At 42.2% G+C, this 72,089-nt stretch overlaps 1 protein-coding gene across 2 annotated transcripts; it reads left to right on the top strand.

Moving 5' to 3' along the window:
* The first annotated feature begins 14,922 nt into the window (after positions 1-14,922).
* On the top strand, positions 14,923-56,369 carry LOC110521411 (protein shisa-like-1a). Of its 2 annotated transcripts, XM_021598943.2 has the most exons (6): positions 14,923-15,203; positions 30,923-31,055; positions 35,935-36,120; positions 38,649-38,862; positions 42,940-43,251; positions 55,633-56,369. In XM_021598943.2, coding segments are annotated over exons 3-6 (594 nt in total). In that variant the 5' UTR covers positions 14,923-15,203; positions 30,923-31,055; positions 35,935-36,053; the 3' UTR covers positions 55,634-56,369. The 2 variants fall into 2 exon arrangements, with proteins under 2 accessions (XP_021454618.1, XP_021454617.1); XM_021598942.2 differs by lacking the exon at positions 30,923-31,055.
* The last annotated feature ends 15,720 nt before the right edge of the window (positions 56,370-72,089 follow it).

Below are 72,089 nucleotides of genomic sequence, written 5' to 3'. Positions count from 1 at the left end.
ACTGAACAAAATGCGCCAACAAAACAGAGTTTTTGGGATATAAAGAGGAACTTTATTGAACAAAATTTACATTTATTGTGTAGCTGGGACTCTTGTGACTGCAACCATATGAAGATCTTAACCAGTTGAGTCTATTGGGGCGCTATTTCATTATTGGATAAAAAAAACTTGCCCGTTTTAAGCGCAATATTTTGTCACGAAAAGATGCTCGACTATGCATATAATTGACAGCTTTGGAAAGAAAACAGTCTAACGTTTCCAAAACTGCAAAGATATTATCTGTGAGTGCCACAGAACTCATGCTACAGGCGAAACCAAGATGAAACTTCAAACAGGAAATGAGCAGAATTTCTGAAGTTCTGTTTTCCATTGTCTCCTTATATGGCTGTGAATGCACCAGGAACGAGCCTGCGCTTTCTGTCGTTTCTTCAAGATGTCTGCAGCATTGTGACGTATTTGTAGGCATATCATTGGAAGATTGGCCATAAGAGACTACATTTTCCAGGGGTCCGCCCGGTGTCCTTTGTCTAAATTGGTGCGTAATCTTCAGTTGCGGGCATTTTCTCCTGGGATTCAGGACAGAAAGCACACTTCCACGAACAATATATCATCGAAGAGATATGTGAAAAACACCTTGAGGATTGGTTCTAAACAACGTTTGCCATGTTTCAGTCGATATTATGGAGTTAATTTGGAAAAAAGTTCAGCGTTTTGATGACTGGATTTTCGGGTTTTTTTTGGTAGCCAAACGTGACGCACCAAACGGAGCGATTTCTCCTAAACAAATAATCTTTCAGGAAAAACTGAACATTTGCTATCTAACAGAGTCTCCTCATTGAAAACATCTGAAGTTCTTCAAAGGTAAATTATTTTATTTGAATGCTTTTCTGGTTTTTGTGAAAATGTTGCCTGCTGAATGCTAACGCTAATGCTAACGCTAAATGCTACGCTAGCTAGCTACTGTTACACAAATGATTGTTTTCCTATGGTTGAGAAGCATATTTTGAAAATCTGAGATGACAGTGTTGTTAACAAAAGGCTAAGCTTGAGAGCTAGCATATTTATTTCATTTCATTTGCGATTTTCATGAATGGTTAACGTTGCGTTATGGTAATGAGCTTGAGGCTGTATTCACGATCCCGGATCCGGGATGGCTAAGTGCTAGAGGTTAAAAGGTAAGTGATTAATTTTATTGCTATTTCTGACTTTGTAATTCCTTTACTTGGTTGTAAAATGTTTGTATGCTATTGTAAGCGGGGCGCTGTCCTCAGATAATCACATGGTATGCTTTCGCCGTAAAGCCTTTTTGAAATCTGACAAAGCGGCTGGATTAACAAGAAGTTAATCTTTAAACCGATGCATAACACTTGTATTTAATTAATATTTATTATGTCTATGCAATTTCACCGGATGTTGTCGAGGTGGGTCGCTAGGGGAACGCCTGCGCCAGAGAGGTTTTAAGGGATGCAGCTGCTGGGATAAAAAGCTTTCAAAGAGGGTGGTAAAACTATGTTCAACAGCATTAGCAATGTTCACCGTGAATATTGTTTGTTTTTGAGACATTTTATTGTAATATCTTTCAGATGGCTGAGCAGTCTATGATTGAATCTTGTAATTGCTGATGTTTAGGGACACCCCATTGCTTCAAGATGGAGTTTACAGCTTTGTAAAGAACAACAATGTCTTCCAGGCAATAAGAAAGATGCACTTCCCCAAGTGGGTAGAGACGCTCGGAAACCAACCCATCAGAGTGGGGAGAGACGCTCTGAAACCAACCCATCAGAGTGGGGAGAGACGCTCGGAAACCAACCCACCAGGGTGGGTAGAGACGCTCTGAAACCAACCCATCAGAGTGGGGAGAGACGCTCTGAAACCAACCCATCAGGGTGGGGAGAGACGCTCTGAAACCAACCCATCAGGGTGGGGAGAGATGCTCTGAAACCAACCCATCAGAGTGGGGAGAGACGCTCTGAAACCAACCCATCAGGGTGGGGAGAGACGCTCTGAAACCAACCCATCAAGGTGGGTAGAGATGCTCTGAAACCAACTCTTCAGGGTGGGGAGAGACCCTCTGAAACCAACCCTTCAGGGGAGCTGCTCCTGCTGGAGATGATGACGATGTTGTGAACGACTTTCCAAAAATGGGGCCTGTGCCTAACTAAATTACTATTGAGGGATCCATGTGGAGGGCCTCCTAGTGTAGGGCCACCCACGAGTTGTACTTACATTCAGAAATCCAGGAATCAACCCATTGACCTGCACAGTACGGAGTTCGGCTAACATTTCATCAGAGGACAAATCAAGTGAGGTAGAGCTGTTACTTTCAGGTGTTTATAACCCCAGTCCACCAGGCGTGCTGTGTGAAGTCTCTGTAAATAGATACAGTAAGTCTTCACACATCTCTCCATGCTCCCCCTCTGATCTCCACATTACCCCCCTCACCAATGCCCATGAGAGGGGCTTGACAAGAAGATTCACTCTCCTCCATGTTGCTGAATGACTTCCCGGCAGCGGGGGCCGGTCAGTCAGTGATTCATGGTAAGGCTATTGCTTCTAGAGGCATGAGTATTTATTTGATAAACCCACCCTAGAACCTATACGGCCAGAACGGGCCACAGCACAAATTATGTGGGAGTTTTTCCTTCTGTGGGGCTATTTCCTTTCTAAGAAATGGTGATCATATAACACAACACACACAAAACATCTGAAAAATAAGTTTCCTTTGCAGACTGAAAATATAATGTGGAACTGAGCTTTTTTAAAGATTGGAAGTTCCATCTGTATCAAATACCCTCCTGGTTTTAATGGCTGGCTATGTAAGCCGATACACTGCATTTATGGTCTCTCCTAAAAGGATTCAAAGAAATCTCCTTGAGCCAGACTAGCACAGGGAAGATTGCACTGCAGAAAATATACACTGTGTCAGTTGGATCTCTCCACTCGCTGAAGGATGGAGGGATTTACAAACAAAGATGAGCAAGTTGGACAAAATGTCCTGTTCAGTTAAATGTTGATTTTGAACAAAAGCGAAGGCACAGCAATTCAATGAGTAAAATGATCGATGGACATTGCTGTACACACACAGCTTTGAAGTATGAATGAAATCAGCTGCATGACCAACACAGAAATGGACAGGGCATTACATAGTTTCACATTTCAAATTTGTATTAGTCGTATGTACAGTATGCACTGTCCAACAAAACTTACTTGCAGGTTCCTTCTCAACAACGCAACAACAATAAGAAATAATAAAATATGTGAATATGAACATAAAGTAAATGGCTCAGTAGAATATAATAAATATTTTAGCATAAGTATAATACAGGAAGGAACAATTTGTAGTGCAATATTTGCACATCTATCATGAAGGGGTGATTGGGTGCAAATGTTTAAATTGTGTAGTATTAGCAATAGCAAATTAGAGTCTGGTAGCAGCAGTAAGAGTGAGTGAATGAGTGAGTGAGTGAGTGCAGGTGGTCAGTCCAGTTCCAGTGTTCAGCAGTCTAATGGCTTGTAGACAAAAACTCTCTGTTGAATATCAGACCTCATGCTCCAATACCGTCTGCCCGACGGTAAGGAAGAGAACAGCTCATGGCTGGGGTGTGTGGGATCGTTGATGATGCCGTGTGACTTCTTCTGGCACCTTTTCAAGTAGATGTCCTGGATGGGTGGGAACACAGCCCCAGCCCCAGAACACAGCCCCATCTTCACCACCCCGATGGAGAGCCTTGCGTTCGTGGATGGAGCAACTCCTGTACCAGGCCGTGATCGTGCAGTGGTAGTATTTGAAGAGGAATTGGCAGAATTTCTTCTGCCGCCTTAGGAAGTCGAGGTGCCTTTGCGGCCTCTTGACGAGAGTTGATGGTCCATGACAAGTCCTTAGTGATGTGAACGCAGAGGAACTTAAAACTGCTGACTCTCTCTACTGCAGTCCCGTTGATGTGGATTGGGGTGTGTTCCCTCCTCTACTTGCTGAATTCAACAATCAACTCCTTTGTTTTGCTGACGTTGAGGGAGAGGTTGTTGTCCTGGCACCACAATGCCAGTTCACTTACCTCTTCCCTATAGGCTGACTCGTCATTGTTGGTTATCAGGCCTTCAACCGTGGTGTCGTCAGCAACTTGATAATGGAGTTGGTTTCATGCAAAGCCACACATTCGTGGGTGAACAGGGAGTACAGCAGAGGGCTAAGGACACACCTCTGGGGGCCCCCTGTGTTAAAAGTCAGTGTGAAGGAGGTGTTGTTGTCAACACTCTGTGCCAGTGGGAAACTCACTACACTGGGCATCTCCCCTGTTGAGAAGGCACAGTATGATGAAACTCTTTAATACCTACAGTGGAGTCAAAGAGTTACCAACCAATTCAAGGGCGTTATTGGCATGGGAAACATATGTTAACATTTCCAAAGCAAGTGAAGTAGAAAGTAAACAAAAGTGAAATAAACAATCAAAATGAACAGTAAATATTACACTCACACTCATTATCTATCAACATCCATGTGAGAAGCTTGTTATCTGATAGTCATCAAAGGGTTTACTTCAACATGTGAGTTTTGGAAACAATCCAGAAGCTTCTCTGTTTTGCATTCATTTAACGTGACCTGATTTTCACAGCACATTTCGAAACAGTCAATATTTCACGAGAGTGGTAAGAGAGGATGAGAGAGACATATTTAAATTATTGCAGTGGTGCTGGGTAAAAGCCTGATATAGAAACAAACAAAAAGTGATGCTTTGCATTTAGTTGTATTAGGAGACAAATATTTCTTCATCATTTTGATGACTTGTTGTTATGATGTTGTCCTGTTATAATTCACATTCATTATTATGGGGTGGCAGGTAGCCTAGTGGATAGAGTGTTGGATTAGTAACCGAAAGGTGCAAGTTCAAATCCCTGAGCTGACAAGGTAAAACAAATCTGTCGTTCTACCCCTGAACAAAGCAGTGTTATAAGCCATCACTGAAAATAAGAATTTGTTCTTAACTGACTTGTCTAGTTAAATAAATAAAAATGATTACTGTTTCATTCACTTTTTACGTCCCCCTTGCTGCTCCCCATATGGACATTCCCCAACGGACTCTTACCCTTCCCCCGCAGTTGTAAATGTGCATAGATTATTACTATTATTATAATAATTACTATCTTTATTTTGTCTCTTTCACTTGTCTTTTATTTATTTGTACTTTTTCATTGATCTGCTCTGTTGGAACCCAGAGCATAAGATGTTCACTGTACCCTGCAATTACAACTGCGTCCCTGTACATGTGACTAATAAACTCTAACTATCAAGAGTAGACTGTGTTTCTGCTCTCTTTGTTTGGCTTATTGTTGGAGGGGTCAGACTGTTTAGCCTCCCTGTTAAGTGGTACCATTACTTCCCAGCAATGACAATTGCCACTCTGCAAAGGACAAGAACTGTAATAATAAGGGTGAACAACTCTAGATAGATGATAAATAAATGTTCTCTATCAAGGCTGAGTAACATTACAGCAGAAACAGCATACATCTCTTGATACAAGCTTCTCCAGTTATCCTCCTCCAGTATTTCCTGTTGGCTGGACATCATAAACTCAGCAAAAAAAGAAACATCTTCTCACTGTCAACTGTGTTTATTTTCAGCAAATTTAACATGATCATAACAAGATTCAACAACTGAGACATAAAACATAAACTGAACAAGTTCTACAGACATAAATTGAACAATGTGTCCCTGAACAAAGCGGGGGGGGGGTCTGACAGTCTGAGCACTGATGGAGGGATTGTGCGTTCCTGGTGTAACTCGAGCAGTTTTTGTTGCCATCCTGTACCTGTCCCGCAGGTGTGATGTACGAATGTACCGATCCTGTGCAGGTGTTGTTGCATGTGGTCTGCCACTGCGAGGACGATCAGCTGTCCATCCTGTCTCACTGTAGCGCTATCTTAGGCATCTCACAGTATGGACATTGCAATGTATTGCCTTGGCCACATTTGCAGTCCTCATGCCTCCTTGCAGCATGCCTAAGGCACGTTCAAGCAGATGAGCAGGGACCCTGGGCATCTTTCTTTTGGTGTTTTTCAGAGTCTGTAGAAAGGCCTCTTTAGTGTTTTCATTACTGTGACATTAATTGCCTACCGTCTGTTAGCTGTTAGTGTCTTAACGATCGTTCCACAGGTGCATGTTCATTAATTGTTTATGGTTCATTGAACAAGCATGGGAAACAGTGTTTAAACCCTTTACAATGAAGATATGTGAAGTTATTTGGATATTTACGAATTATCTTTGAAAGACAGTGTCCTGAAAAAGGGTTGTTTCTTTTGTTGCTGAGTTTACTGTACTTCCCTCGAATCCAAGATTGTGTAGCAGTCAGGCGTCTTTGTCTTCGTCTTGTCGTGTCCCATATATATATATTTTTTTCTTTGCATATATTTCGAATATATATATATTTTTATATTTTTTAAACCTGAACTCCAACATACTCTCCTGCAACACACCTCACCCAATGTGGTATGGATCTGCTATTTTCTTTACTTTATAACCGGAACCCCCAACAGAAGCTATCCAGCTAACTAGCTACTAGCTAGCAGTCAGCTAGCCACTGCTAGCGGTCATCAGCTAACCTTTAGCCTGGACAACTCCTGCCAGTCTGCACAGCGTGATTCAACCCAGAGCATACTGGACTCTTTTTTCCCACATCTCCGGAATCCTACCTCAAGCTCTGAACCTTTTCACCTGGATCATCGGAGCTAGCTAGCTGCTATCCGAGTGAATACTTCTGGCCAACGTCTCTGTCTGGAGCTAGCCTATGCTAGGCCCATCTCCCGGCTAGCTGAAGAGGTCCATCAGCCACTCCTTGGGCTACAATACCAATTGGTATTGCCAATTGGCCTGGATCCATTTTAATGCCGATACAGAGCCCCGCCGATCCTTCACGACTGGTCTACCAACGTAATCCGTCCAAGGGGGTTTTCAGCAGGCTCCTCCATAGCGACGTCCCCTAAATGTCCATCTGCTAGCCTGCTAGCCCCGGCCCACTAGCTGTCTGAATCGCTGTGTCTTCAGCCCGCCTACCTACTCACTAGACCACATGATCACTCGGCTATGCATGCCTCTCCCTAATGTCAATATGCCTTGTCCATTGTTGTTTTGATTAGTGATTATTATCTTATTTCACTGTAGAGCCTCCAGCCCTGCTCAATATGCCTTAGCTAACCCTTTTTTCCACCTCCTACACATGCGGTGACCTCATCTGGTTTAAATAGTGTCTCTAGAGACAATACCTCTCTCAACGTCATTCAATGCCAAGGTTTACCTCCACTGTATTCACATCCCACCATACCCTTGTCTGTACATTATGCCTTAAATCTACTCTTTCGTGCCCAGAAACATGCTCCTTTTACTCTCTGTTCCGAACGCACTAGACGACCAGTTCTTATAGCCTTTAGCCGTACCTTTATCCTACTCCTCCTGTGTTCCTCTGGTGATGTAGAGGTTAATCCAGGCCCTGCAATGCCTAGATCCACTCCCATTACCCAGGAGCTCTCATTTGTTGACTTCTGTAATTGTAAAAGCCTTGGTTTCATGCATGTTACCATTAGAAGCTTCCTCCCTAAGTTTGTTTTATTCACTGCTATAACATACTCTGCCAATCCGGATGTTCAAGCCGTGTCTGAATCCTGGCTTAGGAAGGCCACCAAAAACCCTGAAATTTCCATCCCTAACTATAACATTTTCCGGCAAGACAGAGCTGCCAAAGGGGGCGGAGTTGCAATCTACTGCAGAGTTCTGTCATACTATCCAGGTCTGTGCCCAAACAATTTGAGCTTCTACTTTTAAAAATCCACCTTTCCAGAAACAAGTCTCTCACCGTTTGCTGCTTGCTATAGACCACCTTCTACCCCCAGCTGTGCGCAGGACACCATATGTGAATTGATTGCCCCCATCTATCTTCAGAGCTCGTACTGTTAGGTGACCTAAACTGGGACATGCTTAACACTCCGTCCTACAATCTAAGCTAGATGCCCTCAATCTCACACAAATTATCAATGAACCTACCAGTTACAACCCCAAATCTGTAAACACGGGCACCCACATAGATATCATCCTAACCAACCTGCCCTCCAAATACACAAATACACTTCTGCTGTCTTCAACCAGGATCTCAGCGATAACTGCCTCATTGCCTGCGTCCGTAAAGGGTCTGCTGTCAAACGACCACCCCTCATCACTGTCAAACACTCCCTAAAACACCTCAGCGAGCAGGCCTTTCTAATCAACCTGGCCCGGGTATCCTGGAAGGATATTGACCTCATTCCGTCAGTAGAGGATGCTTGGTTATTATTTAAAAGTGCTTTCCTCACCATCTTAAATAAGCATGGCCCATTTAAAAAAATTTAGAACCAAGAACAGATATAGCCCTTGGTTCACTCCAGACCTGACTGCCCTTGACCAGCACAAAAACATCCTGTGGCATACTGCATTAGCATCGAATAGCCCCCACGATATGCAACTTTCAGGGAAGTTAGGAACCAATGTACAAACGCAGTTAGGAAAGCAAAAGCTAGCTTTTTCAAACAGAAATGTGCATCCTGTAGCACATACTCCAAAAAGCTCTGAGACACTGTAAAATCCATGGAGAATAAGAGCACCTCCTCCCAGCTCCCCACTGCAATGAGGCTAGGAAACACTGTCACCGCCAGATAAATCCTCGATAATTGAGAATTTCAATAAGCATTTTTCTACAGCTGGCCATGCTTTCCACCTGGCTACCCCTACCCCGGTCAACAGCCCTGCACCCCCCTCAGCAACTTTCCCAAGCCTCCCCCATTTCTCCTTCACCCAAATCCAGATAGCTGATGTTCTGAAAGAGCTGCAAAATCTGGACCCCTACAAATCAGCCGGGCTAGAAAATTTGGACCCTCTCTTTCTAAAATGATCTGCCGAAATTGTTGCAACCCCTATTACCAGCCTGTTCAACCTCTCTTTTGTATCGTCTGAGATCACTCGCCTGAGATCCCCCTCTTCAAAGGCGGAGACACTCTAGACCCAAACTGCTACAGACCTATATCTATCCTACCCTGCCTTTCTAAGGTCTTCGAAAGCCAAGTTAACAAACAGATCACCAACCATTTTGTATCCCACCGTACCTTCTCCGCTATACACTCTGGTTTCCGAGCTGGTCATGGGTGCACCTCAGCCACGCTCAAGGTCCTAAATGATATCATAACCGCCATCGATAAGAGACAATACTGTGCAGCTGTATTCATCGACCTGCCCAAGGCTTTCGACTATGTCAATCACCACATTCTTATCGGCAGACTCAACAGCCTTGGTTTCTCAAATGACTGTCTTGGCTGGTTCACCAACTACTTCTCAGACCGATTTCAGAGTGTCAAATCGGAGGGCCTGTTGTGTGGACCTCTGGCAGTCTCTAAGGGGGTGCCACAGAGATCAATTCTCGGGCTGACTCTTTTCTCTGTATACATCAACAATGTCGCTCTTGCTGCTGGTGATTCTCTGATCCACCTCTACGCAGACGACACCATTCTGTATACTTCTGGTCCTTCTTTGGTAACTGTGTTAACTAACCTCCAGACGAGCAAACAACTCTCCTTCCGTGGCCTCCAACTGCTCTTAAATACAAGTCAAACTAAATGCATGCTCTTCAACCGATTGTTGCCCGCACCTGCCCGCACGTCTAGCATCACTACTCTGGATGGTGGACAATATGTGGACAACTACAAATACCTAGGTGTCTGGTTTGATCGTAAACTCTCCTTCCAAACTCACATTAAGCTTCTCCAAATCAAAATCAAATCTAGAATCGGCTTCCTATTTCTCAAAACAAAGCATCCTTCACTCATGCTGCCAAACATACCCAATTAAAACTGACTATGCTACCAATCCTGCTACCCACCACTGCGACCTGTATGCACTTGTTGGCTGGCCCTCGCTTCATATTCGTCGCCAAACCCTCTGGCTCCAGGTCATCTATAAGTCTTTGCTAGGTAAAGCCCCACATTATCTTAGCTCACTGGTCACCATAGCTGCACCCACCCGTAGCACGCGCTCCAGCAGGTATATTTCACTGGTCACCCCCAAAGCCAATTCCTCCTTTGGCTGCCTTTCCTTTGAGTTCTCTGCTGCCAATAACTAGAACAAATTGCAAAAATCACTGAAGATGGAGACTCATATCTCCCTCTCTAACTTCAAGCACCAGCTGTCAGAGCAGCTCACAGATCACTGCACCTGTACATAGCACATCTGTAAATTGCCCATCCAACTACCTCATCCCCATACAGTTTTTTTTGTTGCTCCTTTGCACCCCAGTATCTCTACTTGAACATTCATCTTCTGCACATCTATCCCTCCAGTGTTTAATTGCTAAATTGTAATTATTTCACCACTTAATTGCTAAATTGTAATTATTTCCCCACTATGTCCTATTTATTGCCTTACCTCCCTGATCATTCCTTATTTGCACACACTGTATATAGACTTTTCTATTGTGTTATTGACTGTATGTTTGTTAATTCCATGTGTAACTCTGTGTTGTTGTTTGTGTCGCACTGCTTTGCTTAATCTTGGCCAGGTCGCAGTTGTAAAAGAGAACTTGTTCTCAACTGGCCTACCTGGTTAAATATAGGTGAAATAAAAACAATAAAAAACATGCATTATAGTAGCGTCCATTCCCTGTAGGGATCCCTATATGCTCTGGTCTGGTCCTGCCTCTTGCCTCTTTCTGACTGACACTGGCATTTATCAGGGAGGGCAATGCAAATAGTCTGGGTAGCCATTTGATTAGCTGTTCAGGAGTCTTATGGCTCTTGGAGCCTCTTGGACTTTGGCACTCAGGTGTAGTAGCAGAGTGGACAGTCTATGACTAGGGTGGCTGGAGTCTTTGACAATGTTTAGGGCTTTCCTCTTACACCACCTGGTATAGAGGTCCTGGATTGCAGGAAGTTTGGCCCCGGGGATGTAGTGCCTTGCGGTCAGTTGCCATACCAGGCAATGATGCAACCTATCAGGATCCTCTCAATGGTGCAGCTGTAAAACCTTTTGAGGATCTGAGGACCCATGCCATAACTTTTCTGTCTCTTAAGGGGGAATAGGTTTTTTCGTGCCCTCTTCACGACTGTCTTGGTGTGCTTGGACCATGTTTGTTTGTTGGTAATGTGGATAACAAGGAACTTGAAGCTGTCAACCTGCTCCACTATAACCTCGTCGATGAGAATGGGGGTGTGCTCGGTCCTCATTTTCCTGTCGTCCACAATCATCTCCTTTGTCTTGATCACGTTGAGGGTGAGGTTGCTGTCCTTACACCACACGATCAGGTCGCTAACCTCCTCCCTATAGGCTGTCTCATCATTGTCTGTGATTAGGCCGACTGTACCACTGTTGTGTCATCAGAAAACGCAATGATGGTGCCGGAGTCATTCCTGGCCGTGCAGGCATGAGTGAACAGGGAGTACAGGAGGGGACTGAGCATGCACCCCCGAGGGGCCCCCGTGTTGAGGATCAGTGTGGTGGATGTGTTGTTATCTACCCTTACCACCTGGGGACGGCTTGTCAGGAAGTCCAGGATCCAGTTGCAGTGGGAGGTGTTTAGTCCCAGGGTCCTTAGCTTAGTGATGAGCTTTGAGGGCACCATGGTGTTAAACGCTGACCTGTAGTCAATGAATAGCATTCTCATATAGGTGTTCCTTTTGTCCAGGTGAGAAAGGGCAGTGTGGAGTGCAATAGAGATTGCATCATCTGTGGATCTGTTGGTGCGGTATGCAAAATGGAGTGGGTCTAGGTTTTCTGGGATAATGGTGTTGATGTGAGCCATGACCAGCCTTTCAAAGCATTTCATGGCTACAGACGTGAGTGCTACGGGTAGGTAGTCCTTTAGGCAGGTTACCTTAGTGTTCTTGGGCACAGGAACTATGGTGGTCTCCTTGAAACATATTGGTATTACATACTCAGACAGGGAGAGGTTGAAAATGTCAGTGAAGACACTTGCCAGATGGTCAGCGCATGCTCGGAGTACATGTCTGATATTCCGTCTGGCCCTGCGTCGTTGTGAATGTTGACCTGTTTAAAACCTCTTTGGGATAGGCGGGACGCAAATGTCCCAACTGGCCAATTGCCAGGGAAAATGTAGAGCCCAGATTAAAATAAAATATTATAAAATTCAAACTTTCATTAAATCACACATGTAAGATACTCAATTAAAGCTACACTCGTTGTGAATCCTGCCAACATGTCAGATTTTTAAAATGGTTTTCGGCGAAAGCATAAGAAGCTATTATCTGATGATAGCGCCAGCAGTAAACAAAGGGGTTAGCATATTTCAACCCTACAGGCGCTACACAAAACGCTGAAATAAAATATAAAACATGCATTACCTTTGATGAGCTTCTTTTGTTGGCACTCCAATATGTCCCATAAACATCACAATTGGTCCTTTTGTTCGATTAATTCCGTCCTTATATATCCAAAATGTCCATTATAAAGCGTGTTTGATCCAGAAAAAAACAGCTTACAAAAAACGCAACGTCACTCCAAAATATTTCAAAAGTTGCCTATAAACGTTGCCAAAATATTTCAAACTACTTTTGTAATACAACTTTAGGTATTTTTTAAACATTAATAATCAATCAAATTGTAGACAGGGCAATCTGTGTTCAATACAGGAATGAAAACAAACCAGCCCTACTTTTCACGTCTTGCGCAACTCACAAATGTGTTACCCAGTTCCTAGTTGGCCTACTTCTTCATTGCACAAAGGAATAACCTCAACCAAATTCCAAAGACTGGTGACATCGAGTGGAAGCAGTAGGAACTGAAAACAGGTTCCTAAGAAATATCCCTTTGCAATGACAACGTAGGGAACAGAGAGAGGCAAAAAAAAGGCCCCAAGAGGTTAAAGGTCTTACATCTCATGCATGTTTCAGTGTTACTTGCCTCGAAGTGAGCATAGAAGTTATTTAGCTCGTCAGGTAGGCTCGTGTCACTGGGCAGCTCTCGGCTGTGCTTCCCTTTGTAATCTGTAATAGTTTGCCGGCCCTGCCACATCCGACAAGCGTCAGAGCCGGTGTAGTACGATTCGATCTTAGTCCTGTATTGACGCTTTGCCTGTAGGGTCTCGTCTCTCAGTCACTATGCAGGTGCCACCCAAACCACTTTTATGCACACATCAAGATGATAGCAGTGCCATATGTTCCCATCTTTCCTTTTTTAAAAAGGTCCCCCTTCACTTCATCTTCAGGTGCTGTGTGTGGCATAGGGGGAATTATGGCACTTTATCAACACACAGTGCAGATATACAGATGTAGGATCTTAATTTGATCACCCTGTTGCAGGAAAACGATCCTGCAATGCAGGACAATTTAAACTTGTAGTGTATATGAGGTTTCAAAAGGCTCCTGAAGTTTGTCATTTCCACATTTCTGACCCGATTTTCCCTTACAAAAAATGTATCAACCCCTATAAAAATGTCCCTTAATTATAATCCTCATAATAACTCACATTTCCTGTTGCTGCAGGATTATTTTCCTTCTGTGGCAAACTGGCTCAAATTAAGATCCTACATCTGTACAACCATGTCTGTTGGGTGGCGTCTAAATCACCTTCCACTTGACGTCTAATATGGATGGCAAGGGGCTTTCTGTGCATTCTGTAGCATGGTGCTGTGCATTACAATTAACTCTCCTGGGAAGAGAAGCACTTACAGCCTCAATCCTGTTACAGGGAACATGTGTCACATCATAAATCAGAGACCTGTAGAGAGATGACAGAGTGCTATTTACAATGCCCATGCCATTCCCCGCCCAGTTAAACAGACAGCAAGGACCTCTCATGGTGGGGTGGGAACAACGTCCACTGCTTCTGAGATTCAATCCAAAGCCATCCATTGTGTGTGTGTGCAGGTGTGTGCATGTGTGACTACACGTATGTGTGTTGTGTGTGATTCATTTCCATTTGCAACGGAGATTAGATTATAACTCTCGCTGGGATGCAAATTAACTGTAGGGAATCGAGGAGGAGAAGAGAGAGGGAGAGCGAGGGTGTGGGGAGAGAGACAGATAAAGACTGAGAGGGGAAATAGAGAGAGAGGGAGACAGCTGTGATAGAGAGTGAGATAGAAACAGATAACTAATTCACACAGGATTCCCAGTATGTTGCCTGAAGAAGAAAAAGATGCTGGGCAATGTTTATATAATCCCCCATTTATTTGTTTATACTTTTTCATACTGACAAGGACGATGTCGGACAACAATAGAATGTTCATGATTTAATGTGTGCTAAAGCCGGTAAGATGATTTACATTTTATACTGAGCCGTTGACAGGACTTTAAAACATAACACCGCATTCATGACTACCTCGTTTGGTGGATATAAAAGTACAGGCTTTGTTACTGGCAATATCTTTCTGATATAAAGAAAAGGCAGCAAAAAGAAGACGGCATGCCAAAGTTGGCGGGTTTTTGTCTTGGTATGAATGGGATAAGAGACAGAGGCAGCGGTGACAGCAGCTGACCCTGTGGCTTCTGTTTCAGACAACATGTGAGGATTGCCATAACTCGCACACTCAAACACACGCACAAAAGCAAGGAAACACACACACGCAAAGCAAGACAGAAGCCCCGTTTATACCTGGTGCTAACATGCGTGCTGTGTCTGGAAAATGTCCACATTCGATTTCACCCACATTTTCAGACAGGTGTAGACGATTAAAATACGCATTGTGAACTTATTGTGATCCCGATTTCACAAGTGTAAACAGACTAGATCAAGAAAAGATCAGGACGAAGAACGCATGTAAGTGTCAGGTATAAACGGGGCTAAAGAGTCACCCTAGTGTGAACACTGCTTGCTACACTCCTCTCTCTCTTACTCGCTCGCCGCTAGCTCTCTCACTCACTCACGCAGTATCGCTTCATCTCTCTAGCTCTCTCCCTCTCTCTCTCTCTCTCTCTCTCTCTCTCTCTCTCTCTCTCTCTCACACACTCTATCGCTGAGCTCTAACCGGTTGGATACAGTGCAGAGGACTTGAGGAGAGTGCTCTTTTCTTCTTTGGCATTTCCTTCCTGCCTCTCTCCCTCACGCGCTGTTGATTTAGATCATGTCCTTAGGGTGAGGATGTATTTGTGTCAAGCTGCAACAAAGGAAGAGTAAACAAAGAATAAACATTTACTGAACGGAGGAACGGGAAAGACCCTCCTTTATAGGCTCAACAAAGGTGAGTTGAAAAACTGGTCTTATAACTAGTAATTCTCTCTTTCTCTCTTTCTGCTCTGTGTGGACCTCTTCTTTTCACTATAAAAGTGTGTATTTCCATAGTCGTGCAGGAAGACACACATGAGCGTGTATGGTTTTGTGTGATAGTTTATTATAATAATAATATTAATCATATATTCAGATTTAATAGCACTATTCATTATATAAAGAAATCTCAAAGAACTGTAAAGTAAACAACAACAAAAAGCAAGCAATTTAAAAACAACATCATCATGTTGAGTAGCTCTACAGTCAAGAGACTGAAGGATGAGAAAGTTCACACTTACTACGTCAAACGACACACTGTTTTCATCGTTGAGGGATGCCTGCCTCTTTGGTTGTGAGGACTGAGGAGAGAAGTTACACTCTGGGTTGGGTTGTAAACATGGTGTGCTCTTTTATTGTCTGATATCCAGGTGGAGTGTTTTCTCTCTACCATGGTAGCAGAGTGAGCTCAGTGTAAGAAAGGCGAGGGCAGAAAGTTCTGTCTCTCAGCTCTCCCTTTACATGTGAGGCAATTAAGGCAGATTGGCAGTGGCTGTCGGTGGGTAACCTGGAATCAGGCGCGTGGAGGTGCGTTGAGAGGATTTAGAGAGGAGAGGGACAATCCCTTTGTACATCACAAAAAGCCGTCTTCTCACTGACTAATGATTTAGAATTCACTAAAGAAATTAGTTTAAAAAAACGTATGGGCTTTGTTTCCCATTGGGCATACACTGGTTGAATAGATGTTGTTTCCACGTCATTTTAATGAAATTGCATTGAGCCAACGTGGAATAGACGTTGAATTGATGTCTGTGCCCTGTGGGTTGCAAGTTTTTGTTTGAGTAAACGTGGCCAGAGGCATCTTGTGTGTGCGTGTCTGTGCGTGCACGTGTGCATGTCTGTGATTGTGTCTGCGTACAGTGGCCTTTGGAGTATTTTGAGGTAATGTGTCCATTAGGGCTAATGCACACAGTGCTGAGCCTTCACATTTAATGACTGCAAACTGGGAAATGATTCAGGCATGGCACTGAGAGCATGTAGCATATTCCCTCTTGCATTTTAGTTGATGGATGCATTTCAGCATGCTTACAGGATGGCTTTACACAGTAGCTCGCCTGTGGGTCCTTCTCTGAGAACACTGTTCTCTGACGTAGGGAACGTGATTTAGTGAATGGAAAAGTTCATATTAAATGCTCTGAGGGGGTCAGTGTTGTAAGTGATTATGAATTCACTTGTTTTAATTAAACAAGGGAGAGGATATATAGGAACACACACTCGGTTGGAACATGGGGCATTATTTCTCAGTGTAAACCAGTGGCGGTCGTTACCATTTAACCTGTTTAGTATAGATGGCAGTATTTTGATGTTTGGATGAAAAACATACCCAAAAGAAACTGCCTATTTCTCAGGCCCAGAATCTAGAATATGCATATAATTGTCAGATAGAAAACACAAGTTTCCAAAACTGTCAAAATATTGTCTGTGAGTATAACAGAACTGATATTGTAGGCAAAAACCTGAGGAAAATCCAACAAGGAAGTGCCTAGAGAAACGAATCTCCCTGTTGCATTGCATGCCTTCCCTCCATTCAAAGGGATATCAACCATATTCCTTTCTCTATGGCTTCCACATGGTGTGAACAGTCTTTAGACATAGTTTCAGGCTTTTATTCTGAAAAATGAGCGAGAAGGATCACATCGCATCAGTGGAAGGCTGGGTGCCAGCAGAGTTTTGCATGTGCAACAACTTGGAGCACACATTTTCTCTCTCTCTCCTATTGAAAAAGCTACGGTCCGGTTGAAATATTATTGATTATTTATTGTAAAAACAACCTGAGGATTGATTATAAAAAACATTTGACATGTTTAGAACTTTAGGGATACTATTTGGAATTTTCGTCTACCCCGTCGTGACCGCTCGAGCCTGTGGATTTCTGAACAAAACGCGCCAACCAAATGGAGGTATTTTGGATATAAAAATAATCTTTATGGAACAAAATGAACATTTATTGTGTCTCGTGAGTGCAAACATCCGAAGATCATCAAAGGTAAGCGATTCATTTTATTGTTTTTCTGACTTTCGTGACCAATCTACTTTGCTGCTAGCTGTTTGTAATGTTTTGTCTGCTGAAAGATGTCCTAACATAAACACTTGGATAGCTTTTGCTGTTAAGCTTTTTTGAAATTTGACACGCCAGGTGGATTAACAACAAGCTAAGCTGTGTTTTGCTATTTTGCACTTGTGATGTCATGAAAATTAAATATTTTTAGTAATTTCATTTGAATTTTGCGCTCTGCAATTCAGCGGATGTTGATGAAAATTATCCCGCTAATGGGATGGGTGTGCCAAGAAGTTTTTAAGATGAGGGAGGAAGATTTTTTTTTAATGAGCTTTGCCTTATTTCTGTTACAGCATATTGGGTGACTGTCATTCATATTCCATTCACCCAGTTCAATGTAACATCGATAGATTTATGCTACTGCATGATACTCAAATTTCCCCTGTACCCATCATGAGGTTGCTACAACCTAGCCTATGAATTAAAGTTTACATCGCAGGTGCACAGGTCGAGAATTTTGAGTAATCAAGGTGACAGACAGTGACACATTCAATACCGCCTTGCAAACTGTTGCCTGCATCTAGCTGATCTAGGGTGTAATAATTAGTCCAACAGTTGCAAATTAGAGTTTCCATTGGACAAATTCAGGTATGTTTATCCCCGTTTCGTTCCATTTGCTTCCATTTAAACACAGTTTTTCAACAGTATCTGCAGAATGAAAAATAAAATGCAGAATAGGTGGCAGTAGACAGCGCCAGCAGTAGATCCAGCAGATGTACTTCTCAGGCTTTAAAATGAAAGAACTGGAGGAAGTAGGTCTGATAAAGGCTAAAAAAAGCTTGGAGTGTCATGACTCTGTTAATGTCTCACAGGCTGTCACACGTCTAACCCTGTCTGTCTGGGCAGCTGTTGAGCCCTACAAGGGTAGGTGTCAATTAAAAGCACTCAACATAGCCTCAATCCAATAGGGCTATATCAACAAATGTCTTTCATTTGACATTTTAGTCATTTAGCAGACACTCTTATAGGCAGCAACTTACAGTCAATACATTAATCTTAAGATAGCTAGGTGAGACAACCACTTATCCCCTATCAGCAAAGAAAAGTGAAAGGTTTATTTAATTGTATACGTTTGTATGGTGGGGGGGGGGGATAAGACTGAGATGTCTTATTTAAGATAACACAGACAGGTTATCAGCACGCCAAGTCTACAAACAAACCATTTAGATGGTTAGCTAAGAAAAAAAAAACTGTCAATGACTTTTAATAAACATCTGTAGTCGAAATTCGCAGAATACCATATAGAATATCAGTCTTATCAAGTTATCTCTGCATAAAGTTCATATGGAGTTCCCCATTTCTGGGCTGGGTCTATGAGTCTCTCTCTCTGTCTCTCTCTGTGTGACTGACGGAACCAGGCAGGCAGCCTCAGTTCATATACAGCAGTCGGTTCCTTGACATTGCCTTTGATGCTCCCCCGTATCCAATTCCACTCAACAGATGATCATCTCTAGCAGGAACCTAGCAGGAATATATGTATAATAGACTCTCATCTCATCAGCTGTATTGTGTTTCCTCTGTGTCTGTGGGCCCGCGGGGCCTTGTATTTAAAACCATTAGACGCCAGACGCAGTAAGCTAGCGGTCTACCCTGTTACACTGTCAAGTGTAATATCTGATACTAGGAATAGAGAACTCTATGCATTCAGACACCGTTTACTGCTGTGTATTACCGTGTCTGCTCAATGGATAAAACAGTGCAAATTAAAAGCTTGTCGTTGTTGTTTACTCCATATAAAACCACATTCCATTAATCCATTAAATGCATTCATTAAACTGAAATGTCAATAGTGTTGATTTGCTTGTAGTCACCCTTCACTACAATGTCATTCCATCAGTATACACATTAACATTATTTGTGGGTGGTTGCTTTGTCACCCAACACGAGGGTAGAGTGTCTCTCTCTCTCTCTCTCTCTCTCTCTCTCTCTCTCGTTGTGTATCTAAGCCTTGCTGAAATGAGAAGCAGGAATAATAAAATAAAGAACATGATGTTGAAATTCAGAGACATTTTCACCCACTGGCAGTTTTGAATACTAATGTTCTGTGTGCTTCTGTGTTAATGCTCTGTGTACAGAAGTGCATCTTTGGGTCAACAGAACATGCATCACATTTTCCTATACTACCTGGCTATGGAAGTATTGACCTATTGATAAACAAGATTTAGAATTACAATAATGGCTGCACTTTGCTAAATGGCGCATATTAACTGTGCTAATATTGGTACTATTGAAGCCTTCTCTGCATTTTAACACAATCAGACCGAGAAAGCAATTCATCTGTGATACCATGGAATCAGCATTCCACTCACCATGCTCCTACCATTGGCAAAATGTCTTGATCCATACTACAAAAAACTGTATGGATCCACAGGAGCAGGAACTCAATGTTCTGAAAAGCCCGATGTCTGAATCATACTGTAATGAATGGCTCAGCTCCCCGTTGTCAATACTCATTACTTGCTCTACCTGCCTGTGACCAATTGCTTGACTAGTGGATCTGACCTTTGACTGACCAGTGTCACAGTACACCCTATACCTGTATTAGAAAACAGATAATGACAGCTCAGTAAGGAGGGGAGAGTGGGGAGGCAGGGGTGTGTCTGTCCATATAATAGACTTAAGGTTCACTGACCTATGCTCAGCCAGTAGGTGTATACAGAGGCGAATGCCACCAGATCGAATGAAAAGTGAATGAGGGAGGAATGTCAATGTCTGACACCTGCTGTTCGTGATTACAGGTGAATGTGTTAGCATTACGGCATGAAGTCCCCCTAGCTGCCTCTTTGTCTCAACTTGACCAAGCCCTCAGGACAGGATAAACTTTTCACCCCAGATAAAAGGATAAGTCAAAGCTGTGACCCTGATGCCTCTCTAGTGTCTGACCACATGCAATGTGACAGCCAGGTGACCGAAGGGAATATGTGACCTCACCTCACGTCCACCATCAAAGGTGCCAGCTCATTCCCAAGAATATCATTATCTATATTGGAGAAAATGGACTGACCTCTAAGTCAACATCACTCAGAACACGAGTAGTAATATCCAAGGTTTGGGTTTATACAAACCATGAGAGAGTGGATGCTATTACCACCCATAACTCACTGTCCTTGCTCAGAGGGACAACATTTCTCTCATTATTTGTTCATTGATGTTCAGTGGGTAACATAATCTTTTTACTCAAGCTGTTCATATCTGCAGTTTAGATTCCAATGCATGAGGCATGTTCAGGACTTCCCCCTATTCCCTCTAAGTGTCCGTTGACTGGCGGCAGAGTGACTCACCAGAGCAGTGGGACTGGAACGATAGATTGGTATATAGTTCTCAGGGTTAAAAGTGGAGCAAGGTGTACTTTCCTTCTTTGACAATGTTCTCATCTCCATGTGGTCTGGTGTGAACGTACACTGACAGACAGGATGGCACAGGGACAGAGGGAACCACAGATCAAATCAAATAAAAAAAGGTGCATCTGTAAGAGAGTCGATTTTTGTCTCTTTCTGATCCAGATCTACTGATGTATGTGGCAGCTGCTTTTCATAATCAAATTATATTCATGGCAAACTGCACAAAATGACACTGAGAAGTCTGTGCATTAAACAGAACATGTGATATTTCCGCCGTAGTAATGTCTGTAGTAATGACTGTAGTTGTGTGCATTGGCCTTGTTGTCTGGGATAAAGATCGAGGGAATGTGATTCATTATAAGATCAGTTTTTTTTATGACTCCTGATATCTGGAACAGACAGTATTATAATGAGCCATCTTCCCCACCGTTAATAATAGTAATATGAATAATATACAAATAATTTGGTGGGTGCTTATATTTGTCCTATTTCGCACATTCACAAGTGTGAATTAATATGCATGTGTGAATTGGAAATGTGTTTTTTGCATATCCCAACTCCCCCTGATACACCTTCAGAGCGTTATCATCCATAATTGTTGCAGAATCCAGTTAGTTTTACACTGAAGTTAAGAAGCTGAAAGTTGAAGCTCATTTACTGCATTTCTAATACAATTTAAAAACTCAATACTGTCGGAGAACAGTTGCCACAGACACTTAGCCTATTAGCTAAACAGTTAACCGCTACTCAGTAAGTCACATTAACTGGGATCACAAACTACAATTGTACACGAACAGATGGATCTGTTAGCAGAAAAAATATTTTTAATAACACTTTTTTTTTTTAAGTACATCCTGCAATTCTACACATTTTGCCATGACTTATGCTATGTTAATATGATATCTGAGTGAGAGTAACTAACAACATCAATGGGGGCCCCATGGTGGTCAGGGCCCCTGAGCACGTGCCCTGCATGCCCAGGTCGGTAATTCAGCCATGATTACTAGAAGTTTAGATAGCTGTCTAGACTCATTTACCAATCAAAAATAGTGTCAGTGTGTGACATATAGCTCTCCAGGAACAGGGTTGGAGAGCCAAGTGTATATTTCAAATAATATTTTGAGAAGGGACAGAAATTTAGTTAAAATGATGTCGATTTTTTTTTAGAGAGCATGCCAGAATGGAATGGGTCAGTGTGCTTCATCACGGTAGCATAATGAACTACAGTATCTATAATGCTCTGTAAGTATATCCGGTTTCTCTTACTAAATACGTTCCTAAAGCTAACACTATGTTGTCCCATCTTCTTATTAATATATGATGTCAGAAGTGTTTTTGAAATCACAGTACGTTACTTTTCTATAAAGTTCCATCACCTCACCTTGACTGAGAAGGTGAACTACAGTGCCTTCAGAAAGTTATCACATCCCTTGACTTTTTCCACATTTTGTTGTCTTACAGCCTGAATTTGAAATGGATTAAATGTATATATGTTTTTATATTTGCCTACACACGGTACCCCATGTCAAAGTGGAATTATGTTTTTCAATGTATTTTTTTTTTTTACAAATGAATAAAAACTTAAAAGCGGAAATATCTTCAGTCAATAAGTATTCAACCCCTTTGTTATGGCAAGCCTAACTAGGTTCAGGAGACAACATTTGTTTAACAAGTCACATAAATTGCATGAAATCACTGTCTGCAATAATAGTGTTTAACATGATTTTTGAATGACTACCTCATCTCTGTACCCCACACATACAATTATCTGTAAGGTTCCTCAGTTGAGCAGTGAATTTCAAACACAGAATCAACCACAACGACCAGGGAGGTTTTCCAATGCCTCACAAAGAAGGGCACCTATTGGAAGATGGGTAAAAAAACATACATTGAATATCCCTTTGAATATGGTGAAGTTATTAATTACACGTGGATGGTGTATCAATATACCCAGTCACTACAAAGAAACAGGCGTCCTTCCTAACTCAGTTGCCGGAGAGGAAGGAAACTGCCCAGGGATTTCCCCATGAGGCCAATGGTGACTAAAACAGTTACAGAATTGAATGGCTGTCATAGGAGAAAACTGGGGATGGATCAACAACATTGTCGTTACTGCACAACACTAACCTAAATGACAGAGTGAAAAGAAGGAAGCCTGTACAGAATAAAACATATTCCAAAACATCCATCTTGTTTGCAACAATACTGCAAAAAATGTGGCAAAGCAATACATGTTTTGTCCTGAATACAAACTGTTATGTTTGGGGCAAATCCAGTACAACACATTACTGAGTACCACTCTCCATATTTGCAAGCATAGTGTTAGCTGCATCATGCTATGGGTATGCTTGTAATCGTTAAGGACTGGGGAGTTTTTCAGGATAAAAAATAAACAGAATGGAGCTAAGAACAAGTCCTAGAGCAAAACCTGGTTCGGCCTGCTTTCCACCAGACACTGGGAGATGAGATCACCTTTCAGCAGGACAATAACCTAAAACAGAAGGTCAAACCTACAGTACACTGGAGTTGCTTACCGAGAAGACAGTGAATGTTCCTGGGTGGCTGAGTTACAGTTTTGACTTATATATGCTTGAAAATCTATGGCAAGACTTGAAAATGGTTGTCTAGCAATGATCAACAACCAATTTCACAGAGCTTGAAGAATTTTGAAAAGAATAATGGGCAAATATTGTACAATCCAGGTAAGCAAAGATCTTAGAGACTTACCCATAAGACTCACAGCTGTAATCGCTGCCAAAGGGTATTCTAACATGTGTTGACTCAGGGGTGTGTAAGTGAGATATTTCTGTATTTCATTTGGAAACATTTCAAAAAGCATGTTTTAACTTTGTTATTGTGGGGTAATGTGTGTAGATGGGTGAGAAAATATATTCAAAATATATTCAATCCATTTTGAATTCAGTCCATAACACAACAAAATGTTGAATAAGTCAAAGGGTATGAATACTTTCTGAAGGCACTGTGGCTGTGTCTCTGGTCATTAACCCTCCTGCTGTGTTCCGGTCGAATTGGACCGATTTACAAGTTCTTTCTATGAAAAATGTAGTTCATGTAATCTGATTGTCATAAGGTTCCATGACTTTGTCCACACAGGGCATCTGAACACACAAAATACATTTAGATGATTTTCATTACATTTTGGGTGCTTTATTTAACCTTTGTACGCCTGTGGTGTTCCCAATCAAAAATTACCAGTCATTAGAAATTAATGGGTGAGTCTACAATTAGTGTATAAAATTGAGTTCAGGCACATGCCCATTCATCAGATGGACACAATTCCTCTCCCAGACCCCCACATGCATGTGTGTTTGAGCACACAGACACACACACACCTCACTCCCCTTCTTGGCTTCCATGGCAACCCCCACGGAACCTTTCCCTAATATAATTTTTCGCCCCATGGGAATCACACCTGTTGACATTCTCACAAACAATTGCAACATTGTTTCAATAATCTATAGAACTTTTCTCGCAGCTCTGGTAAATCAAGCTTTTTTGAGGCCTTGTTCACAATTCATTCTGTGGCAGCACGATGACCAAACGATATACTGTATGTGAGGCTCTTGATCATATCTTTGATAATGACACTGGTGAGGAGGAGAGAGTCCTTGTTAAACTTTGACACAAATTAGTCTGTGATAAATAGCACAATATGTTTCATCTGAGTATTTGTTATAGTCAAAATCATCCATGCATTATGCATACTTATCCATACTTTTTAAAACTCAAAACGAGTTGTATGAGCTCAGGTCAATGATGCCTACAGGCCATGAAATAGCAAAAAGAAGTTCAAAACGTGTAATGTTCAACTTAAGTTGATAAAAAGATCTAACAGAACATTAGGTGATAATATATGTATTATTAAGAGGACAGACAGGTTAAGAGGACAGACAGGCTCAGTAACAAGGTGGGATTCCTCAGTAAAGGCCCAGCCACCCAACACTTCACACGACAATTTCTGGATACAGGCTCTAGCTGGAAGAGCTCTCCTCAACTCTCCACTTTTTGGAGTTAACAGTCCATATAACCACCTGCCAAAACACCATTAGTGTTTGAAACCAAGAGTAGAGTGATAGAAAACAGATATTCTCTCAGAGCAAGAGTAATTCCCAGAAGCAGTGTTTGTGTGTGAAGCATGTGTGTGACCTTTGCCCAGTGACCTCTGTGACCTGGTGGAGTCTGAGCTCTCTGGGTGTATATCTTCTGCGGTGTCTCTGTATCTTGGTTTAAGGAGGGTTATATGCTGTGCCAAACCCAACACTCCTCTACATACACTTCTGATAACAGGATGTAGTACCCTTTAGGGGCTTGTTAGGGACTTGATACTCAAGCTTTCTGCCCATATAAGACATGTCTATGTCCTGGAAAGTTTGCTGTAATTTACAACTGTCATGCTAATCACATTAGCGCATGTTAGCTCAACCGTCCCGGTATAGGGACACCGATCCTGTATATGAAGGGAGATTGATGTCAAGTCATTCATCTCAGTCAACATGTTTATTGTTAAATTCAGTTACAGTATTTATAGTTTGGGCAAGTAGTCTGACAACCACAATAGCAGGACTAAGGCTATGGGTACCCAGAAAAATATCCTCCAGAGAGATGTCCTATCCCTGTATGTGATCTTTGATATGGGCAGACAAGACAGTATCTCCCAGACACAACCAGACTGTTTGTTTGGATTCTCTGACACTGTGCTTTGGGCTGAACTAATTTCTCTTGGACTGCCACCACATCATCCTTTGACCCTAGCCTCTAAATATACTCCTACCCCAATAACCTTGTGGACTAATAGCCAGATAGGAATTTCAAATATGGAATCCAACATCATAGACACATTAATGCGACATTAATGAAAATAAGAATCATCCATAACTACTGGATGATCTTAATCATTCCCTAATGATTTATTACATCAACACTCTCAATGAACATATCAGTAGACAACCATGGTGTTTATGAGAATGGCTTAGTGTGGGTACATCTAGTCTACAACACATTTTGGTGCTCAGTGAAATCTTTCATTCGAACGAGACATAATTCTAACAAGATATTCATACTTAAAACTTCCTATGTGTTTCCATTATAAGCGATGCTTCTAAGATGTTGTATAATTTCAGCCAGTAGTTTTGAAAGTAGCGCTCACGAGCCAAAATGGGTCCCACGAAAATGGTGTACTATGTCATCCATTTCATATAATGTATATTTTTGGGGTAGGATATTTTACAAATTCCAATTTATACAATATGTTACAAATTTGTAAGTGCCGGACTGCATTTTTAAAGCTACCCACAACAATACAAAAAAAATACAGGCAGCCAGACATGAGTGTTGACTATCTGACTGGTGGCAATACAGGCAGCTGCTTCCTTTGTGTTCATCATACTCCACTTAGCCTTATTCAATTTGGCTGATCTCTCTCTCTCTCTGTCTCTCTCTGTCTCTCTCTCTCTCTCTCTCTCTCTCTCTCTCTGTCTCTCTCTCTCTCTCTCTCTCTCTCTCTCAGAGAAGTGGACCATAGTATTTTATATCCTCTGGGAAGCATGGGCTTTGTAGATAGTAGAGAGGAACAGAGAAAAACTTGCAATATGATAGGGGTTCTAATAAATTCCAATCCCCAATTTATTTTGAGGACCTTGATTGTATAACGAATTCAACTTGTTAAACTCCAGTGGCAGGTTCATTCGAAAATCTCTCGGCTGATTGTATATTTGTATTACTGAGTGAGCTTGGCACCAAAAGGACATCATTGTCAGTTTAATTCTAATTTGTCCCAGAGAGTATTCAGATCAGCTCTGCTTAAAACCGCTGGGTGGCTTTTGCATGTTGCTAATATATCCCTTTGAATGGTTCATGCATGTGGATACGTCTTAATCAAGTTATGTCTGTATCCTATTTCCATCACTTTCAACTTGCCAATATCAATCCATATTCAATGAGAAGTCAAGCTTCACAATATTGGTCTAGTCAAAGAAATGAGGAAACCTCAAATATGTTAGTGCTAAATGCATATTGCTACAGTTGCCACAGATTGATTTTGAGATATTGAGATATTCTAAGACATAGAAAATATTAATTAGCGATGTGACAATATTATTTCATCCCATATGCGTTCAGGCTCGAGATAGTTGTTTTAAAGCCTTTGGAAAGAATATCACCACAATTACCCCACTTGTAGCCTTCCAAACAAAGATAAACCCACTTTTCATATCTGCCCCTGAGGATTCTGACGAGAGAAGAATGAGCAGTGTGTGGGATGGGGGAGGGGCCTCGTTTTCTCCCCACAGACACATCTCAACAGGCCTCCAGCTGAATTGAGTTTGATTACAGTGCTGATTCCTCTGATTTTGTCTACTTAAAACTGTAATCCTTAATTGAAACAATAATAGATCGGACACCCTGCCTGTGTTTTAGCGATAGCTGAGGGATGGGCCTGGAGAAATGTAAGGTATCCATTATATCAAAATTATAGTTCTCTTTGTTTACAAATAATGTTTACATATATTTTGGGTTCTGATGTGGTGGGACAGTTAAACTAAGCTCATGAGGCATTTGTAAGTTACAGTGCCTTGCAAAAGTATTCGGCCCCCTTGAACTTTGCGACCTTTTGCCACATTTCAGGCTTCAAACATAAAGATATAAAACTGTATTTTTTTGTGAAGAATCAACAACAAGTGGGACACAATCATGAAGTGGAACGACATTTATTGGATATTTCAAACTTTTTTAACAAATCAAAAACTGAAAAATTGGGCGTGCAAAATTATTCAGCCCCTTTACTTTCAGTGCAGCAAACTCTCTCCAGAAGTTCAGTGAGGATCTCTGAATGATCCAATGTTGACCTAAATGACTAATGATGATAAATACAATCCACCTGTGTGTAATCAAGTCTCCGTATAAATGCACCTGCACTGTGATAGTCTCAGAGGTCCGTTAAAAGCGCAGAGAGCATCATGAAGAACAAGGAACACACCAGGCAGGTCCGAGATACTGTTGTGAAGAAGTTTAAAGCCGGATTTGGATACAAAAAGATTTCCCAAGCTTTAAACATCCCAAGGAGCACTGTGCAAGCGATAATATTGAAATGGAAGGAGTATCAGACCACTGCAAATCTACCAAGACCTGGCCGTCCCTCTAAACTTTCAGCTCATACAAGGAGAAGACTGATCAGAGATGCAGCCAAGAGGCCCATGATCACTCTGGATGAACTGGAGAGATCTACAGCTGAGGTGGGAGACTCTGTCCATAGGACAACAATCAGTCGTATATTGCACAAATCTGGCCTTTATGGAAGAGTGGCAAGAAAAAAGCCATTTCTTAAAGATATCCATAAAAAGTGTTGTTTAAAGTTTGCCACAAGCCACCTGGGAGACACACCAAACATGTGGAAGAAGGTGCTCTGGTCAGATGAAACCAAAATTGAACTTTTTGGCAACAATGCAAAACGTTATGTTTGGCCTAAAAGCAACACAGCTCATCACCCTGGACACACCATCCCCACTGTCAAACATGGTGGTGGAAGCATCATGGTTTGGGCCTGCTTTTCTTCAGCAGGGACAGGGAAGATGGTTAAAATTGATGGGAAGATGGATGGAGCCAAATACAGGACCATTCTGGAAGAAAACCTGATGGAGTCTGCAAAATACCTGAGACTGGGACGGAGATTTGTCTTCCAACAAGACAATGATCCAAAACATAAAGCAAAATCTACAATGGAATGGTTCAAAAATCAACATATCCAGGTGTTAGAATGGCCAAGTCAAAGTCCAGACCTGAATCCAATCGAGAATCTGTGGAAAGAACTAAAAACTGCTGTTCACAAATGCTCTCCATCCAACCTCACTGAGCTCGAGCTGTTTTGCAAGGAGGAATGGGAAAAAAATTCAGTCTCTCGATGTGCAAAACTGATAGAGACATACCCCAAGCGACTTACAGCTGTAATCGCAGCAAAAGGTGGCGCTACAAAGTATTAACTTAAGGGGGCTGAATAATTTTGCACGCCCAATTTTTCATTTTTTGATTTGTTAAAAAAGTTTGAAATATCCAATAAATGTCGTTCCACTTCATGATTGTGTCCCACTTGTTGTTGATTCTTCACAAAAAAATACAGTTTTATATCTTTATGTTTGAAGCCTGAAATGTGGCAAAAGGTCGCAAAGTTCAAGGGGGCCGAATACTTTCGCAAGGCACTGTATATTCTTCAAGAGTCAATTAGTATATATAATTCATGTATAAGTCCAAAAAATGTATGTAGCAACTAAGGATTCTAGCTTTAATTAACAAACTGTTACAAGCCAAAAACAATCCTCCCATGCAGGCAGGCACACTATACAGCAGCCCAGTAAAGTAGCATGGGCCACACTCACCACAAACACAACACACTCCCTGGCATGGTAACCCTGCCGTGTTATTTTTTACATTTATTTTTATTTCCTGTTCACTACCACAGATGCTAATTACTCACTAGATAGAGCAATAACCACTCTACCCCCCCCCCCCCCCCCCCCCCCCCACCCCGTCTCTTTTGTGAGAAAAGGTTTCCCAGGCAACCTCAAGCCGCAAGTCCACTTGCATTTGCACCCTACTGCCTTGTGTTTATTTTGAGAATATTAATCTTTTTAGAAAAAGGACTGAACTACATCCTCTTCAGAGCCGTCACTACGGGAACAGCAGGTATGATGTACACAAGGCACCTCGAATTTGGGGGGGGATTTTGTGCTTTTGATATTTCAAGCATGGTAATTTAGACTGGAAAACAAAATGCACTCATGCCAAATAATGGCACCTCTACAAAGGAAAGAGTCTTATACATTTATAACACACACACACACACAAATATATGCACACACACACACACACACACACACACACACACACACACACACACACACACACACACACACGCACACACACACACACACACACACACACACACACACACCACACACACACCACACACACACACACAGAGAGAGACCAGAGCATGAAAGCACAGCACCGGACGGTCCCCGTTAAGCTCTTTGATCATGATCTGCTGTCGAGGCTTGTGTGTCAATTACAGTCATTAGATCCCAGCGTTACTACAGCTATCAAATGTTGGCTCATAACGGACCACAGCACAGCCTCTAGCTGAAACTCTAAAGTCATAAAACTGGAATAAAATCCAATTCATTCGGATATGAATTCATAAAGAACATCAATCAGACCATCAGTGAGACCAGGACCTGATGCCTGGAGACGATAGCTGACCGGAATGCTCAATCTTCTGTGACAGCTAATCTTATTTCCCCACAACCTCACTCCTCTTGTGTCTCGGGGGACAGATTGGCACAGTAGTATTGTACATTAGGATGGATAGACAGACGGCTTGCAACCAAAAAGGCTATTTGAGTGGCTATAGGAAATGAGGAGACATCAAGGCTAGCGCTCCATGCAGGCATTTCAACAAGACAAATACAGGTGAAAAGTCAGTGATACCCTACATGCTGCACTTCCTAGGCTGACAATACGGTAAATGGTTCAAAGGGGTTGAAGTCATTTCCTTGGATTTAACAGCTGAACAGCCATTCAACAATAAATCAAATAGAAATCTATATCCAGAAGGGAATATTCTGTCTAGCCCCGCAAAAGATGCAAACGCATTAACTGAACAAACTCAAGAGCAAACAAAACAGCATTTTTAGAAAGAAAAATGTGTCACTGGCTAGAAGCAAATGTTTAATTAAAAACAAGAGAGCGTAAGAATGCAATAAGAGTGTGTCTTTCTCTCTATCTCGTCGGAATTTGCAAACAGACTGAAACCTTCAGTAGTTTCTTATCAACCAACTGACAGATCTGGATCTCCTGTCTGGTAGTAATGCAGACTTCATAGTGCATGTGTGACATGGTGAGGTTAGACCCAGGTGCAGGGAAGAGAGAATCAGCGTAACATAATTAACATTAAACATAATACTTCATTGAGAAATGGTAAGGATCATGGTAACACTGGGAAAACACTGGGTAACACTGGGAAAAACACTGGGTAACACTGGGAAAAACACTGGGCAACACTGGGAAAACCTCACTCAGGAGACAAACGCACCTGGCACATAAATCAAGCCTCAGCAAAGGACAACAGAAAACACACCTTTTTAACAGGGAAATCATAATGAGTAAATAGAACACACCTGGGTGTTGTTAATGTCTCTAGGATGGTCTCTGTATCCTCCCTTCTAGGAGCTGATCCAGCCACGGAGCCAGGGCAACCACCACATAGTTGGTTGAAGTCCCGAACGAGTCCCGGATCCAGGATGTCCCGGTCAGACACTCACGCCCGCTCCTCAGGGCTGTAGCCCTCTCAGGCCACCAGGTACTGCCTCCAACAGACACTAGACAGTGTAGGTCAGGCGACCATCGACAAGTCGAGGGGGCCGAGGGGCAGGTGTGGGGGGAGAGAAGGAACTGGTCCTTACCAGCTTGAGACGAGAGGCATGGAAGGATGGACAAACCCTCATATACCTGTGAAGCTGGAGACGATAGGTGACCAGGATTATGCGACTGAGGATCTTGAATGGGCCTATGTAGCGTGGAGCGACCTTCCACGAGTCCACCTTTAAGGGAAGATCACGGGTGGACAGCCACACTTGTTGACCCAGTCGGAGGAGCCGAAAAGGTCTTCGGTGCCGTGTTGCCTGGTGTTGGTGTCGTGCAGATGAGAGGAGCAAGGAGGATGAACGCCTCGGCTGATGGCACCCCCGCTTCGGCCTCTTGTTCAGGAAACAGGGGAGGGGAGGAACCCGAACTGACACTCGAACGGCGACCGGCAGTGGGATGTGAGCAAACTCCGTCCAGGCAAGGAACTTGCTCCAGTTGCTGGCCTATGTGGAGACGAAACAGCGGAGGAACTTCTCCAGCTCCTGGTTGGCCCGCTCCGTTTGTCCATTCGGCTGTAGGTGGAACCCGGAGGAGAGACTCACCGCCTCCCCCCACATTGAGCAGGAGGCTTTCGAACACCGTGCGATGAACTGGTGCCCACAATCCGAGATAATGTCCCGCGGAAGTCTGTGTAGTCAAAAGACATGGGTAATCATGAGATCAGCAGTCTCCTTCACTGAGGGCAACTTGGGTAAGGTAATGAAATGGGCTGCCATGGAGAATCGAACAACGACCACCAGGATAGTGGTAAGACCTTGGGATGGAGGTAACCCCGTGATAAAGTCTACGGACAGGTGGGACCAGGGTCGGCTGGGGATGGGCAGAGGTTGGAGCTGTCATGACTTGCTATGGGCACAGGTGGAACAGGCCGCAACAAAGTATCTCACATCCTCAATCATGTTGGGCCACCAGAATCTCCTCCTCAGGAACTCCAGTGTCTGATTAACCCCTGGATGCCCAGATTATTTAGAGGCGTGATTCTATTATAACACTTGAGAATGGGCTGATCGCGGATAATAAAGTTTGTTAGTGGGGCCCCGCCAGCGTCAGGTTCTTGGGTCTGGGCTTGTCATAACACATGAGCCACAATGCGGGAGCTGGGGATGATTGGCTCGGAGTCCCCTCTCCTCGTTAGAGACATCGTGTTGGCGGGACAGGGCTTCAGCTCCAAGGTGGCGCACAACAGGGGTAGGGGTTAACGGTTCTTAATCATGATCACAGCGAGGTTCTAGGTGGGGCTCTTAGACATTTAGTCTGGCAGTTCTTACCCCAGTCTAGTAGGTGTCCCGTGGACCAGGAGCGTAGTGGGTTATGTAGCGCTAGCCAGGGGTACCCTAGGATAAGGGGGTTCTCGGTAGCCATGATCAAAAGAGAACTAAGAGTGATTCACCCATACTTTCAGTAGAATGGGCTTGGTCTGATATTCCACCTGGCCGGAGCCTATGGGGCATCCATCGAGGGCTTGAATCTACAGAGGGATGGGACATTTCACGCAGGGGATTTGTAATTCTCTGGCGAAGTCTTGATCAATTAAATTATCTGCGGCCTTGGAGTCCACAAAAGCTTGAATCTGGTGCTGACGGTTGTCTCAGTGTAGGGTTGCAGGTAGTGACATACGGTGACTGGGTAGCCTGGGGCAACTGCACAGCTTGTCAGGGTCTCCCCTTGTCCTGGCGAGCCCTGGTGTTTCCCGTCAGTTCTGGGCATGTAGCATGGAGATGGCCGAGACCGCCACAGCAGAGTCAGCAGCTTTCGCGCATGCGCCTGTCACGCTACTGTGGGCTCAGGCGTGTGCGTCCCAGCTGCATGGGCTCCTCAGTGCTGGGTTCGGGGGGTTGGGGTGCTCAGGAAACCAGGATAGTGTCAAAAGGTGGTTGTTGATCCTGATTTCCAGCGTTATCAGAGACTCGAGGTCCTCTCCCAGTTCCCGAGAGGCCAGTTCATCCTTGATGGAGTTAGACAACCCCTGGTGGAAAGCGGTGACCAGTGCCTCCGTATTCCACCCACTCTGGGTGGCAAGGGTGCAGAATTCAATGGCGAAGTCAGCCACTGGTCTGGCCCCTTGGCGGGTGTTGAACAGTCGGCTGGCCGCTTTTCGTCCTCCGACTGGGTGATTGAAGCTCTGCAGTGAAAGCTAATGTGGAGCTGCAGGATGGTGGCTGCTCCTCCCACACCACCGTAGCCCATGCCAGAGCCTTGCCTGAGAGTAGAGCGATTATGTAGGCATTCATGGCCCGATTGGTGTGGAACGAGGATGACTGTAGCTCGAACACCAGAGAGCACTGGGCGAAGACCCCCTTGCACTCTCCCAGGTTGTCGTCATACCGCTCGGGGCCTGGGATCTTGGGTTCCCTGTGCAGGTTCCCTGGAGGAACTACGACGACACCTGTAGCACTGGGTGATGAGACTTGGGCATTGGCTCCTCCTGGGTTGGGGTTGGACTGTGGTTGGAGGAAGTTGGTAAGCGCCTGGAGGGTTTCTGATATCTGGAGGAGTTGTTCTTGCTGCCTCCCCAGCTGTGCTCCTTGGTGGTTTACAACATTCTTGATCTGGGTGATCTCTGCTGGTTAAGTGTTGTGGGCTGAAGCTTGCTGTGACATGGTGAGGTTGGACCCAGGTGCAGAGAAGAGACCAGACAAGGAATCAGCGATTAAGGATAAACATAATATTTTACTGAGAAATGGTAATGGAAGGATCAATGGGAAAACAACAAACACTAAGTCTCGAATAAACTCACTCAAGAGACAAACGAACCTGGCACATAATTCAAGCTTCAGCAAAAGACACAGAAAACACACCTCTAAATAGGACACAGCTGAGTGTCGTAAATGTCTCTAGGACAGTCTCTGTCACCCTCTGGTGACAGGTGAAAGCATGACAGCATGCAGGAGTAATTGGTAACATTTCCTGCTCCTGTTTGTTTCTCTGTCCAGCCCAGAAAAAAATGCAATTTGTGCATAATACTGTAATAGATTGAATATGGTGTTCTGCCTGCTCCTTAATTTGTGCTGCTCCTTAGCAAATTATGCTTACATCGCATAATATTTGTTCAGTTTTTGTTGTTGTTTTTAGAAAGAATGGCTAGAATATTCTGTCATTTTGCGTTACATCTTAGGACAGTCTTTAGTTAACATGCTGCAAACAGCCTGCTGCCCATTCATTTGTGTAACATGTCTGTTCACATGTGCAGTACATGTGTTCAACTCTGGAGATTATATTCTGTGTGTGTGTTGGGAATAGGGGTTCTGCTTCACTTACATTAAGCTCATTATGTAAACCTTCTGTCTCCACATCAGACTCTTTGTTTATCAGAATAAATGTCTGTTTACACCATGTAGACTTAAATAGGACAGCCGATGACACAAAGGGGAGATTCCACATTTTAAAAAAAGATTCAAAAGGCAGAATTCATGTAAAACCCTGTGAAAGACAGCCTGGGGAGGAGGATGGAGGATCTTTCAGAGGATGGGAATCCCTGGCCACGAGTCACATGTTGTCTGACAGAACACGATACCTTCATCCTCTCTCTCTCTCTCTCTCTCTCTCTCTCCATAAGGCAGAGGAAAAGAAAGGAACGGCTGCCCTAACAAGCTCAGTCTAGAGAGACTCTCTGACTACCTCCCTGAGGAGGAAAGGGCTATTAAAGACAAAAACTGAAAAAACCCTGCTATACTGTAATGGCACAAACAGTATTCTCTCCATACTGCACTATACAGTATGGCGGCCATCTGGCTTTGGTTGTGTTCCAACAGTACCTATTGCCCCTTTCTTGTCAGGGACATACAGGCCAGGGCTAGATATACTGCACCAAACAGGACCAGGTATGGGTAGATTGACAGAAATCACACAGAGTGATAGAGACCAACAGCCTCAGCAGACAGACATCCACATTTTCTGCATCGTCAATGTTATGAAGCAGGAACCAGCCTCACCAGGCTTTCTCCTCTTCCCCCTGGGAGATGTAGGATTCCTCCTAGCTCTGACAGATGTAGCTACACTGCTGATTAGTGTTTCTGTATCTGTATCCCAGACGAGCAAGAGGAGATTGTCGCACTAAACTAAAACCCTTCATGGTTATTTAGAGTGTTTGATGACTAAGTCTGTGGTTTTAAATTTCGCAATCTCAGATTAACATCAAATCCACAGGAACACACAGTGACCAATTTCACTTCATCCTTAACTTAAGCATAAACAAGAGGCAAAAACTTGTCCAAGAGCAGAAACAGTCCTCTATCCTCACTAAGAAAAAAAAGGAAAAAAAGAAAAAAAAGAAGGGAAAAAAAGTGTTCCTCCAAAGCCATTTATCTCACTAAGCCACAGTGTACTGATGTTGGACAGGTTTGATAGAGTGGTGCGATGCTAATGGCAGCCACGACACAGGCCTCGCGGGTGACACTCGCTATTTAAACGAGAGATTTCCTCCATGAACTGCTGTGATGCATCACTACAAGCAGACTCATCGAGAACAACCTCTGTAGCCAGACAGGGTCCTCTTCTCACTTTGTATGATTTATCACTAGGTGAGAGAGTCCCACATTTCCCAACACAAGCACTCCTATTGATCACAACTATTTGAAGGGTGAGAAACACTTTTTCAAATCGTTTTGGTCCTTGGTGAATGCTGCAAGGCGCAATTGTCCAATCAGAGAAAATAACCTGTGGTTAGATTTATGTTATTTGATCCAAAGATTCTATACTCTTAGTTTCTGTAGCCCTTTTTTGACAGCTGTTGATATAGTTCTTCCACAACAGGCTTTATATGTACATACATTTAATCAAATTAAGTGATTCATTGGTTCTCTTGTTGCATCCAGGTGGCTCACCGGACAGAAGCAGCAATGTGATTGTTTGGGTCAGAGTGCAGATGATGTCCTGGTACAGCTAAAGCAGAGAATCTCCCCTCCTGTCCTCTGTCCTATATGAGGACCCGAAGATGACTGTCACCAGCCGGCAGTCCTTCAACGTCCTGACGGTCATCTTCCTCCTGCTGTCCACCGCAGGTCAGTGCGGTTTTAACCTCTTTGTTATGGTGTGTGTGTGTGTGTGTGTGTGTGTGTGTGTGTGTGTGTGTGAAGATGGCATTTTATTGCATTCAATGTATCTTCACTTTCACTTTTTTTAAATGTGTGATTTTGTTACCTATGTGTTAATTGGGCCCAAAACGGATATTATTCAAGCCATTACATATTTGTACATTTAACATCAACTTCATCCTCAACATTTCAGTAGTTTGTCTTGTCAATTTCAGTGTTTTCAGGTGTGTTGGTTTGTGACTTGAAAGGTGGTCTGTTTGAACAGTGGGAAAAAAATGCTTGGAAGAGGTAGACTTGCTATATTTTCTGCAGGAAAAGTTTTGTTTTAATAACCTTTTAGCATGGTCTGGGTTTCAACCTCTTTAAAAACATCTGTTTTATAGCCTAATAAATATTTATTGAATTCTGACCATTTTTATCAGTCCAGTTATTATTTGAACCTCTTGATATGCACAGGGTATGGCCAGCTCCGTCACAGTGTTTGTGTTTAAGTGTGTAGTCTTTTCCCATAGTTGCCTGTGAGTCTGGCAAGCGAGACTGGTGTATGACTGTCTCAGGAACAGTATTCTGCATGGTAAAACATCATTGTTGATTACTGCATTTGTGAAACTCTGTCGGTACCCTACAAACGTTATCTTGATTTTTTATTTTTCAGCTCACAGGTTGAGGTTATAAACGTAACAATAGAGCCAAACTGCTTACTGTAATATGCTAAAATTGTAAAGGTGTTAATGTAATTAACAACATGGCAACGTTTACGATGATTTCCTAACCAGATCCAGCTGTTTCCCCTCTAATAAGACTGAGACTGCCTTCCCCCTGGTCTGCCTCTCCCTAACTCTTTAAGTCTTGCATCATTAGAGGACTTTATGGTCCACTTTTGATCCCGAGCTGCTCTGCTTCCTTATTGCCAATTCACCCTACTATTACCGCTGACCCCTCCTTTATATCCTGTCAATTATGAGATTAGCTATAGGATCAGAATACCAGAGGCGGAGTTAAATGGGAATATTTTTGAATAAATAATGCTGTCTTTCCAATGTCAGTTTGGGATTGATGTTTGACCTTTTAGAAGTTACTGGTTTGATTTATATATCATCTTCACATTTACCTTTATCTTGCAGTATACAGTTACAGGTCTGGTCTGTACAGGTTTGAGAAATTGTCCCTGAAAATGTGCACAAATGACATCTATATTTTTCTGTGACATCTGCAAGCTCCTCTTTTCTATCAGTTCAGTACAAGTATATGAATTCCAGATTTGAGTGCTGACAAAAATTGTATTTCAGAAGCTTAAGTGGCATATATCTATTTGTGAGAGGTTATTTCACAGATAAAGAAGGGTAATGAGATATGTATTGCTGTGAGTGTGAATGTACTGCTGTGAGTGTGTTTAAGTGCACACACTTTTGTGAGAGTCTGCATACTATTAAACCTCAAGATGAAGTTTTCCTTTTCTCATCAAATACAATCAAATTTATCTTATTTCCTAGCAAAGATACAATGTAGAATAAAGAGCCAATTTCTCTGTCTCTCAAATCAATCTCTGACTTTAAACCTCTGGAGTAAGGCTTCATTACAGCCTCCCCACTCCTCATTCTACTTCCCTGTTCAGCATGGACGCAAAAGCCTGACAATTAGAGCGAGTCGGAGGGAAGTCAATTCTAGCTATCCAGCCAGCCAGTCAGTCAGCCATTCAGTCAGCCATTCAGTCAGCCGGCCCAGAGTGAGGCAATAAGCCAAGCTCATTAGATCTGAGTGTTCTCCCCTTTCAAATGACCAATCTGTTCCTGCTTGGCCTGCACAGGATTAGATAATACCTTTACCATCAGCAGCAGAAATATATAATTTACCCCCCTCTCGTCCTCTGTCATTGCTAGTGCAGGCAGCACTCACACCCTAATGCTAGAAGGGATTTCCCCAGCTATGCTATGGGGGACGCTTTTACCTGTTATTATATTATAATAAAATATATATAATATATATGAATAAAATATGAAAATATGCCAAATTGTCAATTGTCAATCCTGATCGGTTGCGACGGTGTCTGTCTAACAAGTGGTTTTGTCTTGGTCCACAATGACATATGATACAGACTTAATCATTATCTCTGGTCTGTTACAATGACAGATTGGTAATTGGTGATCATCTACATGAGTCCAGTCTGCCAAATTATGTTTCCATGACTCCCATCAAAGAGAAACACCTCTCTGGTTGACTCAATCCTTCAAATGTATAATCCTTCTACAGATATTAGTAAATGCCTGTTGATTTCTGTTTGGTTTTCCATCATTTGCAATGTAATTGAAATCACAACAAGCTGAATCATGATGTTCCCAATCATTATAATCCATTTATCAGATTTGTAAAACAATTCAGAAATGTTTTTACCTCACAAAGTGTAAGTGCTTTCCAAGAAGACTACAGTATTAGACTCTCTCTCTCTCTCTCTCTGTCTCTCTCTCTCTCTCTCTCTGTCTCTCTCTCTTCCACAGCTCTATCAGCTAATTTCAGAGTGTGTGAACCATATTCCGACCACAAGGGGCGCTACCACTTTGGTTTCCACTGCCCTCGTCTCTCTGACAACAAGACCTACATGTTCTGCTGTCACCACAACAACACAGCCTTCAAGTACTGCTGTAAGGAGACTGAGTTCCAGACGGTCATGCAGGTCAACCTCACCACCACCACAGACGGCTTCAAACACAAGTGAGTCCTATTCAGGTTTTGGCAGTGTATATATGGAGTGGTACTGTTCCTTGTCTGTTAGTAGGCTAATTATTGTGATTCTATTATACAGTGTGCTGTTATTATAAATTGCTAGGCTACTTACATTAGGTCTAGTGGGTACCTTAAGAACATAGAAAATGTTATCCGCAAGGAAACAGCCATTAGCTTTTCACTCACAATTGAGACATTTCCACAGAGAAAAAAATCCCTGGCCTTTAAATGTTAGTGATTGATAAGCCGTTAGCTCCCTTGACAATATCCCACTCATTGACACCATTTGACTGGTGCTCAAAGGGCACATTGACATTGATCTACACCTACAGAGAGAATCAGAACCACAGCAGTGAAGAGCTGAGGCTTTGTTACTGAGTGAGTGGGTGGGCTGCCATCTCTCAGCAAAGTTTAATAAAGTGCTTTAGTGTACTGTATCTTACTATACTGTACTATAGTATAATATTATATAGTATACTATAATACTGCACTACACTACAAATGTCGGTAAGACCAAGAAGCTGATTGTGGACTACAGGAGAAAGAGCAGAGACCATGCCTCCATCCACATCGACAGGGCTGTAGTGGAGCGGGTCGAGGGCTTCAAGTTCCTTGATGTCCACATCACTAAGGACTTAACATGGTCCACACACACCTGCACAGTCGTGAAAAATTGTTCCAACCACCCAAGCCATAGACTGTTCTGGCAAACGGTACCGGAACATGGGCTCTCGGACCAACAGACTCCGAGACTGCATCTATCCCCAAGCCATAAGACTGCTAAATAGCCATAAGAATGGGAAGAATGACCTCCCAGAGTGTGAAGGAGCTCAGTAAGAGAACAGACAGGGAAGAATGACCTCCCAGAGTGTGAAGGAGCTCAGTAAGAGAACAGACAGGGAAGAATGACCTCCCAGAGTGTGAAGGAGCTCAGTAAGAGAACAGACAGGGAAGAATGACCTCCCAGAGTGTGAATGAGCTCAGTAAGAGAACAGACAGGGAAGAATGACCTCCCAGAGTGTGAAGGAGCTCAGTAAGAGAACAGACAGGGAGGAATGACCTCCCAGAGTGTGAAGGAGCTCAGTAAGAGTACAGACAGGGAAGAATGACGTCCCAAAGTGTGAAGGAGCTCAGTAAGAGAACAGACAGGGAAGAATGACCTCCCAGAGTGTGAAGGAGCTCAGTAAGAGTACAGACAGGGAAGAATGACCTCCCAGAGTGTGAATGAGCTCAGTAAGAGAACAGACAGGGAAGAATGACCTCCCAGAGTGTGAAGGAGCTCAGTAAGAGTACAGACAGGGAAGAATGACCTCCCAGAGTGTGAAGGAGCTCAGTAAGAGAACAGACAGGGAGGAATGACCTCCCAGAGTGTGAAGGAGCTCAATAAGAGAACAGACAGGGAGGAATGACCTCCCAGAGTGTGAAGGAGCTCAGTAAGAGTACAGACAGGGAGGAATGACCTCCCAGAGTGTGAAGGAGCTCAGTAAGAGAACAGACAGGGAGGAATGACCTCCCAGAGTGTGAAGGAGCTCAGTAAGAGAACAGACAGGGAAGAATGACCTCCCAGAGTGTGAAGGAGCTCAATAAGAGAACAGACAGGGAAGAATGACCTCCCAGAGTGTGAAGGAGCTCAGTAAGAGAACAGACAGGGAAGAATGACCTCCCAGAGTGTGAAGGAGCTCAGTAAGAGTACAGACAGGGAAGAATGACCTCCCAGAGTGTGAATGAGCTCAGTAAGAGAACAGACAGGGAAGAATGACCTCCCAGAGTGTGAAGGAGCTCAGTAAGAGTACAGACAGGGAAGAATGACCTCCCAGAGTGTGAAGGAGCTCAGTAAGAGAACAGACAGGGAGGAATGACCTCCCAGAGTGTGAAGGAGCTCAATAAGAGAACAGACAGGGAGGAATGACCTCCCAGAGTGTGAAGGAGCTCAGTAAGAGTACAGACAGGGAGGAATGACCTCCCAGAGTGTGAAGGAGCTCAGTAAGAGAACAGACAGGGAGGAATGACCTCCCAGAGTGTGAAGGAGCTCAGTAAGAGAACAGACAGGGAAGAATGACCTCCCAGAGTGTGAAGGAGCTCAGTAAGAGAACAGACAGGGAAGAATGACCTCCCAGAGTGTGAAGGAGCTCAGTAAGAGAACAGACAGGGAAGAATGACCTCCCAGAGTGTGAAGGAGCTCAGTAAGAGTACAGACAGGGAGGAATGACCTCCCAGAGTGTGAAGGAGCTCAGTAAGAGAACAGACAGGGAGGAATGACCTCCCAGAGTGTGAAGGAGCTCAGTAAGAGAACAGACAGGGAGGAATGACCTCCCAGAGTGTGAAGGAGCTCAGTAAGAGAACAGACAGGGAGGAATGACCTCCCAGAGTGTGAAGGAGCTCAGTAAGAGAACAGACAGGGAAGAATGACCTCCCAGAGTGTGAAGGAGCTCAGTAAGAGTACAGACAGGGAGGAATGACCTCCCAGAGTGTGAAGGAGCTCAGTAAGAGTACAGACAGGGAGGAATGACCTCCCAGAGTGTGAAGGAGCTCAGTAAGAGAACAGACAGGGAGGAATGACCTCCCAGAGTGTGAAGGAGCTCAGTAAGAGAACAGACAGGGAGGAATGACCTCCCAGAGTGTGAAGGAGCTCAGTAGAAGTACTCCCTGACAAACAGAAACATAGAGTGCGCTCTCTCATGCACTCTCTCTTTCTCTCCTCTAATACCCTCTCAGCGGGTGCTCTCTATGGCCAGTTACACAGCCCCTCTGGCAGGTCAGGATATTTCATCTAGTGGCTGATAACATAATGGGAGGACATTTCATCCTCCTCCGCTCTGGACTGCACAGCTGAAGTGGTGATATTTACCACTGGCCCCAGGTTAAACTGGCAATAGCTCTGGGTCTGAGACTCTGAGCGTTTTGTCTACTGTTAGGAGCATGAGCTATTCTATTATTGTAGCTTATGATTGAACCATGTACTGGTATTAGCAGGTGATGACTTCATGTGTATGCATTAGGAAAGTTGCCTTGTTTAACGTTGTCTAACATTTGTTGTTGCTGTGTGGTGAGTCTGCTCTCATCAATCTCTCCACACAGACAGCTGTCCAAACAGTCCCCTTTGCTTACTCTAGGTTCACTTAAATACACTCCTGAATAGCCCCACTGCCCTTAAACAGACAGATTTACACATCACCATAGACTGCTAAGCTATGCAAACAGTCAGCTATATGTCACACAGGCCGGGCGAGGGAAGTGAGACAAGGTAAACAGGGGTTTTATTTGGGTTTGTTTGAGTGCAGTTGCAAAGCTAGTGACCATGGTGGGTTTATTATTCCTGGTGTTGTGAAATATCTACAACACCATCCAAGGAGCTATTTGGTCAGCATGTTATGCATTAGACCAGGGTTTCCCAAACTCGGACTTCGGGACCCCAAAGGGTGCACGTTTTGGTTTTTACCCTAGCACTACACAGCTGATAATAATCAACTAATCATCAAGCTTTGGTGTTCCCGCCATATGATAAACCTCACTTTGGCCGTAATATCCTCTCTCGACTGTCTTTCTTGGTCAGAATGATAATTTTATGTCGACTTTGGAGTTTTGTATTCTAATAGGAATGGGTAGTGTCTTCCTGGGTAGTCCCTTTTCTAATGCACAGCTCTGCTCCGTAAAACCATCATCGTAGTAACACATCCCCGAGACATTTATTACAAGTCTCATTCATAACGCTGTTCGTGGAGGTAGAGTGTAATTGGAAACTATTTGCACTCATTTTTACCTTGCAGCGATTTATGGATTGGAGAGTGAATCCCGCAAATGGTTTAATGCACCACATAAATCCTTATGGCGTGTGAAATACATAAATGTGTTGGTGTTGAATAATGGGACAAAATATTGAAGAGCAATGAAGTTATTAAAATGGATAGGCTTTGAGAGTGCCCTTTACATCTCAGTAAAGCACTCCCTTTACCGTAATATCAAATGACAAAAAAAATATGCTTGAAATGCAACATACAAATATTTTGAATTATATTTCACGCCATTCTCACTCTGTCTCTCTCTTCACCTATCTGTTCTCTACAGTAACTACACAGCCCTAGTAGGAGTGTGGATCTATGGCTTCTTCGTCATGGTGCTGCTAGCCCTGGACTTCCTCTACTACTCGGCCATGAACTATGAGCTGTGTCGGGTTTACCTGGAGAAGTGGGGTCTGGGTGGGCGCTGGCTGAAGAAGGCTAGGAGCCAGTGGCACCGGCCGGTCCCAGGAGAGGAGAGTGAGACCCAGAACCAGGCCCAGGGTCACCCCATGGCCCTCAGTCACCACCACCCCAGACACAGCCTCAGAGGCGAGGGCCAGAGCCCCACGCTCCTCCCCTACCACACACCGACCGTCTGGTGAGTCACTCCGTCACACAGTGGATGTCCATTCAGACTCATTGTGCATTAAACAGTATGGACTTGTATAGAGTTGTCAGGATCAGGAAAGTAACACTTTTCAAATGCCATTTGGTGCTCATGATTTAATTATATACAGCAGAAAGCACAAGGGAGCCTAGCACATTCTCCCTCAGGGTTCATCACCTCACGTTGTCTTGCTCTATGTCTCATTGAATGTTACAATGTTGCTAAGTGAAAGTTACCATAGCAAACCATCAGCACAATATTTCTCCCTAAGAAAATATTTGGCATCTCCAGCATAGACCAAGTTTCAATACCGGGAATAAATCGGATTTATCCCTAGAGTCCCGGGAACATATGAAGCATTTAAAACACAGAGAGCTCTCCAGGACACACAAAGCGTTGTCGAATCATACAAACTGTGTAACTGTATAACAAAAGCCAAATGACCAAAGTTGCTAAGCTTGCTAGATAACCTCCTTCAACAAATGACAGAATATCTCATATACAGATAGCAGATCAGCTATTGAATAACGGGGAGTGGAAATCGTTTAAATACCAACTCAGTTTTAAAAACTCTCATACCATTTGTTGATCACACATCCTCTAGTGAAGCTCTAAGCAAGTATGAGACCGCGCAGAGTAGCAAGGAAATGTTATAGAGGTATCTTGACATGCAGGCGAGAGAGGTGTTTTGATCATGCAGGCGAGAGAGGTGTTTTGATCATGCAGGCGAGAGAGGTGTTTTGATCATGCAACCTATGGATTACTGAATAAAGTAAGGAATGTTCATGTGAGACAGGAGTCGGGATTTTGGGAGAAGTGGGATTTGGACTGGATAGGAAAATAGCCTGGGCTGTAGGACGGGAGAAGGTAGAATTTTCCCCTCATGCCTCTTGGAATTGTTAACAAACTTCATGTTTGTAACCAGGTTTCCATCCAACCATTTTATGCAAGTAAAGTAGCCTACATGTTGGATAAAAAAATGCACAACAGGCCTGATGGGAACAGCTAATTTGTCTGTAAACTTTCCTTTTGTTGACAAAACTAAATACGCTAGACAAGGAGGGATCTTTTTGTGCCAGCAAAATGAATTATGTGAGAAATGGTTGTGGTCCAAAATTACACAAAACATTATTTACCATTTCATTACTGTTACAGTGCTATTTGGTTGTTAATTGGATTTGTTCCCGACATTTCTTGATTTGTATAATTTTTTATTACTGTGTACAGTTTATATTTTACTGCATTGTTTAGAGCTAGTAACATAAGCATTTTGCTGCACCCTCTACAACATCTGCTAATCTGTGTAAGCGACCAATAAACTTTTATTTGATTGCCCCCAAACGCTTCGTAGGATGATGGGAATCAGAAACACTTAGCCTCGCCACACTCTCATGCCCTCACCTGTTCTAACCTTACACACACACACACACACACACACACACACATACTCACTTTTGTCACATCTTCCCACACTCACATGCAGTCACCTACTCTATACCATATCATGTCTCAACATGCTCCTTCAGTCACCACTTAGAGGAGGAAAGTGAGAGACAACCAATGGAGACACACATCCAGCCTGGACCCACATATACAGTGCATTTGGAAAGTAATCAGACCCCTTTACTTTTTCCACATTTTGTTATGTTACAGCCTTATTCTAAAATGGATTAAAAAGAATAAGTCCTCATCACAATACCCCATAATGACAAAGCAATAACAGGTTTTTAGAAATGTTTATAACATTTACCTAACTATTCAGACCCTTTGCTCAGTACTTTCTTCAAGCACATTTGCCAGAGATTACAGCTTTGAGTCTTCTTGGGTATGACACTACAAGCTTGACACATCTGTATTGGGGAGTTTCTCCTATTCTTCTCTGCAGATTCTCTCAAGCTTCGTCGGGTTGGAAAGGGAGTGTCGCTGCACAGCTATTTTCAGGTCTCTCCAGATAGTAGGTCGATTTAAAGTCCGGGGTCTGTCTGGGCCACTCAATAACATTCAGAGACTTGTCCTGAAGCTACTCCTGCATTGTCTTGGCTGTGTGCTTAGGGTTGTTGTCCTGTTGGAATGTGAGTCTTCACCCCAGTCTGAGGTCCTTAGCGCTCTGGAGCAGGTTTTCATCAGGATCTCTCTGTACTTTGCTCCGTTCATCTTTCCCTCAATCCTGACTAGTCTCCCAGTCCCTGCCACTGAAAAACATCCCCACAGCATGATGCTGCCACCACCATGCTTCAGGGGTGGTGCAAGGTTTTCTCCAGACCTGATGCTTGGCATTCAGGTCAAATAGTTCCATCTTGGTTTCATCAGACCAGAGAATCTTGTTCCTCATGGTCTGAGAGTCGTTTAGGCATCTTTGACAAACTCCATGTGCCTTTTACTGAGGAGTGGAATCTGTCTGGACACTATCATGAAGACCTGATGGTGGAGTGCTGATGAGATAGTTGTTCTACTGGAAGGTTCTCCCTTCTCCACAGAGGAACTCTGGAGCTCTGTCAGAGGGACCATCAAGTTCTTGGTCACCTCCCTGACCAAGGCCCTTCTCCACCGATTGCTGAGTTTGGCCAGGCGGCCAGCTCTAGGAAGAGTCTTGGTGGTTCCAATGCTGCAAGAATGTTTTGGTAATCTTGTGCCTCAACACAATTGGAGCTCTACGGACAATTCCTTTAACCTCATGGCTTGGTTTTTGTTCTGAAATGCACTGTCATCTGTGGGACCTTATATAGACAGGTGTGTGCCTTTCCAAATCATGTCCAATCAATTGAATTTACCACAGGTGGACTCCAATCAAGTTATAGAAACATCTCAAGGATGATCACTGGAAAAAGGATGTGCCTGAGCTCAATTTCAAATCTCATAGCAAAGGGTCTGAATTCTTATTTAAGTAAGGTATTTCTATTTTTTTATATATATAAATTTGCAAAAATGTCTAAACACCTGTTTTTACTTTGTCATTATGGGATATTGTGTGTAGATTGATGAAGGAAAAAAATATTTTATCAGTTTTAGAATAAGGCTGTAACAAAAAAAAATTGGAAAAAGTCTAGGGGTATGAATACTTTTTGAATGCACTTTATATCTGTCTTCAAGGAATTCAAAGAACAACTGGAAGAACAAACTCAATCTTCATCAAAGGGTTGGATCAACACAGTCAGAATATTAGTCAGAACAACCTCAATCTTCATCAAAGGATTGGATCAATCTCTGTCTCAGACATTCTCTTGGTGTTGAGGAGCTGGCTTGTATTGAAAACACAGAGCTCTCACTACGAGCCAGACAGCCGGACAGCCAGAACGTCAGACAGACAGACACCAGTTCTCTGGCCAAGCCCTCTCTCTGACTGTCTATGATAACTTAATGAGAGCAGAGATATGACAAATGGGTTTGTTGGCCGTACCAGACCGTCAGAGTCAGGGTTCTGACACAGACAGGAGAGCTGAGACAGAATCTGTCCTAGCGGTGAACACATTCCTAGTGACTACCAGTGGGACATGTTCATAGGAACACCTGTCCATAGAGCCTGTCCTAATTATGAATATATGCCTAATTATACTGAACAAAATATAAATGCAACATGTAAAGTGTTGGTCCCGTGTTTCATGAGCTGAAATAAAAGATCCTAGAAATGTTCCATACACAAAAAGCTTATTTCTCTCAAATTTTGTGCACAAATTTGTTTACATCCCTGTTAGTGAGCATTTCTCATTTGCCAAGATAATCCATCCACCTGACAGGTGTGGCATATCAAGAAGATGATTAAACAGCATGATCATTACACAGGTGTACCTTGTGCAGGGGACTATAAACGGCCACTCTAAAAAGTGCCACACAACACAATGCCACAAATGTCTCAAGTTTTGAGGGAGCGTGCAATTGGCATGCTGACTGCAGGAATGTCCACAAGAGCTGTTGCCAGATAATGTAATGTTCATTTCTGTACCACTCTTATTTTCTTAAAATAAGATTAGCTTAATTATTTACATAAATTCCCTGAGAACCTGCACTAGCACATGGTTATATTAACAGTATTCCATGTCACCTAATTTTGGCCAGCTAAAACCACCGATCAAGCAACAATATTGACTAAATGTTGCTGCATGACTATTTTGCTGTGACAATACTGGTCAAACACCTGTGCCACCAGACATGTCCACAGAGGCCCGTTGTTAGAGAGAGCAGTCCGTTCAGTCTGAGAGGCCTCATCAGTCTCTGTCAGGGATGCTTCACTCCTACTGGAAACAGCTTCACACAGAACATACAGTCTTTGAAAATGGATCAGGTTTGGCTCAGGATTCACATTGTGGATAAAAGACAAAGTAGGCCTATAGGAAGGTAGCATCCATAGGCTACCTGATGGTAATACGTGCTGGTGTAATAGATGATTGGTAGTGAAGACTTTGCATTATGACTCCGTAAGGTTGTTATGGATGTGTTAGCAACAGTATGATCTTGTTCTGAAAATAAAGATGTAATATTTGACAAAACGTTTGATTGTTTAGAGTAAGCTGAGTTTTGGCTTAGGAAGTTCAAAGCGAGTGCTTTCAGTAAGCATTCATTTGTACGACATCTTCATAATCTGTACAAGTTATGAATAACAAATGTTTTCTTCCAAATGATACAAACATTGAGATGATACAATCTCAAAGACTGAGGCTAAAGGCTCTGTTCAATCACAAGCTGTTTTTCTGGTCTGAGATGAAAATAACATTGTTATTGTCTTACACTGCAAATTCTGTAATCGGTTGTGACTGAATAGGATCCAAAGTTTGTTGCCCAAATAAATACACAAACAATCATCAGATGGTCTTGAGTTAAGTTGCAAACGACAGAGCCGTAACCCCAGGGACAGGGAGGATGATGGGTAATGGCTGAGAATTAGATTCATACTTAGAGGAACATCTGTTTGTTGGTCAGATTTTTTTTAACCTTTATTTAACTAGGCAGGTCAGTTAAAAGCAAATTCTTATTTTCAATGACAAACAGTGGGTTAACTGCCTTGTTCAGGGGTAGAACGACAAATGTTTACCTTGTCAGCTCAGGGATTTGATTTTGCAACCTTCCGGTTACTAGTCCAACACTCTAACCACTAGGCTACCTGCCACAACAATACTTCAGCAAAAGTATCAGATTATTGCTCTGCATCTATTTCTTTGTGGGGAGGAATTGCAGCATGGCAAGTTAATGTGTGGGAACACTGTTTACCATAATCCCAGCTAGCAGATAACGTTGTGAGAACCATATGTTTCTTAGAGCTTGGTGAGAACATGGTGGTTGTTTTGTTATTTTGCATACAACCTTCCCACAACGCTCTGGTTAATGGTGCAGGATACCCAGCTAGCACATAATGTTCTGAGAACCATGTTTCTTAGGTGGGAATTTCAGTACATAACGTAACATACATAATTTTCTACAGGTTTCCTCATGGTTCTATTCAAAGTCATGATCTCAGAACATTCAGAGAGTATTAAAAAACAACGTTCTGTGGAATTTCAGTGCTTCAGCATAATGTTTTTCTACAGATTCTCTCCATGGTTCTATTTAAAGTCAAGTTCTCAGAAAATTAAGAAAACTTTCCACAAAAAAACACAAGAAAACATTAGTAATGTTCAAATAACGTTCTAAGTGTCACGACTGTTGAAGGAACTGGACCATGGTGCAGCGTGTTCTTTAATTAAGAAAAGACGCAAAACAAAACAATACACACTACAAAACTAAACCGTGAAGCTTAAGGCTGAGTGCCATAAAGTACGTCAACTTCCCACAAACACAGGTGGGGAAAAGGGTACCTAAGTATGGTTCCCAATAAGAGACAACGATAGACAGCTGTCCCTGATTGAGAACCATACCCAGCCAAAATATAGAAATATAAAATCATATAAACACAAAACATAGAACGCCCACCCCAACTCACGCCCTGACCAAACCAAAATAGAGACATAAAAAGGATCTCTAAGGTCAGGGCGTGACACTAAGAATGTTATTTAAAAACATATACATTACGTTTTCAGTCCCAACAAAACTATCTCTATCCTCTATCTTGTTAAGTGTGTGATCTTATTGATTGAGTGCTTGTTTCCTTTGAAATGGGGTCTGTTTGAATAGACAAAAATGAACAGCTTTGTATAAGTTTAAAAAAACATTGCACGCCAGCTCCATCCTGGGTGCGCAGTGGACTAATTCCATGGATAGAGAACAGAAGAGCATTGGTTTGAATCTCACTGACGTTACTAAAAGTCTTTCTGAAACATGTTCTGAGAACGTTATTTAGTTACTGTCAAATAACCTATAATTTCCAATCTCAGAACGTTAATAAAACCTCCCAGGAACACTTTCAGGGAACCATAGTAAAATGTTCTCAGAACCTCCCTGCAACCTAAAGATTAACAGTACCAGAACAGGCAAAATGTTCACTTCGGTTCTCAGAAAGTTTAAAAAACGTTCAGTCAGGAAACTTATGGCTTCGTTCCCAGAACCAATGGGGAACCAAAAGCGTACGTTCCTACAACTTCTAAGGAACCACATTTTCTAGCTGGGATTCTACTTGAGAAGGCTGTTATGTGTGCACAGACTTAAATCTGTTATTGGCTCAGCGTAGGCGGTCTGGGAATCTGATATTACTCTCTCTCCATGGATAGATTTATAAAAATTCTGCTGTTCAGGTATTGAAGTCAGCCTAAACAAATACAGAATGCTTAACCAGGTACTGTATGTTCTAGCTAAAAGGAAGAGTCGCAATGCATGGATGAGCAGAAAGCATAATCAGTTACTCATGCACAGTCATGTATTTACAGGAACCGATGGGTCCAATATAGATAACAGACAACAAGTCCCCATTGGTTAAGTGGAACAAATAATATGCACAGTGGGATCATGACAGTATCAAGTATGCCATGATTGATAAGAAGCTGTGGACTATATTGGCTCATAACAGGAAAAAGATCCAAGGCTTTGGTACGCTTTCTTTGACAATTTCTGCATGGAGAGCACATGAACACATGGCCACATAACTGATATATTTTTGACATTGTGGTCCACTGGGGCCCTGTAGCAAGCCTTTACACAGCAGTAAACACACACAGCTGTTCCTGGAAGCTCCCAGCACAGCGCAAATAAAAAACACTCAGAGCTCAATAATGAAACGGAATCTCCTCCTGACAGTTACAGATGTAGGATCTTAATTTGGTCACCCTGTTGCAGGATAACTTTCAGAAAAGGTAATACTTTTTAGGTTTAAAAAGGCTTCTGACGTTTGTAATTTCCATTTCACATTTGACTTGATTTCCCCTTACAAAAAAGGATCAACCCCTACAAAAATGTCCATTCATTATAATGCACATAATAATTCACATTTGCTGTTGCTGTAGGATTATTTTTCTGCTACAGCAAACTGTCTTAAATTAAGATCCTGCATCTGTACAATGTCTCAGATCTGGTTAGAATGTCTGGTCATATTAAGGCCAAGCACCACATGCTGAAATGACATTTTTGCATCTAGCTGTCAGTATTTATATTTGTTTGTATTTTGGGCCATTAATATTAGTATTTTCAAAAAGTCAACATAAAAATGTAAAAAACTTGAAAAATTTATATTTTCTTTCGTTTATCATACTACCGTCATTAACATTTGAATGCATTTGAATCACTTTAGAATGAACATACACCAATCATTTCAAAGCTCACTACATTAAAGGGTCATTCAGCAGTTGAAACAATAATAAAGTGTTTTCTCTGCCCCGGTTTTTATAAAAAGCTAAGGGAAAGGCCTGGAGAAACTGAACCACTTTCAAATTCATAGAAAGTGCTAAGGAATTATATAAAATGTATAGTTTAACCATGTTTTGATGCTATATAATATTTGTTTACATTTACTTTGTTTACAAACATTGTAGTAAAACACGCTTATAATTTCATTTCTGATAGGGTACAGCTGTTGAACTAAGCTCATGAGGCATTTGTAAGTTATATTCTTCAAGAATCAATGGGTACATATCATAAAAAATGTATACAAAATGAAACGGGGAAAAGTTGATTGTGGTATGATTAAGGGGGGAAAATGACCCTCTGAGGGTGTGGTGCCTGGCCTCAAGGCCAGTTGTCCCTGCCCAGGGGTGGGGTGATAACCCTTAACTCTCTTGATACCATCGGATCGCACATGTGTGATGGACCCCTTACCAGAGAAAGGTCCTGGATTCAGTTTTGTGATGTTGGCAGATTGAGCCTTCCCTTTTCTATGATTAGTGCTGCTCTTTGGATTCCTCTTGTTCCCATACTGATACTAACTTAGTATGATGCCTCAGAGCGTTATAAAAAAAATACCTGAACTGCAATATAATTTAGGTCAGAATCTAGGTTTTAGGCTTTATAATACAGTATGTGAGCGACGATCAAGCTGCTCAGGGCTTGGTGTGTACAGATGTAGGATCTTAATTTGAACACTCTTTAGTTGCTGAGAATTTTCCTGTACAGCAGGAAATGCAAACTACTGTAGCATCGACAGTGTGAAAACTGAATAGGCAGCCAGCAGCATTTCATATCATATTAATGCATGTTAACCATAGCGAGAGATGAAGCTCTATCTCCATGGTGATTATCACCAGAACATTTGGCATCGGATCACAGCAACCAGGCCCGGTGCCATATGGACCACCCAACTCCTGGGTGATGCCTGCCTGCATGCCAGGCTGCCTCACCAGGCCAGCTAGGGTCATCTATAGCAGAGTCGACCAAACGAGGTAGCATCTGTCACCACAATCATAGGCCCTGACTCAGAGCTGAGCCGTCTGCCTGACCGTCACCTGACAGTCATTTCCAGTCAGCCCCCTGTGGCTAAGATACACAAAAGTATGTGGACGCCCCTAAAAAATGTGGCTATTTGGCTATAATTTGGCTATTTCAGCCACACCCATTGTTGACAGGTTTATAAAATCAAGCAAACAGTTATGCATTCTCCATAGACAAACATTGGCAGTAGAATGTCCTGCACTGAAGAGCTCAGTGACTTTCAACGTGGCACCGTCATAGGATGCCACCTTTCCAACAAGTCAGTTCGTCTAATTTCTGCCCTGCTAGAGCTGCCCCAGTCAACTGTAAATGCTGTTACTGTGAAGTGGAAACATCTAGGAGCAACAACAGCTCAGCCGAGAAGTGTGAAGCTACACAAGCCCACAGTCGTCTGTTCTCGGTTGCAAAACTCACTACTGTGTTCCAAACTGCCTCTGGAAGCAACGTCAGCACAATAACTGTTCATCAGGAGCTTCATGAAATGGGTTTCCATGGCCGAGCAGCCGCACACAAGCCTAAGATCATCATGCGCAATGCCAAGTGTCAGTGGAGTGGTGTAAATTTAGCCGGCATTGGGCTCTGGAGCATTGGAAACGCGTTCTCTGGAATGATGAATCACGCTTCATCATCTGGCAGGCCAACAACTCTGGGTTTGGTAGATGCCAGGAGATCGCTACCTGCCCGAATGCATAGTGCCATCCGTAACGTTTGGTAGAGGAGGAATAATGGTCTGGGGCTGTTTTTCATGGTTCGGGCTAGGCCCCTTAGTTCCAGTGAAAGGAAATCTTAACGCTACAGCATACAATGATATTCTAGACGATTCTGTGTTTTCAACTTTGTTGCAATAGTTTGGAGTAGGACCTTTCGTGTTTCAACATGACAATGCCCCCGTGCACAAAGTGAAGTCCATACAGAAAAGTTTTGTAGAGATTGGCGTGGAAGAACTTGACTGGCCTGCACAGAGCTCTGACCTCAACCCCATCGAACACCTTTGTGTTGAATTGGAACGCCGACTGCGAGACAAGCCTAATTGCCCAACATCAGTGCCCGACCTCACTAATGCTCTTGTGGCTGAAGTGGAGGCAAGTCACCGCAGCAATGTTCCAACATCTAGTGGAAAGCCTTCCCAGAAGAGTGGAAGCTCTTATAGCAGCAAAGGAGGGAACCAACTCCATATTAATGCCCAAGTTTCTGGAATGAGATATTTGACGGGCAGGTGTCCACATACTTTTGTCATGTAGTGTATCATACAGTGCCTTGCGAAAGTATTCGGCCCCCTTGAACTTTGCGACCTTTTGCCACATTTCAGGCTTCAAACATAAAGATATAAAACTGTATTTTTTTGTGAAGAATCAACAACAAGTGGTACACAATCATGAAGTGGAACGACATTTATTGGATATTTCAAACTTTTTTAACAAATCAAAAACTGAAAAATTGGGCGTGCAAAATTATTCAGCCCCCAAAGGTTAATACTTTGTAGCGCCACCTTTTGCTGCGATTACAGCTGTAAGTCGCTTGGGGTATGTCTCTATCAGTTTTGCACATCGAGAGACTGAAATGTTTTCCCATTCCTCCTTGCAAAACAGCTTGAGCTCAGTGAGGTTGGATGGAGAGCATTTGTGAACAGCAGTTTTCAGTTCTTTCCACAGATTCTCGATTGGATTCAGGTCTGGACTTTGACTTGGCCATTCTAACACCTGGATATGTTTATTTTTGAACCATTCCATTGTAGATTTTGCTTTATGTTTTGGATCATTGTCTTGTTGGAAGACAAATCTCCGTCCCAGTCTCAGGTCTTTTGCAGACTCCATCAGGTTTTCTTCCAGAATGGTCCTGTATTTGGCTCCATCCATCTTCCCATCAATTTTAACCATCTTCCCTGTCCCTGCTGAAGAAAAGCAGGCTCAAACCATGATGCTGCCACCACCATGTTTGACAGTGGGGATGGTGTGTTCAGGGTGATGAGCTGTGTTGCTTTTACGCCAAACATAACATTTTGCATTGTTGCCAAAAAGTTCAATTTTGGTTTCATCTGACCAGAGCACCTTCTTCCACATGTTTGGTGTGTCTCCCAGGTGGCTTGTGGCAAACTTTAAACAACACTTTTTATGGATATCTTTAAGAAATGGCTTTCTTCTTGCCACTCTTCCATAAAGGCCAGATTTGTGCAATATACGACTGATTGTTGTCCTATGGGCAGAGTCTCCCACCTCAGCTGTAGATCTCTGCAGTTCATCCAGAGTGATCATGGGCCTCTTGGCTGCATCTGTGATCAGTCTTCTCCTTGTATGAGCTGAAAGTTTAGAGGGATGGCCAGGTCTTGGTAGATTTGCAGTGGTCTGATACTCATTCCATTTCAATATTATCGCTTGCACTGTGCTCCTTGGGATGTTTAAAGCTTGGGAAATCTTTTTGTATCCAAATCCGGCTTTAAACTTCTTCACAACAGTATCTGCCTGGTGTATCTGCCGGACCTGCCTGGTGTGTTCCTTGTTCTTCATGATGCTCTCTGCGCTTTTAACGGACCTCTGAGACTATCACAGTGCAGGTGCATTTATACGGAGACTTGATTACACACAGGTGGATTGTATTTATCATCATTAGTCATTTAGGTCAACATTGGATCATTCAGAGATCCTCACTGAACTTCTGGAGAGAGTTTGCTGCACTGAAAGTAAAGGGGCTGAATAATTTTGCACGCCCAATTTTTCAGTTTTTGATTTGTTAAAAAAGTTTGAAATATCCAATAAATGTCGTTCCACTTCATGATTGTGTCCCACTTGTTGATGATTCTTCACAAAAAAATACAGTTTTATATCTTTATGTTTGAAGCCTGAAATGTGGCAAAAGGTCGCAAAGTTCAAGGGGGCCGAATACTTTCGCAAGGCACTGTATCAGCAAGTCTATTGCCTGGCAGTCTGGTTTCTGATTCAACAGATGGTCAATGTATGGTAGGTACATTGCTTTGACCAAACTTGACCATACGGCAACAGACACACTAACAGCAGTCATCTGCCTGCCAGTCTACCTGAGCAGTGTGACATAATAATCTGATAAAGATACCACTTACTAATGCCAGATTCTCTCCAGAAATAAGCTTTTGCGCTTCAAATATCTTTCATGTCATTTCTTTTGTCCCCAAAGCGTGTGTCTATTTCCTGCATATTCACATTGTATCTTTGAACCACTACTGCAGCTGAATGGGTTTGCGTGGTAACGTTTGGGTATAAATTATAAATTAAATCAAGTGAAGTCTGCCGTGTGTGTGTGTGGGGGGGGTTGTTAAGAAATATATTGTTAATAAATATATTGTAGAAAAAACTAAAAACAGCCGGGTAGAGAGGAAGCACCATAGAGAGGAATGGTTGTTGCTTTTATTGTTCACTCCATTGTAATTAAAAAAAGATAACAACAGTAATGATGAATTGCCTTTTCCCCACTGGCCTTGTCCAATGCAAACATACAACATCGGAGAACGCTGAAACTAGAGTATACAACATATTTTCTAATTAATTTAGTTGCTTGAACTGTCAATACCATCGTTATAAGGGTTTTAATAGTGTATCACTGTCTTTTTTTTCCATTCAGAGTGAAGCTGCAAGAGGATGAATGAGTAGAAGAGTAGAGAGCAGCGACGCCGGGCAGAGGATAGCACGGCTCAGACACCTGTCTCTGTCTGCCTGGATTATTGACACAGTAACATACCACAGGGTGGCTGGCCCTACGGAGGCTAGTGGCTAGCTAGCAGTTCCTGCTCACCTCCATTCCTCTGAGCTCCTACACACAGGGCATTGAAGGATAGAGTATGACGAAACGTCTAGACTACAACAGAAGGCCCAGGTGAATGGAGCTGCTGCTACCCAAACACTGCTAAGGAACAGGCCACAGGCACTGAAAATGACCATGTATACCCCTGCATGGGCTGGGACTGTTCTAATAAGAAACCAATGGAGACTTGAAGTGGACTGGATAAAATGTGGTTACAAACGAGGGGGCTTTGTTTGATTTGTGTGTTTGAGTGTTGATTGCGCTTGGTTGCTGTGTGGGGTTAAATTCAGTAGTAGTCAGAAGAAGTTGTGGGAGTACTGTATCTAGTGGGGATGTATTTAAAGTAAACTAGTCAGGGACTTTCTATGAGTGGTAAACATCCTAGACGATTCACCATGGAGGTTGACAATGAGCATCTTGAAGACAGACTCACCTGAATCGAGCGACATCTCTATTCTACAGTGTCAGCCTGTCTTCAGAAAAGGCCTTTGTGTGTATTTTGTGATCTTATTATTTTTCTAATTAAACATAAGTTGGTGAAGTTTCCTCTACTACAACCTTCACAAATTGATGTCCAGTCCTTTTCCTGTCCAGGCTTTATTTAAAGAGACCCATTAGGAATAATGATAAAAATATATATTAATTTGGTTCATTTAAATTATAAGCACCAATGTCCCATACCGGTAATAGCCATTGAGAGCCCTGACCTAAATGAGAACATAGACCATCTCACACACAGAGCAATCACTGAATTGAATCTGAGGCCTGCATCCCAAATGGCATCCTATTCCCTATATAGTGCACTACATTTGGTAGGGCTCAGGTCAAAAGTAATGCACTATAAAGGGAATAGGGTGCCATTTGGGATGAAGACCCAGGCTCTCTCTGCAGGATAGATTTAATTACAAGGTGAAGTCTATGGAAAAGAAATATGTCAACATAATAAAACCTTACTGAACACAGTGGTCTTCCCCTTCAAGCCACCTTGTCAGCTTAGCAATGAGCAAGAGTGGAGTGCAGACAAAATAATCACTTCAGTGAAAAAGAAAGGTGTTAGGAACCGCACAGGGATGGAATAAAGCTGTGCTCAGCGCTTAACTAATTGCTGACATATACTGTACTTTCCGATTGATACATAAAGTACAGCCTTGTTGTGTTGGGAGGGGGGAGAGAGAATAAAGCATATGTTTGTGTCAGCAGGCTGGGAGGCGAAAGGATTGTGATGGAGGAAGACAGGAGGCCCGCTCGTAGAGAAAAGCTTCCAAAAGGGTTCTGCGGCTGTCCCCATAGGAGAACCCTTTTTGGTTCCAGGTAGAACTCTTTTGGGTTCCATATAGAACCCTCTGTGGAAAGGGTTCTACATCGATCCCAAAAGGTTTGTACCTGGAATAGAAAGGATTCTACCTGGAACCAAAAGGGGTTCTTCAAAGGGTTCTCCGATGGGGACAGCCGAAGAACCCTTTTTGGATCCAGAAATCACTTCTTTCTAAGAGCGTATACAGTGCAGTACAGGGGTGTGTCTCTCTTCACTCTACCCCGATTCTGCAGCTGTAACCTGGATATCTGGCAGCTGCACAGCCAGTACATTACGTGCAGAGAATTCCTGGACCGTACCAGCCATGCAGCACTGCAGTGTCCTTGGTAGGGGCCAATAAAAATGGCAGAACTATACACATTTCTGTTATAGAATGATCCTTGCTGACATTATAATCTGTTGTAATCAGCAATAAACTTCAGATTTGGTCAGTTTGAGTTAACTTCCGTACACTAAAAGGCTACAATCTAACTGCGTGGCTGCTCCAGTGGACTTGTATCCTGTGCTGATACGTTTCAAGTTTCAACGTTTATTCGCCACGTGCACAGAATGCAACAGTACAGAGAAATTCTTACTTAAGAGCTCTTTCCCAACAGTGCAGTACTAATAATATGGATAATCATAGAAATATATCATTTTTAAAACACAAGAAGTGCGATATAAGTTGACTTGTACCTAGTGCTGAGATAAGATGTGACCAACTGAAATAATTGGGTTGGACTGGACTGGCAAGCTATCTCTTTCTCTCTTCCTCTTTCCTTCCTTCATTTCTTCTCTCTCTCTCTCTCTCTCTCTCTCTCTCTCTCTCTCTCTCTCTCTCTTTCTGTCACTACCTCTCTCTTTCTGTCACTCCCTCTCCTATCTCTCCCTCCCCCTTTCCCTCTCTCCCCCTCTCTCTTCTCTCTCCCCCGCTCCCTTCTTCTGTCCGCTGCCTCCTTCCCTACCTCCCTCCCTGCCTCCTGCAGAAAGTGAGAGAGAGCAGTGGCAGCAGCTAGGAAACTGGGAGGAGCAGGAATTTTAAACAGCTGCTGCAATACAAAGGGGATTTAATTGGGCTCAAAGCAGGGGAAATGGCAGAGATCAGATATGCTAGGGAACACACGTCTCCTCTGGAGCCACAGTGCTGTGCTGCTGTAACAAAGCAAAGCTACTGTGAGCAGGGACTTCCTTTTCCATCAACAATATGTAGTCGTGATAAATAGGGAAATGCCCCTTGCCTAGCAACCCACTGGGCGCACAGACTTCAGTTAAACATCTAGTAAACAACAGCTGTGGACTAACAGTGAAATGCATACTCATGGTCCGTTCCCAACAGTGCAGAGAGAAAGAAAATAGAGAAATAATACTAAGTAAAACACGTAATATTAAAAGTAATAATAGATACATAATGAGTAACAATAACTTGTCTATATACAAGGAGGACCAGTCCTGAGTCACTGTGCAGGGGTACGAGGTAATTGAGGTAGATATGTACGTATAACTAGGGATAAAGTGACATAGTGAACAGTAGCAGCAACGTATGTAATGAGTCAAAAAAGTGAGTGCAAAATGGGTCAATGCAGATAGTTAACTACTTAACCAAATAGCTACCAGGACTAACTGTTTAGCAGTCTTATGGCTTGGGGGTAGAAGCTGTTCAGGGTGTTGTTGGTTTTAGACTTGGTGTATCGGTACCTCTTGCTTGAGGTTGCCGTAGAGTAAATCTCCACCTGTACAAAGAAGCTTTGTAGTGATTTGTCGGTACCTCACTGTGGGTGTGGTGATGATGATAACGTAGAGTTATGAGTTGAATTGTTTCTGCACTTGTTAACTTTGTATTGTTCCACCAGGGAGAAATAAAGTTGTATCTTTTCCAGTGTGTTTAAACATTTCTGTGTGTATGCTGCTCTTTTTTAAACTCAGAATCTCAAAGCCCAAAACATAAAAGTAGAATAAAGTTTGTTCCAGATGTTGTGTTTGGCTAGGGCATTCTGTCTGAGTCAAAGCAGTGGCCTGTAGCTGCCACCCCTAGCCTGGTGAATCACACAACCCAGGCAGCCAGACTAGGACCTGAGACATCATTAAGGCCAGGAGATGACAGGCCAGAGAGAAGCAGACAGACGGAGACACAGACAGTCATGTCACGCCTAAATACCTTGTTCTAAATTAGAATCCTGTCTGCCACAGCTGAAGAAGGGTCTCAGATGCCAGAGTATCCAAGGAGATGGCAAGGTTTGTTAGCAAGAAGTATTTTCAGCTTTTTCATTAATCAGCTTTCTCTTTCTCGCCAAAATTCTCACTTTTTTTTTTTTTTTTACCTCCGACTGTTCAATACGCATTTTCTCTTCTCTCCTCATCCCACCAGTCTGTCCTTCACTCTCTTCCTTTCTTCCTTTTCTTCTCCTAAACACATCCATCTGCCTTGCTCCCCATCACTTCCACATTTTCCGAGACCTTCCTCCCTCCCTGTTTCATTGCTATGATAGCATTATTGTGGGAAAAGACCAGAGGGACAAAGACTTCATAATAAACAGTGTACGCTAGTTAATCCCATTCATCACTATGAAAAACAAAACATTTCTTCGATCTCCCACTGTTCCAGAGGAGCAGGGCAAAGCATCACTCTGGCTGCTGGCATGATGGCATCCATCTATCAAAACCCCATTAGACCGTCCCATCGCTAGCATCTACCACCCTGCCCACTCAGCCCTCTCTGAGGCAGGCAGAGAGCCCTTCTGTGGCGCAGAGCCCACGTTAAGTGGATCTTAATGTTGCCATTTCATGCCATTTGTCTAAATGTAATGTGATAAAGCCCATTTGGAAGGCCCTATCCGGCCCACTGTTATCAGATTATCATTACAGTGCCATTGGTGATCAGATGTCACTCAAAGAGGGAGACACCCACAGCGGGTGGAGAATAGAGAAGTGGGTAGGGGGAGCGGGGGGAGGAAGGGGAGAAGAGCAGAAGAGAGGAGAGCTGAAGTAGCCGATTGTGAATATCGGTAAACTAGTCAAATTGTCTCCCTTAATCAGATAACTTTCATGTGTAGATGAATATCTTCATAATAGCACCAAGCATAAACAATAAATATTGTAGCTATCTTTGCACTGCCTCCACAGTCAGCCCTATTTTCCACAGTTTGACGTTTATTATCATGAATCTTGCCCTGGAGGCAGAACTGAGCGATTTCTGCTAGATGGGCCAGCTGCAAAGTCCAAATTGGCTATATTATAAGAAATGTCACTTTTGGTCTTATTTTAAGGTTAGAGTTAGGCATTAAGGTTAGCAGTGTGGTTACGGTTAGGGCTAGGTTTAAAAGTAGATTTTATAACTTAGTCACAGGCCTACTAGTGACCATTATGCCTAGTTGCCTCCAGGTCAAGATTCATGCAATAAATGCCAACCTACAGTGCCTTGCGAAAGTATTCGGCCCCCTTGAACTTTGGATCATTCAGAGATCCTCACTGAACTTCTGAAGAGAGTTTGCTGCACTGAAAGTAAAGGGGCTGAATAATTTTGCACGCCCAATTTTTCAGTTTTTGATTTGTTAAAAAAGTTTGAAATATCCAATAAATGTCGTTCCACTTCATGATTGTGTCCCACTGGTTGTTGATTCTTCACAAAAAAATACAGTTTTATATCTTTATGTTTGAAGCCTGAAATGTGGCAAAAGGTCGCAAAGTTATTTTCCCATCAACTGAACTAAGCCTTAAACAAGACTGACAGCCCTTATTCACTATTCCATTTATTGTAATTTCAGACCTTTGTGTCTACCACTAAGTGCTGAGAATCCTCAAGGATCTGACCTCTGACCATCTGCTATGCCTGTCTTAAATGTTTTGAATGTCCACAATTTTCATCAGGCAAATCTAACTGCCAATCCCCTGAGACGGGGGAGTTCAAGGGCAGTAAATTGGAAGGCTGGCCCAAAAAACATTGAGTGAAGAGAAACCATTCTGGTGACCTGACAGCACACTTAAACTGTCTGCTGAAACGGGCTATTTACATGATGAAGAGGGGGAACACAAACCTGCCCAGGACCCCTCTCTCTCTGTCTGCCCTCTGAGAAGTGTGACATTGAGCTGTAATGAACGTGTGCCTGAGCATCAGTCTCAGATTCTTACAACACAATATGATACTCACTCAAACACTCACACATACGTTCACTATTTCAGTTCAGCTAGCTACAATACGAGGAACTATAATTCATAACTTTATTGAAACTATAACTTTATTGAAACAGTTCACAAACCTTGATATAGAAAATCATTCATATTAAAAAATATGTATATCTTTATTTTGGCCAAGTAAGAAAAGAAAAGAAAAGAAAAGAGACAAAGGACTTCCCATGTTTTCACCTTGTTACATCCTCCTCCACATTCTGTCCATTCTCATCTGCTCTTAAACAGAGCATATAGGACCTCCTATATCTAGGAGAGAGGCAGTCAAAGACTGATTTATGCTTTGACAGCACCTACAACCACTAGAGCGTTGATAATGGGGGTCAGGTGGGTGCATTTAGCGACATTGGCACAAAAAGTCAAATGCAGCATCATTGTCACGTTCTGACCTTTATTTCCTTTGTTTTTGTCTTTATTTAGTATGGTCAGGGCGTGAGTTGGGGTGGGCAGTCTATGTTTGTTTTTCTATGTTTGGTTTCTGTTTCGGCCTAGTATGGTTCTCAATCAGAGGCAGGTGTTGTTAGTTGTCTCTGATTGAGAATCATACTTAGGTAGCCTGGGTTTCACTGTTGGTTTGTGGGTGTTTGTTTCCGTGTGTGTGTTTGTCGCCACACGGTACACGGTTTTTGTAGATGTCACGTTATCGTTTATTGTTTTTGTTCGAGTCTTCATTTGTCTTCATTAAAAACATTATGGACACTTACCACGCTGCATCTTGGTCCGATCCTTACTCCTCTTCAGACGAAGAGGAGATCTGCCGTTACAATCATATGATGCAAAATGCATCATACCAGTTGTATTTCTGTATTTTGAAAGTTACACATCTTGAAAACTATGCTAAATATTTTGGGACTATGTCAACAATGGACTAATGAAACAAATAACAAAATATAGTTTTTCAGTGGAGTTTTCCTTTAAAGTGGGTCACAAAATTTTACCAAAAACAACATTAGATCAAATCTAATCAATGTTTAAATGGTAATATTAGATACAACAACAATCACTCTTCCCTCTGTGATAATTATTCATTAGATATAAATGCACAATAATTAAATGAATGCACTATGAAGATGGACTCAAGTTCCTGCTAACCTAATTAATGCACACACTGGTGTGTACCTGTAGACCTGGAGCAGTGGGATTCCTTATTCCATCACAGAGATTAGCCCATAATTAAAAGGATGCTAAAAAACGAATTAAATCAGCCACTTATTCCTGGGTTGAATGAATTGTGCCAGTCCAACCATTAACAGTTATCAACTCAAAGCTTTACTTTTAAATGACAGGTTATGCTGCCAAGTAAATTAACCAGCTTATTGTATTATTACAAAGAAATTAAGCACTCAGAGCTTCTACATTTACGTTTTTTCCAGAAGCAAAATCAATCATTTTTTTTTACACTCTCTCTCTCTCTCTCTCTCTCTCTCTCTCTCTCTCTCTCTCTCTCTCTCTCTCTCTCTCTCTCTCTCTCTCTCTCTCTCTAAAAAAAAAATAAATACAATTATAATTATCAATATTGTCAACAGGACAACAGTAACACCATTAACCAAGGGTCAAAATAATCAGACATTGAACAATAACAATAGAGGACATGTGCAGGTTGGTTGGTCTGTCAGAAACTGTCCCTCATTTTGTGGCAGACAGCAATGTAGTGTGCTGCCAACCCACAGCTCTCTGCATCCTCCCCCATCAGGACGTGTCGCCTGTTCTCATCAGAGAGGTCTGACACTCTTTAATTGTTTTATATATTTTTTAAACATTTTGCCAGGAAATGCAGCTCTGTCTCAGGATCTGCTGTGGTGCAGTGGTTGCACAGCCTTTCTTCTACAGGGAGCCAGGTTTTCCTGTGTCTACCCTTCTCAATGGTAAGGCTGTGCTCACTGAGCCTGTACATTGCCAAGGTTTTTCAAAGGTTTTGATCAGTAACCATGGTCAAACAGTTTGCCACCGTGTGCTGTCGATTTAGGGCCAGATAGCACTGCATTTTGCTTTGTGCTTGTGTTTCCCAATAGGTAATGTAGTTTGGTTTTGACTGTGTTGTAATTTGGTTTATTCTGATTGATTGGATGTTCTGGTCCTGAGGCTTCAGTGTGTTAGTAGAACAGGTTTGTAAACTCAGCCCCTATCTATCTTTTTCCACTATCTCCCTTTCTCTCTTTCTTAATCCTCTCAGTTCAATTCAAATAGCTTTATTGGCATGACATAACAATGAACATATTGCCAAAGCTTACGATGGACATTTAAAATATGAACATAACTAATAATCAATATTGTCAACAACAATAACCAGGGGTCAAAATAACCAGACATTGAACAATAACAATAAGCATGGAGGACATGTGCAGGCTGGTTGGTTTTTCAGACTCTCATTTTATGGCAGGCAGCATTGTGTGCGCTGACAACCCACAGCTCTCTGTGTACTCCCCCAACAGGACGGGTCGCCTATTCTCATCAGAGAGGTCTTTGAAATCTTGAATAAGGATTTCAAATTTGGGGAAATGACACTCTCTAATTGTTTTATATTTGTCTCTCTCTCACTCCCTTCCAGTGATGGCATAGTTCCGAAGTATCAATATCTTGATTAGCTCTTTCTCTCACTCGCTCTCTCAATTCAACCCACTATCTCCCTTTCTCTATCTTTCTCTCTTTCTTAATCCTCTCAGTTCAATTCAAATAGCTTTATTGGCATGACATAACAATGTACATATTGCCAAAGCTTACTTTGGACATTTAAAATATGAACATAATTAATAATCAATATTGTCAACAGGACAACAGTAACTCTCTATCTCTCTGCATTGCAGTGTATGGTGGAGAAAGGTCAATCAACAGCTAGCAGATAGAGTGACATTCTCCCTTTGAGGTTTCAAGCCTGAGAGAGCCTCGAAATGAATGATTATGACCTCAGAGTGGGTCTTAGTCCCAAATGGCACCCTATTCCCTATGTAGTGTCCTACTTTTAATCAGGGCCCACATGGCTCTGGACTAAATCAGTGTAGTATATAGGGAATAGGGTGCCATTTTGGACAAACCCTTTAGCCAATCATCCAGAGCAATAATCATCATATTCATTCATATTCCAACGGAATCCCAGCTCTCCCTCAGAACACTACTCATATCACCATGCATACACACTAAGAAAAGAGGGGTCCTTAAGGGTTCTTTGGGAAGGGTTATGATTCTATGTGGAACCATAATGACTCAAATAACCATTTGAGCCCTGCAATGGTTCTTTGCAGTTCACAAAAGGGTTCTTTGCTCTTTTAGTGACAATTCAAATGTACAGTAAATATAGGCGCCGAATGAGATGGAGGGGCGGCGGTTCATTCAAATATTTTGAGGAGTGGTTTCCGCACAGTTATTTTTGTGCAAGCGTGAGTGAGAGTGTCAACCAGATTATTTTATCTGTTGTTTAATGCCATTACATGTTATGTATGACTATGGCCAGTGTCTTGTGAAAAACACGTATGGCCTTGAGAACAGTTGTCTAAATCAGTCATTTCTGTCACGCCCTGACCTTAGAGAGCCTTTTTATGTCTCTATTTGGTTTGGTCAAGGTGTGATTTGGGTGGGCATTCTATGTGTTGTATTTCTTTGTGTTTGGCGAGTGTGGTTCCCAATCAGAGGCAGCTGTTTATCATTGTCTCTCATTGGGAATCATACTTAGGTAGACTTTTTTTTTTCTCCCACCTATGTTGTGGATCTTGTCCTTGTATTGTTGCTGTTGAGCCCTACAAGGCGGTACATTTCGTTGGTTCTCTCTTTCTTGTTTTGTGGCTTATCATTAAAGAATATGATTAACCTAGCCCACGCTGCATCTTGGTCTAATTCCACCAACAACGATTACAATTTCTCAATTCTCTCCTCAGCGACCCGCAGCTTTACCAGAGCTTTCATACCTAATTCAACTTGTCAATTAACACAATAATAAAACCTAAGGAATTTTAACAATATAATATGGCTAACCAAAATTAAAAACCTGTAAGGTTCTTGAAAAGGATATACAAAAAAGCTTCAGATTGAGAACCAAATATCCTGAGATTGAGAAAGGTTCTTTATAGAAGCATTCCCCATAAAAAAAAGGGTTCTATATAGCCCCAAAAAGGGTTGTAACCACAGCGAACACCTTTTTTGTTCTATGTAGAACCGGTTCTTTATAGAACCTTAGAAAAGGGTTCTTTATAGCACCATACAGGTTTATTTTAGAACCTTATGAGCATAGTTCTTTATAGAACCTTAAAAAAAAGGTTTTATATAGAACCATGGTTACAAGCCAAATAAGCCTTATTTGGCACTACATTAGAACCATTTGTTTTTAGTGTGTAGCGATGGGGCTTAATTCAAACTATCAGTACTTATTTTGGCTTCAACTTGCCATGTGAACAGTCTGTGGCATATCACTATCGTCCTTGATAAATGTCTTTGATACAGGAAATCTTCTGAATTAGTTTGATATTACTGTCTCACAGCACCATTTCTGTGCTGTGGAGATTACAGCCCTGAGCAATCTTGGTCAAATTCCTATTTCCTGTGGTATTTTTGTTATTCTCCTTAGGCTCCTACTGTAAGTACACTGTCACAAGACCAATTTGGCTCCAAGTTGGTGTGAGGATATAGGTAGGTCAACTATGGGTGCCACAGAATATGAACACGCTTATTTTATTTTACCTTTATTTAACTAGGCAGGTCAGTTAAGAACAAATTCTTACTTTCAATGACGGCCTAGGAACAGTGGGTTAACTGCCTGTTCAGGGGCAGAACGACAGATTTGTACCTTGTCAGCTCGGGGATTCCAACTTTCAACCTTTCGGTTACTAATCCAACGCTCAAACCATTAGGCTACCCTGCCACTGTACTTACTGTACCTTCGGGGTCAACATTGGGCATGGGTAGCTCAATGTCATTCAGGAGGTCCAGATTGTACAGCTAAACCACAGAGAGGGATAATCATACACCATTTAGCCAACGCTTTTTTCCAAAGTGAGAAATGCGTTCATACATTTTCCACATGGGTGGCACCCAGTGGGAATTGAAACCACAATCCCGGCTTTGCAAACATCATTCTCTACCATCTGAGCCACATAATGACATGAGTGACACAGCACACCATGACATATTCAGACGACACCTGAAGACACCTGGGTTGCCTCCAGGTTCATCCCCTAAACATTTCATTCTGTCTCTGAATCCGAGAACATGTATGAGATCCTTACCATCTCATTGTTATAGACTGGGGTGAGGTTGACATCATGGAGTGGAACAAACAACTGCTCCAACTGTCCAATCAGCAGGAGGAGAATGGATAAATGGATAAAGAAAGAACACCATTTGTTGATCTTACCCAAGTGGGTGTGGTGTTACACAACAGAAGGGAAAAGTATTGATTCCTTTTTAATTCACACCATTGGTAGTGATCAATACCCATCCAAACAGAATGGCCAAAGCCTTTCTACAGTAAACATACCTGTTTCTCCATGTCTGTCACCTGTAGTCCCAGGGTTGACATTATCTTGTTGACAAAATGCCTGATGGCCTAAAATAGAAAGATATAATATTACAGACATATCTCATTAGAAATATGTTGTCATTTAACCATAACAACAACATTCAAAGTCACTATTTTGACAGACTCTAATGAGAACATATTGGAGTTGTATAGGGTCGGTGCAATGCTCAGGCAGTCAGACACGGTAAGAGTGATCAGGGGCATTTCTATGTATTATTCATGCTGTCACACATCTCATCTACATAGCACCCTTAAACACAAATCAGCCTCGCCCTGAATCAGAACCAGTATAGAAATCAAATGAAAGAAAGTGTATTTTCACATGCTTCATAAACAACATGTGTAGACTAACAGTAAAATGCTTGCTTATCGTTTTCAACAATGCAGAGTTAAAGATAAAAACATTTAAATAAACTAGAAATAGTGACACAAGAAATAAATTCACAGTGAATAACGAATAACAATGATGAGTAAAAATAACGTGGCTATATACAGGGAGTAGAAAATAACATGGCTATAGACAGGGAGTAGAAAATAACATGGCTATATACAGGGAGTAGAAAATAACATGGCTATATACAGGGAGTAGAAAATAACATGGCTATATACAGGGAGTAGAAAATAACATGGCTATAGACAGGGAGTAGAAAATAACATGGCTATATATAGGGAGTAGAAAATAACATGGCTATATACAGGGAGTAGAAAATAACATGGCTATAGACAGGGAGTAGAAAACAACATGGCTATATACAGGGAGTAGAAAATAACATGGCTATATACAGGGAGTAGAAAATAACATGGCTATATACAGGGAGTAGAACATAACATGGCTATAGACAGGGAGTAGAAAATAACATGGCTATATACAGGGAGAATAAAATAACATGGCTATATACAGGGCGTAGAAAATAACATGGCTATATATAGGGAGTAGAAAATAACATGGCTATATATAGGGAGTAGAAAATAACATGGCTATAGACAGGGAGTAGAAACTAACATGGCTATAGACAGGGAGTAGAAAATAACATGGCTATATACAGGGAGTAGAAAATAACATGGCTATATATAGGGAGTAGAAAATAACATGGCTATATATACAGGGAGTAGAAAATAACATGGCTATATACAGGGAGTATAAAATAACATGGCTATGGACAGGGAGTAGAAAATAACATGGCAATATACAGGGAGTAGAAAATAACATGGCTATATATAGGGAGTAGAAAATAACATGGCTATATATATGGAGTATAAAATAACATGGCTATATACAGGGAGTAGAAAATAACATGGCTATATATATGGAGTATAAAATAACATGGCTATATATAGGGAGTAGAAAATAACATGGCTATATATATGGAGTATAAAATAACATGGCTATAGACAGGGAGTAGAAAGTAACATGGCTATATACAGGGAGTAGAAAATAACATGGCTATATACAGGGAGTAGAAAATAACATGGCTATATACAGGGAGTAGAAAATAACATGGCTATATACAGGGAGGACCAGTACCGAATCGATGTGCTGAGGTAAGAGATAATTGAGGTAGCTATGTACATATACTGTAGGTAGGGTTAAAGTGACTAGGCAACAGGATAGATAATAGACAGTAGCAGGTAGCATTTTGATAAGCTATTTAGCTGTCCTGTTTTTAGCAGTCTTATGGCTTGGTGGTAGAAGCTGTTCAGGGTCCTATTGGTTCCAGACTTGGTGCACTGGTACCGCTTGCCATGCGGTAGCAGAGAGAACAGTCTATGACTAGGGTGGCTGGAGTCATCGACAATTGTTTGGGCCTTTCTCTGACACCACCTGGTATAGAGGTCCTGGATAGCTGGGAGCTCGGCCTCAGTGATATACTGGGCCATACTCGCCAACCTCTGTAGCCCCTTTCGGTGGGGTGCCTTGCAGTTGCCGTACCAAGCAGTGATGCAGTCAATCAAGATGCTCTCGATGGTGCAGCTGTATAACTTTTTGAGGATCTGAGGGCCCATGCCAAATCTAGACAATATACGCTTGTCCTATAATCAGTCCTAACGCTGTTTAATAACGCAGTAGTCCAGCTTACACAACAGATCAGCAGGGATGGAGGACCCATCTTTTCTCTCTATTACCTGCTTAACTGTGTAAACCTTGTGGGAGTCCAGCTTCAGCAGCTGCTCAACGGAATACTCAACATGATGAAGAGACAGGGAGGAGAGCATTTATCTGTGCAATGTTCTGGATAAAACCCAGTACAGTACCTCAACGATGACCGTGAATATCTTACTCACTGTCTGAACTGCTCAGCGAGTCTGTAGTTGAATCACTGTTGAAATAAAGAACAAAGTATGTGAAAATTCAATCTTCTGAAACAGAATACATTTTCTGACGAACATGCACCCATCATAATCAGAAATAATTTACCAACCTTTCATCTGTAAGAATCTCAATGTCTCTTTTTGATTTTATTCCATTTCTGTTGACCTAAAAGTTTGGGGCCACTTAGAAATATCCTTGTTTTTGAAAGAAAATCACATTTTTTGTACATTAAAATAACATCAGAAATACAGTGTAGACATTGTTAATGTTGTAAATGACTATTGTAGCTGGAAACGGCAGATTTTTTTATGGAATATCTACATAAGCGTACAGAGACCCATTATCAGCAACCATCACTCCTGTGTTCCAATGGCACGTTGTGTTAGCTAATCCAAGTTTAACATTTTAAAGGGCTAATTGAAACCTTTTGCAATTATGTTAGCACAGCTGAAAATTGTTTTTCTGATTAAAGAAGCAATAAAACTGGCCTTCTTTAGACTAGTTGAGTATCTGGAGCATCGGTATTTGTGGGTTCAATTACAGGCTCAAAATGGCTAGAAACAAAAAATAATAATCTGAAACTCATTAGTCTATTCTTGCTCTGAGAAATGAAGGCTATTCCATGCGAGAAATTGTAAAGAAACTGAAGATCTCGTACAACGCTGTGTACTACTCCCTTCACAGAACAGTGCAAACTGTCTCTAACCAGAATAGAAAGAGGAGTGGGAGGCCCCGGTGCACAACTGAGCAAGAGGACAAGTACATTAGTGTCTAGTTTGAGAAATAGACACCTCACAAGTCCTCAACTGGCAGCTCCATTATATCGTTCCCGCAAAACACCAGTCTCAACGTCAACAACGAAGAGGCGACTCTGGGTAGTTAGTTAGTGTGTGCGTGCGTGTGCGTACGTGCGTGTGTGTGTGCTTGCGTGTCTCAGCTAGGAGAGGATGGAGGACCAGACCATCAAAGATCCTCTTCGAGACTCTGCACCACAATGTGTTCCTCTTTCAAAGTGCTGTTGATCCAGTCAACCAACACCTGCAGAGACCAGAGTTCACCATAATAGTCAGTTATATTGAGTGATATTAATAACTGGGTGCTATAATTCTGTAATTCTGCTGGCAGGTAGCCTGCTATACTGGAGGGTTGCCAGTTTGAATCCTGGGTCTGACATGAAAAATCTGGCAGAAAGTAAGCTGGCAACTAAGAGGGTTTCTGGTATCAAATCCTATTGTGCAAGGCACTTAACCCTCCACAACTGCTGCACGGGTGCCCAATGTGGCTTCATCCTGTATGTGTTTTCAGGAGGTGTTGGAAGCGGAAGTTAAATTTTGGTTGGACCTTGTGTACAGTTGACGAATAAAGTGATATTAGTCTCTTGTGTCCTACTTTTACAGAAATGTACCAAATCAAACAGTGTAGAGATTAGGTTCTGGGTGCAGATATCAGTACATTAGTATCTCCTGTAGTTCATCTTTGTATACCTTTACTTATCAATTTAGAGCAGACTCTGATGATGTCTGATAATGTCCACTTATATTTCTATTAAATGAGGAGTGTTTCGTATGTTATTGAGGTGTTTACAGAGAGCAGGTGTGAGATTACAAGGACCTGTCAGACTTGACAGTTAATACAGTTTTTGTATTCTGATCAAGGAATTCCGAACACATCATTGAATCAACCCCTACATTTAAATGTGTCCACCATGTCTACATTGTGTCCAGATTCCCTTTTCCGGTGCTATATTCAAATGCCAGCTAACCTCTGTAGCTAGCCAGCAAGCAAAGCTAAAGGGATTCTATTACCAAACAATTTATTTATTTTTTGTAAATATTATCTAGCTGGCTACCATTTATGTAGCCCAGGCAGCCGATAGAGGGCGCTAGATCTGCGCTACTTTCTAGGATTGATGTGCATTCCCTGTAATACACTCGAGTCCCCCGTGGACTGGCTCGTACACAAAGCATCCTCCATTCAGGCTGTGAAGGCATAATTTTCCTCCTTAACTAGCATTAATGGTGAGCAGCCTAAAAAAATCTGTGTAATGTCTTAATAAAACTACATTTTCCACCACCATTTTCAGATTTTCTTCAACTTAGGATGTTGCACATCTTGTTCAGCCAACGGTGTCCAACATCCTAAATTGTCAGAAAATCAGAAAATGTAGTTTTATTAAGACAGTGCACCTATGCGGCTTTTGTGCATCTAGACCTGTCTTTTCAATGCGATCTTTGTATTCTGATAGTAGAAGTCGCATGTAAGTGTCAAGTGTAGACGGCCATAGAATTTGTAGGGGTGTTTTTCTTTTCCATACCTTCTGCGCTTACAGAGGCAGATTTTGACCAATCAGATCAGCTCAGGAAAAGATCTGATGTGATAGGTCAAAAGACCGATTAGTGGAAAGATTATCAGAATTGGGCTGCCTGTGTAACACAGCCATTTAGGTCTATACCGTATTATACTTATTTAATTGATAAACACAGCAATAATTTGATTTTACTTTAATTTATTCCAGAAGTATATTTTCTATTTCAAATCCTCTTTGAGGGTCTAGGGAGAAAGTCTGCATCCACAACTACTACCTTGCCCTAGCAATGACTTTCTGATCTGTCCACCATCCTCTCTGATACTTTCGTTTTTTTGTTTGTAACGTATTTTCTGTGTAGCAATTATCTTCTACCCATATCACCCAAAGGTATCATGGTCCTACAGAAAAGTAGTATAATAATGTGTTATCATTGGTATGGCATAGTAGTATAATAATGTGTTATCATTGGTATAGTAGTATAATAATGTGTTATCATTTGTATAGTAGTATAATGTTTTATCATTGGTATAGTAGTATAATAATGTGTTATCATTGGTATTATAGTATAATAATGTGCTATCATTGGTACAGTAGTATAATAATGTACTATCATTGGTATAGTGGTATAATAATGTGTTATCATTGGTATAGTAGTATAATAACGTGTTATCATTGG

Source organism: Oncorhynchus mykiss, chromosome 30 (genome assembly GCF_013265735.2).
Source record: "Oncorhynchus mykiss isolate Arlee chromosome 30, USDA_OmykA_1.1, whole genome shotgun sequence".
In the NCBI taxonomy this organism is placed as follows: Eukaryota; Metazoa; Chordata; class Actinopteri; order Salmoniformes; family Salmonidae; genus Oncorhynchus; species Oncorhynchus mykiss.
Note: the sequence above shows the minus strand (reverse complement) of the source record. Positions and strands in the feature narration are given on the sequence as shown.

Bases quoted from the DNA above. Each gene is read 5' to 3' on its own strand.
- LOC110521411 (XM_021598942.2), top strand. From the start codon at position 36,054: ATGACTGTCACCAGCCGGCAGTCCTTCAACGTCCTGACGGTCATCTTC. The intron at 36,121-38,648 runs GTCAGTGCGGTT...TCTCTTCCACAG, and splicing joins CCTCCTGCTGTCCACCGCAG to CTCTATCAGCTAATTTCAGA. The intron at 38,863-42,939 runs GTGAGTCCTATT...TGTTCTCTACAG, and splicing joins ACAGACGGCTTCAAACACAA to TAACTACACAGCCCTAGTAG.